The 61218-nt window shown below is 39.4% G+C and overlaps 6 protein-coding genes and 1 pseudogene across 6 annotated transcripts in view; 5 read left to right on the plus strand and 2 right to left on the minus strand.

Annotated features, from left to right (window-relative positions):
• LOC123782588 (olfactory receptor 51G2-like) overlaps window positions 1-841 on the plus strand; it is a 960-nt gene extending 119 nt beyond the window's left edge. Inside the window, exon 1 of the mRNA XM_045782838.2 lies at window positions 1-841. This exon is cut by the window's left edge and continues 119 nt beyond it. Within this exon, the coding sequence (XP_045638794.2) occupies window positions 1-841 (841 nt within the window).
• Window positions 842-4364: 3523 nt separating this feature from the next.
• On the minus strand, window positions 4365-5297 carry LOC123782606 (olfactory receptor 51G2-like). The gene has a single exon (XM_045782857.2). The coding sequence runs from the start codon at window positions 5295-5297 to the stop codon at window positions 4365-4367; it is 933 nt and encodes a 310-aa protein (XP_045638813.1).
• A 16629-nt stretch (window positions 5298-21926) lies between these two features.
• LOC123782646 (olfactory receptor 52D1-like) lies at window positions 21927-22865 on the plus strand. The gene has a single exon (XM_045782897.2). The coding sequence runs from the start codon at window positions 21927-21929 to the stop codon at window positions 22863-22865; it is 939 nt and encodes a 312-aa protein (XP_045638853.2).
• A 3958-nt stretch (window positions 22866-26823) lies between these two features.
• LOC123782633 (olfactory receptor 52A1-like) lies at window positions 26824-27826 on the minus strand (annotated as a pseudogene).
• A 12023-nt stretch (window positions 27827-39849) lies between these two features.
• Window positions 39850-40794, plus strand: LOC123782587 (olfactory receptor 52D1-like). Its single transcript, XM_045782837.2, has one exon. The coding sequence runs from the start codon at window positions 39850-39852 to the stop codon at window positions 40792-40794; it is 945 nt and encodes a 314-aa protein (XP_045638793.2).
• An 8315-nt stretch (window positions 40795-49109) lies between these two features.
• On the plus strand, window positions 49110-50054 carry LOC123782581 (olfactory receptor 52M1-like). Its single transcript, XM_045782832.1, has one exon. It carries the CDS (start codon window positions 49110-49112, stop codon window positions 50052-50054), a length of 945 nt encoding a protein of 314 aa, XP_045638788.1.
• A 6904-nt stretch (window positions 50055-56958) lies between these two features.
• On the plus strand, window positions 56959-57903 carry LOC123782591 (olfactory receptor 52K1-like). The gene has a single exon (XM_045782842.2). The coding sequence runs from the start codon at window positions 56959-56961 to the stop codon at window positions 57901-57903; it is 945 nt and encodes a 314-aa protein (XP_045638798.2).
• Window positions 57904-61218: the final 3315 nt, after the last annotated feature.

Genomic DNA, 61218 nt, shown 5'->3' on the forward strand with positions numbered 1-61218 from the left:
AATAACGGGTAACTGCACCATCCTGCATATTGTCCGGACAGACCCCAGGCTCCACGAGCCCATGTACTACTTCCTGGCCATGCTCTCCCTCTCTGACATGGGCATGTCCATGCCCACAATGATATCACTCTTCAGGGTGCTGTGGTCCATTTCCAGGGAAATCCAGTTCAATATCTGTGTGGTCCAAATGTTTTTTATTCACACTTTCTCCTTCACAGAATCAACTGTGCTCTTGGCCATGGCTTTTGACCGCTATGTGGCTATCTGCCATCCTCTACGATATGCTACCATTCTCACCCCAAGACTTATCACTAAAATTGGAATTGCAGCCCTGCTTAGGAGTGCCTTTGCCATGATTCCACTTCTGGTCCGGCTGGCCTTCTTTCCTTTCTGCCACTCCCACATCCTTTCTCATTCCTATTGTCTGCACCAGGACATGATTCGCCTTGCCTGTGCTGACACCATGTTTAATGTTATATATGGATTGGTTCTGATCACTGTGCTGTGGGGCATGGACTCTCTGGGTATTTTTGTGTCTTATATGTGCATCCTTCACTCAATATTAAGAATTGCATCACGTGAGGGGAGGCTTAAGGCTCTCAACACATGTGCATCCCACATCTGTGCTGTACTCATCCTTTATGTGCCTATGATAGGGCTTTCTATTGTCCATCGTTTTGCCAAACACTCCTCCCCACTCATCCATGTCTTCATGGCTCACGTCTACTTGTTGGTTCCACCTGTGCTCAATCCCATCATCTATAGTGTGAAGACCAAGCAGATCCGCCAAGGAGTCCTCCACCTGCTTTTCCCCACAAAAATCAGTTCTTCTATGATGTAGGCATGTCCTCAAGGCAATGATGACATCAACTAAATGGTTTAAACACATACTGATTTGTCTACTCTAGGTTTGATAGCGTCAGAGTTGCCAACAAAAGAGTAAAGAACAGAAATAGAGGCAACGGAGCATCACAAGAAGGTCCTAAAGGAGAGAGTGGGACAATACAGTTTGACTTAACGTGTGCTATGTAAATTCCCTCTAAATATGAATATGTTGGAGCAGAGTGTGTTAGGAATCATTTCCATCTATTCCCTTCCATTTCCAAGGTCCTTTGTCCATTAATTTTTCATGCAATATATTAAACCCATGTGTCTTTGCTTCCTGATACTCTGTATTTACCATGGAATTTAATATTATATTTCTTGTTATATCAATGTCTTTGTATATCTACTTTTTCTTTCTTTCTTAATCATGGGAGAAATCTTATCTTGACATAAGAGCATATTAGGGCTTGAAGCAGAAGTTATCGATCCTCATGGTACATCTGCCTTATCTTTTAAAAGTTCATACACATGTTCTGCCCTTTCTGAGGATATTTAGTTTCCTTAGGAATAGAAAGGGCCAGGGCTGGTGAGTACAGGAACACGGTCAGGTAATGACATTTCATAGCTAATTTTTAAAAGATAAAAGTCAAGTAGATTTCCCTAGTTCTGGCTTTCTTTAGTCTTACCTGGGGGAATAAATGTCTTTGGCTTTATTTAGAATCCTTAATAGTTCCATTTCCATAGATCTATTTCCCTTACCAAACTGTTCGTGCCTGAGCTGGCACAGCAAGCGATTTTTTATTTCCATGATGATTTAGCACAGAATCCCACGTTCTTTTTACAATACATAGAGAAGAATAAGAGAAAGAGATGATGGTAACCGCTATTGGCTTACCCAAGTATCAGTTAAAATTCATGGGCAACTCCTATAATGTTCTTTCCTTTGATCATTCCTGTTACTGTATATAATCCCAATACCAAGACAACAGCTTCTAGTCATCAAGTATTAACTGTTCATGTGTATAGATACACCACCTTAATTAGGAGAGGAGTATATAAAATGGTCATTCCTAGCCATGGTTTTTGGTGGCGATTATACATGAAAAGATCAATGAAATATACACATTGTTAATTAAAATGAGTCTATGTATATATGTGTACTTGAGGAAAAAACAACAATTGACTGATTAAATGTTGATGAGCCAGACCAGTGAGACAATTCATCGCAATCGTTACAGAATACCAGTAAGATAATAATATTCCTTTAGTGAAGATAAATAATTATGATGCTGCTCAGTGGTTAGAGATGTAAAAGAATGCAGTTTATCTTCATATGTATTTTTTATTTTCAGGTTAATTATATTTGTACCTTCAGGTACTCCTTAACCCTGAAGTCACATGCCCTCTTAGTGCAAAGTGATTTAGTAAGTCACCTATTTCATTTTATTAATTTTATTTTTAAAGGATTTATTTATTATATACTTACTTGAGAGAGAAAGAGGGAGAACATGTGTACAAGTGAGGGGTGGGGCAGAGAGAGAGGGAGAGAATTTCAAGCAGGCTCCTCACCAAGCGTGCGGCAGAGGCGAGGCTGGATCTCATGACCCCGAAATTGTGACTTGAGCTGAACACAAGAGTCCCACACTTAACTGACAGACACTCAGGCACCCAGTAGGTCACCTATTTTAATTCACCAATCTGAAATTATCATGAAATTCTTCTATTGACACCCATGAACTACCACATCCATCAGTCAGAAAACACTGGATAATATAGAACTATGCTGCATTTTCCACTGAGGAACATTCAAAGCAGGTTCAATAAAATGATATTCATTTAGAATGTTCCTACATGCCAAATACAGTCTCAGCCTCACCTTTGCTGTTGATCTCACAGAGTCATGTCTAATCACAAATGTCCTATTGTTCCAAGAGAAAAATCATGTATGCAACCTTTTTCCCTATGGCCTTTATTATGTCATTCGTTCCTTGTTTAGATTATGACATTGATTTTTTTTGTCTACTTTGTGGTTTATGTCTCAAATAATTTGTGGCCATATATTTATTTCTTGATTTTTCAATACATATTTTGTAGATCACATGTATGCTGGGTTTCTTGTTAGTATGGACACTTAGTGAAAGATAGATGTTCCCTGTCTTAATGAAAGAGATACATACTTCACAGTAAAAAAAGGAAAGAAGGAAAAAGAAAACAAGTATGTCCTGAGTAAGATAAGGACATTGAGATCCAGAACTCAGGAGTTCTGGAATGATAAAAAGGATGAAAATGACAAATGAGAAACTAAAAATAACAACGGCAGAAAATGTCCATTGGCTTTCTAGAGTGTCTAGACAGAGTGTCCAGGTCTGGCTTTAGATTGTTTACAGGCACATGTGAGGTCATGAGTTAAATTTGCAAGCTCTGACTTTACCATACAACCATTTAGAATTACTATGAATTTCCTATTCATGTCCAGAAATCTTTGTAAGTATAATGTTGTAGAAATCTGTTTCTTTGTTGGTTTTCCTTCAATAGATACAGGAAAGTCATAGAAATCAGTTAACATGAGGTGAGAAATATATAAGACCCTAAAGGCTTCTTATTCTCCTTCTCTCCTTAATCTCCTTGTTCGTCTTGCTGCGATATGCTGCAAATGCGACCAACCTGAGGCAGTTATTTCTTGTTCTTATCATTATTTTAATGACTCCTTGGAGGCAAAAACTATTCAAAGTGAGTGCTATTCAAATAACAAGTACCTTCCCTCTACCAAAACTTCTCAGCAGCACACTCCCCAACAGACACTGAGTCAACAGCCTCCTTTTACTTACGTTTAGTTACATAATTTCATACATCAGGAGAATGCAAATTAGCAAATAAAAATATGAGATAAAGAGTAGTACCTGGCATGCCGTAATACAAGTTCATGTCAGATTTTCAGTCTGTTCTTTATCTTCTGGCCTGGATTTCTAGGCTTTATGTGTGTGCCTATCAGTAGATGTCAAAGAAGATGAGGCAGTGCATGGTAAAATAGGATAATATACTTCTAAAGTAATATCTAAAGATAAAACTCTCACAAGTGAAAGCTGAGAAAATTATATAATTTCAAAGATAGCTATAAAAAGTCATGGGAGAGACAGTCATGGAAGATATCATCAGAAGGTACATTGAAGACTGCATATGGGGCCAGGTGACAGCACAGCCTCTGCTGGACGCCTTGTCATTGGCATTCTACATCTTCCAGCTAATCCACTGGTTTCCATGAATATTGGGGCTTTCTGACAACATAGATGATTGAGAACTCATCCTTTATTGGTATGACTATTTATTATCTCTTTGTGGAGTTACTTTAGGGAAATGAAAAGTCATAAGATATTGTTATCATCTTCAAAAACTTCCAGAAGAGTGAGAGACAAATATGTACGTGAAGACTGTGGACATATGACTATTTCTCAGAGATATATGTTTTCTTTGCTCAAGTTAGAAGTCGATTTCATAAGGATTATTCCAGAAATATAAAAGTGACCCTGCAGTACTCTCTGCTATAATTTCAGGAGATTGCCTAGAATACGGGTGCGTATCTCCTGGGTTTTAACACAGTATACAACAGGGTTGAGAACAGGAGGAATCAGTAGGTATACGTAACCCATGATAATATGCACCATGGGTGGAACATGTTTCCCAAAGCGATGGATAATGGATACCCCCAGCATAGGGACATAGACCAGCAACACAGCACAAATGTGGGAGACACAAGTGTTAAGGGCCTTGAATTGTTCTTCCCGAGAGGCAATGCCTAGCACAGTGATCAGAATCTTCAAATAAGATAGGAGAATGAGTACAGAGTCCACTCCAAAGGTGATGAGAATGATGATGAGGCCATAGATGCTATTTATTCGGTGGTCAGAACAGGAGAGCTTAATGATATCTGGATGTAGGCAGTAGGAGTGGGAGAGCACATTAGCCTTACAAAACCTGAGTCGCTTAATGAGAAAGGGTCCTGGGAAGATGACAGCCACAGCCCGTAGCAGAAGCCCCACACCTATCTTGGCGATGGTGGAATCGGTCAAAATAGTAGTGTACCTGAGTGGGTTGGAGATGGCCACGTAGCGGTCAAAAGCCATGGTGAGGAGGATGCCGGACTCCATTAAGGAAAACACATGAATGAAGAACATCTGAATGAGGCAGGCATCAAAGTCTATTTCACGAACATTAAACCAGAAAAGCTTGAGCAGCGTGGGCAGGGTGGCAGCACAGAGTCCCAGGTCAGTAGCAGCCAGCATGGAGAGAAAAAGGTACATGGGTGCATGAAGTGACCGTTCCACCCGAATAACCACTAAGATGGTGATGTTCCCCATTAGAGCGATCAGGTAGAGGGCACAAAACAAAATGGAAATAACTGGATGAGACTCTTCCAGACCAGGGAAACCACTCAGTAGAAAAGGTCTGTAGGTACTACCATTGAAAAAGACCATGCTGTGTCATTTGGAGTAATCAATAGTCTAGAGTAAAACAGTCTGGATTAACACACCATCACCATGAGCCTTATGTTATGAAGTCGACATTCTGTGCTTATGCTGTTGACTACATAAATTCCCTTCGCCATCTATTCAAAGCTGTAATCAAAAAGAAACACACAGGCACTAGTGAACTTTCAGACAAGAGATCATAATAAGAAACTCATATCAGGTATTTGTTTTCCCCACATAACACTGTCTCAATCAAGAGATGAAATATTGTATAAAAACATAGCTACCAAATTTTTCTAGCATTTCTAATATAAAGTGTGGTATGGTTGCTAGGAGAGGACAACCTAAAACTAATTTAAGGATTAAAGTCTATGGAGATAGGTGGAAAGTGGAAAAATCTCTCCCATATCCTTATGCTTGTGTCCCCTCTTCAGTCCACTAAGGGAATTGAGTGCTGAGATTAGGGAAGTGTGAATGTCATTCACACAGAGTTCCTATCTTTGTAGAGAGAACAGTCTTACAACCCTGATTATATTAGGAGCTACCCTATGATCCAGCAATTGCACTACTAGGTATTTACCCCAAAGATACAAACGTAGTGAAGAGAAGGGCTATATGCACCCCAATGTTCATAGCAGCGTTGTCCACAATAGCTAAATCGTGGAAGGAGCCGAGATGCCCTTCAACAGATGACTGGATTAAAAAGATGTGGTCCAGGGGCGCCTGGGTGGCGCTGTCGTTAAGCATTTGCCTTCGGCTCAGGGCATGATCCCGGTGTTCTGGGATCGAGCCCCACATCAGGCTTCTCCTCTAGGAGCCTGCTTCTTCCTCTCCCGCTCCCCCTGCCTGTGTTCCCTCTCTTGTTGGCTGTCTCTCTCTCTGTCAAATAAATAAATAAAATCTTAAAAAAAAGAAGAAGAAGATGCAGAACATATATACAATGAAATATTACTCAGCCATCAGAAAGAACGATTACACAACATTCACAGCAACATGGATGGGACTGGAGGAGATTATGCTAAGTGAAATAAGTCAAGCAGAGAAAGACAATTATATGGTTTCACTCATTTATGGAATATGAAAAATAGGAAGATTGGTAGGAGAAGGAAGGGAAGAATGAAGGGGGGGGTAAACAGAAGGGGGAATGAACCATGAGAGACTGTGGACTCTGGGAAACAAACTGAGGGCTTCAGAGGGGAGGGAGGTGGGGGATTGGGATAGGCTGGTGATGGGTATTAAGGAGGGCACATATTGCATGGTGCACTGGGTGTTATATGCAAGTGATGAATCATGGAACATTGCATCAAAAACTGGGGATGTACTCTATGGTGACTAATATAACAAAATAAATATTATTAAAAAAAAGAATCTCTAACAATACATAATCCCAGGGTCCTGTTAAGAGATGATGATGATGACTCCATTATTTCTGTATCTTTATTCTCCCTTAACTTCATTTTGAAAGTGTGGACCAAAAAACAAGACAGGAGCCCAGGAAGTCCATATTCTGTTCCTCATCAGACACTAGCTATATGATAGTGACTAAGTTGCCTCTGATCTCTGAACTAAGGTTGTTGTTGTTGTTTTTTTTAATTTTTAAAATATTTGAGTGTTGTGGAGTAAAGTAAATGATCTTTAAGGGCTCTTGCCAGGAGGATCTATTTCGTTAAATTTATAAATTTATTTCTAATAAATAAGTATTCAAAAATTGATTATGTGCCTGCACAGCTGCCCATCCTAGATATTGCCCTGTGCAATCAAAATATAAAGTGGACCAGATTATGTTGCTATGCAGCTACATGTGTCCTGTGTTGGGAAAGCTCCCTGGGAGGGATTAAATGAGGTCATATTTATGCAATCCTAAAGGCGAGGGAAAAATGCCCGCACTGGGTGCTGTGATGGGATAGAAAAATTTCAGAAAGGGAGAAAAACCATGAAATAAAAGGATGAAACGTTTTGGAATTTATAACAATTTGCAGAATAAAGTTCAGAGATGGATAAAGCCTTGATATGAAAAGCATTATGAAACAAGACAGAAGTAATCTTAAGAAGTTCTATATTAGGGGCGCCTGGGTGGCACAGCAGTTAAGCGTCTGCCTTCAGCTCAGGGCGTGATCCCGGCGTTATGGGATCGAGCCCCACATCAGGCTCCTCTGCTATGAGCCTGCTTCTTCCTCTCCCACTCCCCCTGCTTGTGTTCCCTCACGCTGGCTGTCTCTATCTCTGTCGAATAAATAAATAAAATCTTTAAAAAAAAAGAAGTTCTATATTATTCCTAAATAAATAAATGGAAGAGCGAATTTTGAATGCACGTGTTTTTGAGAGGGTGAATGGTATGATCGTGTTCATATTGTTAAAAGATGATCTAGTTGCACTGTGGTCAATTAATCACATGGGAAAATTCTATAATTCTCAGTGAGGTTCTCTCGCTGTTTGGGAAGCTGTAGCTGTATAGCAATAGCTAACTTCTACTGACAGGACTACTACCGTACCTCCGGGACTGTAACACTTTTAAAGATCATCTCCACCAAAGATGAGATCCGGCAATCGCGCTACTGGGTTTTTACCTTAATGATATAAAGACACTAATTCAAAGGGTTGCATGCACCCTGGTGTTCATAGCAGCTTTATCAACAGTGGCCAAATTATGGAAAGAGCCCAATATCCATCAGCTAATGAACTGATAAAGAGGATGTGGTATAGATACAGGATGGAGTGTTGCTCAGCCATAAAAGGGAATGAAATCATGCCATTTGCAACAACTTGGATGGGTTTAGAGAGTGTTATGCTAGGCAAGATACATCAGTCGGAGAAAGAAAAATGCCATATGATTTCACTCATATGTGGAATTTAAGAAATAAGACAAACAAACATAAGTGGGGGAAAGAAGGGCATACCAGGAAACGGACTCTATTTTTTTTTAGACTAAATTGGGAAAAATCAGTGCATTTTTTTTAAATTTTTTTTTTTTAAAGATTTGGTTTTGTTTATTCGACAGAGATAGAGACAGCCAGCGAGAGAGGGAACACAAGCAGGGGGAGTGGGAGAGGAAGAAGCAGGCTCATAGCGGAGGAGCCTGATGTGGGGCTCGATCCCAGAATGCCGGGATCACGCCCTGAGCCGAAGGCAGAGGCTTAACCGCTGTGCTACCCAGGCGCCCCTTAAAATTTTTTATTGTTATGTTCCATTAGCCAGCATATAGCACATCAGACTCTTGACTATAGAGAGTGAACTGATGGCAACCAGAGGGGAGGTGAGGGGATGGGCTAAATAGGTGATGGGGATTAAGGAGGGCACTTGCTGTGATGAGCACTGGGTGTTGTACGGAAGTGTTGAATCACTATTTTGTACACATGAAACTCATGTTGCACTGTATGTTAACTGCTGCAATTTAAAATAAATAACTTAAAAAAATATGCAACCCCTATGAAAAAAATTCTCATTCACCCATATCTTTCTGATGAAGTATCAAGCTTTTAGAAGGAAAGTGACTTTCTTCAGCAATAGCTATTAAGCAGCAAGACAGAGTTGAAATCAGTGGAGGCAAGAAAGTGCACAGTCCATGAATTTTGCCCTACTAGTGCTGTTTTCCTGAGTGAACCGTATCAGAACAAACAGAAAAACATGGGTTCTGCTTGGGTTCAGTAGCTGTATGGTCTCGGAAAATAATTTTACCTCTTTGAGCCTAGAGTTTGTGCCTTCACATTGTGGATAGTAGTGGTAATATTATCTATAAGAATTCTTTGAGAAGTAAATAAAATTATATATATTAAGAATTTGGGTGTTATATGCAAGTAATGAATCATGGAACTTTACATCAAAAACTAGGGATGTACTGTATGGTGACTAACATAGTATCATAAAAAATCATTATTAAAAAAAGAATTTATAACCCAGCCTGTACATAGAATCTTCCTAGAAATATTGGTTATTAAGAATATTTCTCAGGAGAGTGCCACATGGTTTTTTGCCATATTAAAGAAAACAAATAGGTTGCCCAAGTCTGTGTTGCTGGCTACAGAAACAGTTAGGAGGTGAGGTCATACATTTCATAAATAAGATCCCATGAATTCTTCCTGTAACGAGGGCATGGCATTCCCTACCTTCTTGCTTGCATCTAACAGCTTCATTGCTCATTTTGTAAATCTGGGGAGCCAGAGAAAATTTGCATCTTTAGAAAGAGTACAGTGAACCAAGATTACAAAAGAAAGCAGTGCTCCACCTGCCTTGGTCTCATTATACAAACAGACCTGAAGAGGAATTAAAATCTGTGGATAGAACCTTTTAAAACCTCTCCTTTCCTGGAATTTCAGTTGGGAATAAGAGAGGTACCTGGTTTTCCACCATGGATGGTAAGTCAGTACTTTGGGATCATAAGCATAAAAGAAATATTCCTAAAATTATGTCTAGGAGCAGGCAGTTAATTCACTCTGTGTGTATGTTTGGAGGGGGGTGTTTATCAGCTGGTATCTGAATTCTTTTGAGGTTTCCGCATGAAAATCATGTCTACCTCCCGTGAGAACCATGAATGCTTCCCAAAGTCCATAAACCTTATGTGGCTATTTTCTTCTGCCACTTTGTAAGGCAGAAATAAATCTTTCTTTTGTACTATTACCTGCAATATTTTTCTGTCCTAAGTAGGATTTTAATGCACATCACTTAGGAGAAATTTATGCAATTAACATTCGATTCTGTGGGTAGATGAAGTGAACTGTATGGGCTAGTTTTTAATAATTCTACTTTATTAATTATAGAATACACGAGCAAGATTTTTTGCGTGTTTTTTTCACGTTTACCTGTTTTATCACTGTATCTGTGTTTATGGTAGAGGAGACGGTTGTTTACCTGACTACATGGGCACACACACATGAGAGAAGTAGAAAAAGAAAAATGGGATAGGCTGGTGATGGGTGATAGGGAGGGCACGTATTGCATGGTGCACTGGGTGTTATACGCAACTAATGAATCATCGAACTTTACTCAAAAACCAGGGATGTACTGTATGGTGACTAATATAATATAATAAAAAAATATTAAAAAAAAAGAAAAAAGGAAAGAAAGAAAAGAAAAAAAAAAAACCACAGAGAAACACATAGTAATGCCAGGTAAGGTATGATGCTGACCTGACCATATCATATTAACTAAGAAAGACTGTAATACTTCAAATATTTAAATACTGTGGAGATGGGCTGAACATACTTTCACTTTAAATATAAACAGGAATTGATATAGTTAATAATAATGGTGACAGTGTTAATGATGATAATCATAGCGACAGCATTGATTATATTCAATCAGAAAAAGAAACCCTCGGCAAGAGTTTAATTTTTTAAGTGTCCTCTGCTCTGTGTCTAACGATAACAGAAGGCGGGGATACGGGTGTTCCTGCAGATGAAGCGTGTTGACTGTTGACCCTCAAGAAAGGAGAGAGGAAACACAGGGAATGGATAGTAAATGTGGCAGTGATTGATTGGATATGAACTTGTTTGAGCAGAAAAAGCTCTAAGAAGACAATTGCCTAAAAGTGGAACTCTTCAAAGCGATCCATTCTTAAATAAATAAGTCATCAGAATGGACATCAATACATACATTATGAAAATACATAATGGCATTTTGTACCATTTTAGTAGTAGAACCATAGATACCAACATTGGTACTCGGGACATCAAAGTTAAAGACAGTGCAGGGTTATATGTTAACAAAAAACATAAGCAGAAGACAAAAGGAGGGATACTGTCATGAAACAAATTTCAGATATAACAAATGATCACTTTAATAAACTTAGCCAAATGAACATATGTTTTCAAAATGTCTCAGGTCCCATTTGATTGAAAAAGTGCAATAATCATCCTCACGTAACATCTTGGCTTCGAGATGTGAGATACAATCTTCATTAACTTATATGATTTATAAAATGGTAACAGTCTCCTGATGATTAAAAATGTAGAGTTCTCTTCATGAGAAAAAGTTCAGGATAACCAACCATTCTATCAATCTGTGGATTAAGGAAGACTGGCTAATATTTTGTGGGATTCATCAGCATTTTTTTAAATATTTTATTTATTTGACAGAGAGAGACAGCCAGCGAGAGAGGGAACACAAGCAGGGGGAGCGGGAGAGGAAGAGGCAGGCTCCCAGCGGAGGAGCCCAATGCGGGGCTCAATCCCAGGACCCTGGGATCATGCCCTGAGCCGCAGGCAGATGTTCAACGACTGAACCACCCAGGTGCCCCTCATCAGCATTTTTAAACATGACGTTTCTACCTTACAGTCGCAGAGTTATTCAGATGAACATATAAGTCATGTGTGTCCTCGACATCGGGATGACTGTGTAGAACGAAACACAGCATTATTACTTCACTGTTGGGACTGTGACAATGAGTAACAGGAACCCACATTTACAGTGGAATTGGGAAGTTGTTCCCATGTACCTGCCACATGTTGCAGCCTGCATAACCAGCAAGGAGAGGGAATTCCTTTGACAGGGAGGACACTTTTCACACAGGAATTGTATCTCCTGCTTTTTAAAAAAATTTAAATTCAATTTACCAGCATATATTGTATCATTAGCTTCAGATGTAGTGTTCAATGATTCATTAGTTGCGCATAACACCCAGTGCTCAGCACATCATGCGCCCTCCTTAATGCCCATCACCCAGTTGCCCCATCCCCCACCCACCTCCCTTTCCACAACCTTCAGTTAGCTTCCAGGAGTCAAGAGACTCTCATGGTTTGTCTCCCTCTCTGATTTCTTCCCTCTCCTGCTTTTAAGAAAAAGAAGGACAACCGCAACCCTGTCTTAGCAACACACTCACCACTGCCGGCAGCCAATAAGAATTCACCACAACCTCAAAATCGCCTTCTTCTCCATAAACTTTTGTACAAAACCGCCCTCCCCAATGTCCGCCTAAAACTGAATAAAAGCTTACCTTCCCTTGATCTCTTCAGACTTGCTTATGGTTTGATATCGTTTGCTTGTCTCGAATTGTAATTTTTCTGCTATTCCTAAATAAACTCATTTTGCTGCTAAAACAACTGGCCATTTTATTTTATTTTATTTTATTTAAAGATTTTATTCATTTATTTGACAGAGAGAGACAGCCAACGAGAGAGGGAGCACAAGCAGGGGGAGTGGGAGAGGAAGAAGCAGGCTCCCAGTGGAGGAGCCTGATGTGGGGCTCGATCCCAGGACTCTGGGATCACGCCCTGAGCTGAAGGCAGACACTTAACGACTGAGCCACCCAGGCGACCCTGGCCATTTTATTTTTAAGGTTGATATTTTCAGGTGCGGTGAACACAGACTCCCTGAAGTCAGCCCATCCGTGTCGTGTGTGAGTGTGTCTCCCATTAGCGTCCTGGGTAGAACTGGAAAAAGGCAGGGAAGAGAGCCTTCTGGATGCAGATAAGGACCAACTGAAGACTCCTATGCCTAACAGAATAGGCATTAAGCTAAAGGAGTGAACCAACAGGACACGTACAAAAGTGAGCTCTAAGAGTGAGGACTAACGTCTGCAATGGTACACAAACGAGCCCCACCGCGCAAGCCTTACCTGACCGCGGGTTCTGCGGGGATGAGGGTGAGCTCCTACCTCACCTGAGGAGGCCTTCAGGTCTCTCCCGGTCTTATAACTTTTCCAGATGAGCTCAGCTGTAGGCGTGTTTCCCAATGCCAAAGGCTCCCAAGGGCATGGAGGCCGATGACCTCCCCACGGTGTCAGGGAAAGACATTACGGGGAATTGGAGATTAGGTTCAGAACTCTTAGACGAAGAAATGAATCATGGAACTTTACAACAAAAACTAGGGACGTACTGTATGGTGACTAACATAATATAATAAAAAAATTGTTAAAAAAAAAAAGAACTCAAATTCAAGGTCTTTAGACCTACCATCTTAGTAACAGAAGAATCCAGGATAGGGGGCAAATGGAGGTGAATCCTTCTCAGCTGTCTCTGGAGCCTATCCCTCAGCAGGACTTCTTGAGTCTCAGAAGTTTTATTTTTTTTCAATATCATATGTATGCATTAGAAAAGGAAAGGTAGTGTCTAGTCCCTTCCCTTTATTTTAAATAAAACCTTTCTATCCTCAATTCAACGTATCTCCACATCTGACCATCACAATCTCAACAGTTCATAAAGACACCTTAACTGGATTCAGTCATGCAGATCACCCAAGTGGTCTTACCATCTTATTCTCTCAAGGCTTTGTCCTTGGATTAGCTCCTAGTGTGGGAATGAACGGAAAGTCCACCCCAAGGGCAGGAGTGCAGGTGCAGTAAGGAGCCCAGGTCCAGCTGTGGGCTCAACCAGGAGTCGCCTGCTCCTGATGACCTCCTTCAACGCTCCATCCCTCATGACGGACTCTTACAGTCTCCCCCGCCCCCTCTTCTGCAATGTGCCCTGAGCAGTGAGCAGGAGTTTCCCTGATTTGGGGGGGTGAGGGGTTGGGGTTCATCTGGTGTCTATCTGGTGGCATTGGAAGCAGATGTCACAGCAACAGTATAGGCACATGCAAGAGAAAACACAGATTAAGATAAAGTTACCAAAATAAGTAACAAATTTTTCTCCAAGAGCCCCATGATCCAAACCACTGATGTATTCAGTTCCCTAGGCTGGGAGTCAGATCACTCAGGGCATTCACTAGTGTTTTCAAGTAATTTAATAAAGATGATACATTAGCAGACTCAAGAGATATGAACACACTGCATTCTGCTTGGATTAATTGCACAGGTGAAGCAGTGATAATATCCAAGTGCATGTTACTTTGGAGGACAGCTGTTCTCATTAGAAACATTTTAGTGTTCAGTAAAGACAGGCTTTGCTGGCTATCATTTAATTTTGTCAAGTGAATTTAGCAGGGGCTTCTTCATGTGCTACATAGTCTCCTCCAGGTCGGGGGAGGGAACAAAGACAGTGGCCAAATGATCGTACCACTGAAAAACACAATGTGCCCACCTGGCCTTGAGAGAGGGAGGTCGGCAGCTTTCGGAACCTAACCAGGTTGTGCATACCATGCATGTCGGCCAGGGGAGACAGTACTCTCAGCTGGGAGATGAACGTGGGGTGTGAGATGCCAGAGCCAGACCCCCCTTTTCTCCCTTCTTTCAGGGGTGGGTGTTCCATTCCTGGTAGAGTATGCTTCCATAGTTCTGGCTCACAGCAGGACAACAGGATCCCCCTAGAGATTGAGTAGTTCCTCGTCACCCAGGGCTGTGAAGTAACTCACCTATTCTGGTGGGACTCCCCACTGCAAATCCCAGTAGGTAACATGTTTCCCAGGTGTGTAGGAGCTTGGTGCTCTTGGCGACATGGCACATTGATCTGCATTAAGTAGTGGAGTGGTCGCTATCTCCTGCAGCGCGCATGGCTGTACAGTGTTGAGTGTCCTGGCAGGAGTCCCCAGTCTCTCATGTGGGGCAGTAGGCCCTACTGGTTGATTATTTGATTATTAAAATGTATGAAAGCCTGGGACAGTACTTTTGCCCACCCAGAAAACATGGTTTTACTTGTTAGTAATTGAAGATACTGCTTTAATATTGTATTCTTCCTATCGACCCTGCTGCTTATGGATTATAGGGGAGGATGGAACCTCCATTCAATGTCATGTTCTTTTGCTTGAACTTGCATATGAAGACCTTTGAAATGCGACCCCTGATCATTGTGTATTTGTTGAGAGTATCTATATGTGATACTCAGCTTTTAAAATTCCCTGATGGTGACAGCCTTGTTTTTAGTGTGACAGGGAAAGCTTGGGGTAGGCCAGACAACGTGTTTACACAAACTAAGGCATATTTAGAACCCTCACTCAGAAGAATGGGGCCATTATCATCAATTTCTTAATCCCTTACCAGTTGGGAGCTCGGGCGGCTGGCCAGACTCCTTTGGCAGCTGCCTTGGGTGTTACTCAGCAAACAGAGACTATGCTGTTCCCGCATTAATCAAGTCACTATTTCCAGGGCGATCTGGTATCCTTGGCAATATACCAACCCACCTGGCACTACAGTGCCTGCTCTTTCTACGCAGTCATCTGCTGAATCTACTGTGGGGTCAGTTGCTAGCGGTAGTACCCAAGCTTGGGTAGCAGCTTCCTGATGGCCAGGGAGTGTCAGCACCTTATGAGCTGGAAAATGGAAAACAGGGAGGACTGCTTGTGGTTCTTGCAGGTGAACTCAAATATCTTTCTATATATTCTGACCACACAAGGGCTTATTCATGATCATCCATCCATCTGCTTCCCATTCTCCGAGCTGTGGGGCTAGTCCTTTTAGAGGAGTCCAACTGACTTATCAAAAGCTTAGGGTAATTACTATGTTAAACTTTCTTCTGTATTAGGGGTTGGATGGAGTGGGGCACGTTGTCTGTTTCACTGTCAATCACAATATCCTCCCTTTTATTCTGTTCACTTTTCCCTGATGACACCTCTTATTGTTCAAATCAGGCTTTGATACAAGCCCTCAAACCCTAATCCATGGCAGCCTGAACCCTCTTATCTTTGCAAAATGACACCCTAAGTTCTCCAACTTATTATTCTGCTCTCCCACCTTGTCTGTAGCCCCAAACCTTGCAGAGTTGTGGACATCTGTATGTCCTTCTCTAACCTAACGTCTTTCTCCAACTTTCTAGCTTAAGTTCCAGCCTCCAGCTGGGCATTGGTGACCTCCAATTTGCCCACAGTGGTTGCCTCCCCATGGTGGCCGCCATGTGCTTCCCTTCTCTGCCACAGTGCAGTACATGCAGTTTCTCAAACAAAGGTGTTAGAACAGCTGGTGTTTTCTGGGGTCCCATACTCCCGTGTGGTCCACAAGTATGTGGTATATGGGCCACGCCTCCCCACACAGAGCTCGATGGCTAACTCCAGATTTTTCTGCCAACACCTCTTCTCCAAAACCCATTTCCTCCATCTCCTGGCTGGCTCATCAGTTGTTAGTTCACAAACTGGCCCTGAACATGAATGGCAGGAAGTAACTATAGAAAGAGGCAGGCTACTCTAGACAAGTAGATGACAGGTTTAGTAAGCAAGGGAACTTACTCATCAGGCTTCTGTGGGTGACCACAACATGAGTATCTCTCTACACCTGAGCACGGGAATCTTAAAAGTTTATGTAGAGGCCTTCATGGGGTTTTGTTGGGGTTAATGTAGAGCATGAAATCAGCCATAATACCTGGCTAGCTAAAATGTAACACAGAGGCCACTGGGGGTGAGGGGAGGTTTCAGAGAAGGGCGTAGGCCTTTGAAATGCTGAGGCTTGTAGGACCACTCTGTCGTTGGAATGCCACAGGGAGTTGCCTTCCCTGAAGCTTTCTTAGCCCAAACAGCCACCCTGTGATCTAAAAGATGTCTGTGTTGTCCTTTAGGCTGTGTTTAGTAGAACTCTTAGAACATGCAGATTAGCATATCATATCTTTCCCATAAACAGATCTTCCTAGTTCCAGTAAGACCCCTTATCTCACAAGAAACAGTGATAAGGATTTGTGATTATCCTGAAGGGCCAATAAAAGAGGAAGCAAAGCAGAGAAAGGGTCTTTGTCTCTGAGCATTGACCCCCTTGCTTCTCCTCTCTTTTCACAGCAAAGTTTGGAGTAATCTTTCATCCATTGGTACTGGGATTGCTGGCCATTTCCGGCAGGGTTTGGCCATATACAGCACCCAGGTGGTCTCAGCAACACACTGCTCTCTCAAGCCTGAGTCCTTGGAACAAGTCCTAGTCCAGGAATGGTGGGTGAAACGTATATTCCAAAACAGTGGACTGGGTGAGGAGCCTGATTGCCTGGGTCTAGCTTGTGAGTCACACACTGGTCAAGTCCTCTTAGTGACCTCCTCAAAAATATGAACACAACGTTGATAACAAAATAATTATGTATTTTATCTTACTTGAACTACAGCTTCCAGAATTCTTGTGTATAATTTCACGATTTTTCAATCAATGTCATGCGTGGCTTATCTATCAAAAATAAGGGTGCAGCGGGGCGCCTGGGCGGCTCAGTTGGTTGAGCTTCAGACTCTTGATCCTGATTCAGTCTTGATCTTGGGGTCGTGAGTTTGAGTCCTGCACTGGTGGTCATGCTGGGTGTGGAGCCTAATTTAAAAAAAAGAGAGAGAGCTGTAGCAAGGACGTAAACCATCTTTTCAGGCTAGTGTTCAGAGCAGTAATGTGTGTAGTTTTGCCATTCTTATTTCTTTATTTCTTTCGTATTCCTATCACACCTGAGTAAAGAACTGATCTTCATATTATTTTCCTAATTAGTGTAACAATAAAAAGACACTATCGAGGAACTAGAAAATGGTTGAGTGAATTATGGAACATGAAATTAAATATGTATTTTGTGACCATTAAAATTATAATCATGAATACTGTAATATTAAAAGCAATGTCTTTATGGCATATTTTCTCATAGGAAGTTAGGAATGATGTATGTGTAATTGAGGCAAAAATCATTATGTAAAGCCAATATGATTACAAATTTGAAAAACTTAGTGCAAGAAGCACATCTGCAAACTATTTTTGACCAACCAATATGCCCCCACTGAAAATAGTTTTAGAGTGAGATAAATTCCATTAAAGAAATTATCTGTTTTCATTCCCTTTTCTTGAATCTTTAATACAAATGTTGGGGAAATAACTCTGAGGACTTGGTGCTATCTTCTGTTCAAGATTCTGCTCCAGCATATGCTGGGCTCCACAGGGAATGCGTGCACACCTGGGCCACTTTCTTGGCTCCTGTGAGGCAGTGGTTCCAGAACTATTATATAGTTGAGGTTAGCTGAAAAGGCAGGAGATTATAATAAAGACAGGCCAGGAACTTCTGATGTTTCAAGACAGGTAAGATAGACAATAACACAAAACTGACTCAAATCTCCCTTCATCACCAATAGCATGGAGCATGAGGCCCTGAGTATTTCATCAAAGACAGCGGGGTCAAAAATCAGAAGTAGGAAGATTGGTAGGAAAAGAAAGGGAAGAATGAAGGGGGGGTAAACAGAAGGGGGAATGAACCATGAGAGACTATGGACTATGAGAAACAAACTGAGGGCTTCAGAGGTGGGGGAATGGGATAGACTGGTGATGGGTAGTAAGGAGGGCACGTATTGCATGGTGCACTGGGTGTTATACACAACTAATGAATCATGGAACTTTACATCAAAAACTAGGGATGTACTGTATGGTGACTAACATAACATAATAAAAATTATTATTAAAAAAAATCAGAATGGCATTGAGAGATTCAAATGTGCTCTCGGGCAGTAGGAGTGAGGGAATCATGGGATGATGATTAGTATCTTCTATGAAGGAACTTCCTTATCAAATTGACAAGAGGCCATAAAATCTTTTTTATTATACCTTTCTCCTTCATGCTACCAAATCTATCAATTCTGATTTGACGGTGATATTTCTTGTACCACAAGATCTTACTTTTCTTTAGAATTTTCCTTTTCCCCAGCAGCTTTACACTATTCCAATCCGATCTTCTCTCCAGGAAAGTCATGTAACCCAGCTAAGGTTTTCCAAGGATAACTAATGACAGTGAGAACAGGAGACTGAAAAGTAGCAGTCCCTTGACCTCCTGTTTGGTCAAATCCCAGAACAAAGCAGGCACTTCAGCATTTGGTATGTACAACAGATTCAAGGACAACCCAGGTTATTTAAGATTTTTCCTAATCAAGGATTGAGAGTGAAGAATTCTAGGCTGTGATACAGAAGGAAGCACCTGGAAAGAGAGGGGCTGTAAGTTTATTCTCTTTTTCCAATTCTGCATGCCCAGGAAGGTTATTTGCATTTTTTTCATGTCTACTGATGAGAGAAGAGGGAGCTTTGTGATCTACTGAAGAAAAGTCAGTTCCTGTAGTTTCAAGGGGACACAGAGAAAATAATTCCAAGCACGTATTGTGCCACTTGGCTTCTGGGGAAATAGACAATAGGACAATGTCCCAAATGGGATCCAGGCTGCCTGCCTCCTTCATGTTCTTACTTCTTACTGCAAAATACTTGAAGGGCTCTGAATTGCTCATTCAGGACCCAGTCACTAAGTCTCCAGAAAAAAGTAAACACCAAAAAGTGGTGATTCCAATGGTTGTTGCATATGGAAAGAAAATCTGCACACACAAAAAAAATATCCTCTTGATAATGGGTCTTCTTATACATGGGCCAAAGAATTCCTTAAAGTGAAATGTATGTGAAACTTCACACTCAATATTTCAATTGCTGTTCAGTGTTTCTAAATTTGCTTACTTTTTCTCTGTAGCTTTTCTTAAATTGGAAGAATATTATCAGATTTTCCTCTTTTAAATCGTGTGCTCTTAATATTTTACCATTCTGCCCGATCACACTTTCTTTTTATTTTTATTATTTCCTTGCTCCTATTTTTCTAGACGTTATTGTTGGTGTTATTTTAAAATTCTTAATTCAATGCTTATTTATTTTTCTTTTAACATTCATATAATATAACCAATGAAGTCTATGAATTTACTACAAACCCAGAAGTGGCATTATGCCATGCAGATAACAATGTTCTCATATTTTACAATTTTAGAGGGATGTGTTGTTTTGAACTTGATTTACTCTTTCACTGAAGACCTGCTCTGAAAAGCAAATTTAATTGCACGATGATGGGTGTGCTTTACTTGCCCTTTATATTATACTATCTCATTTCTAAGCTATTTTATTTGCTGAAATAAAATGACAATGCAAAAGAAATAGTGAACCGTATTTATTAGGCCAATTTCCAATGTCATTACCAAGTAATTTGGGATTTCCTTTTTTGTCTTTTCTCTTATTCATTTCAAATGAGAAAGATCAGCCTATGCTCATGGCTTCCCATCTCCACATGGCTTCCCATCTCCAAAATTGAGCGATATGTTTATCTCTTGTCCCGTGCCATCCTCCAGGCTTCAGGAGTAGCAATCCTTTTAATTCTCTGACTACACCTGAAGTGGGTGTTGAGGACCATGGCTCTGAGAAGTTCTGCATCTTCTATGTATTTCCCAACAGAGACAGCCTTTCCTGCCACATCACCCTTTGGGTCCTATTAGGAACAGCAACAGCAACTGTTCCTATTAGGAACAGTACAAGTTCTCACTTTTGTAAGCTCTCTCCTTCCTGTAGCTTCAGCTGGTTTGGGTTGTTTTGATTTCTGTCTCTCTAAGGGTACAATGTGCCACAGTCATTGTTCTTGTGTATCTGCTCCGTAAACTGTCCTCAGAGTTAACAGCAGGACTAGCGAGCAAGGCACACCTCAGCTCTCTGCTAGACCCTGCAACCTGCAAAAGTCTGAATTCTGACCCTGTTGAATGGGAAAGACGGAGGAAAAAGGAGGTGTTTGAAGGAGGATTGGGACATTAACTGAGGCATGATGATTATTGTCTGCTTCAAAAATTGTTTCCTGTCCTAAGAGGGTGGATCTTAATTTTTGCTTCATTTGAGGAGAAACATGCAGATGTGCCCTGGCTTAGAATGTTTGCTGTCACTCTTCTACGTCTCATTCCTTAGAAGAAGAATCAAGGTTATATGAAATTAATATTATTTATTAATACGTACTAATTAGATGTAGCATAGTGGACAATCCAGTGAAATTGAGGAAAGAATATTTGTTCTTTTCCTTCTACAGTTTCATTGCCATATAAATCTATTTTAGAAGCAGTTCTGGACAAGTGATTTCTAAATGAGGTGAGGCACTTATGGTTTGAGGTCTGCTATAATTCCCAGGCAATAGCAATTTCTCTAGAAAGCCCCTCCCCGGATATATGGAAAACAATACCATTACTTCTAAATAGCCTGTGGATCAAGGAAATCAAAAGAAACATTAGAAAGTCATTTGAAGAGAATGCAAATGAAAATTAAACATGTTCGATTTAGTGAGAAACCACTAATGCATTAGTTTTTGTTCTTCAAAAAGGAAAAATAATGCTTGTTTATTATACAATTTTTTTTTCAAAACAAGGATTGTTAAAAAGAAACAGTATTTTGTTTCTGTCTCCCTGAATGTACAGTTCCCAAATTCTGCTAACAGATTGGTTTATAATATTTCTTTCTTTTCTCTTTGCCAAGGTGTATACAAAGGATATTATTTAGGCAACCATATTATGTGTAATACATCAACTTTCTTTTATCAATTAACAGCGTATTGTGGTGGCTTCACCAGTGAATTTGACAACACAAGGAGGCAGACAGAGACAAAAGCTATGTCTCAAACAACTACTCCAACTTCACCCACATGCAAACCAAAGAACACTCTTTGATCTTTCAGTGGAGGTACTGATGTCTTCTGATTGTGAACTTGATCTTAGTTATAATTTTCTTTTTATTTTAAAGGTCCAGAATGCTTCAGAACCAAGATTAAGCATCTTAACTATGAATCCTCTGACTCGTACAAGTGGAACAAATCTCCCTGTTTACTCACATAACTTTTACTGCCGAAATCACTAGGGAAAGTAATCCTTGGTTTGCCTCGGTTTCTCCACTATTAGAATGTTAAATTCTAAAGGTAGGGATTGGGTCCTATTTATCATTGTCTCCTTAGGGTATAAAACATTGCCAAATATTTTATATAAATTAACAAATGAAAGTACCAGTAAATGAATGGACACATGAATATGAAAGAGTCTACACCATCCCACAACTGAATGTAGACAAGAGTTTTCATCATGTCAAATAATACCAATTTCCATCCCAGTACTTTTCTTCTCCTTGGCATTCCAGGGATGGAAGCCGTCCACACTTGGCTGTCAGTACCCTTCTGCCTTGTCTACTTGAGTGCTCTTGTGGGTAATTTTGCTATTCTATTTATTATCAGAACAGATTCCAACCTGCATGAGCCCATGTTCCTCTTCCTCTGTATGCTCTCTGTGGCTGACTTGATCATCTCCACTACTGCCGTGCCTAAAATCCTCAGCATTTTTTGGTTCCATGGCAGGGAGATCCATTTTGAAGCCTGCCTCGTACAAGTGTTTCTCATTCATTCACTCTGCAGCATGGCCTCAGGCTTTATCTTGGCCATGGCCTTTGACAGGTATGTGGCAATCTGCGATCCTCTGAGACATTCTACTATCCTGACACCTAGGGTCATCAAGAACTTGGGGCTGGCTATTGTCTTTCGTGGGGTTTTGCTCTTCAGTCCTCAACCCTTCACGCTTCGGTGGCTTCCTTACTGCCGAACTAATATCATCCCTCACACTTACTGTGAATTTATGGCTCTGATCAAGCTTGCTTGTGCGGAGACCAGGATCTGCAGAATCTACAGCCTGACTGCTGCCTTCCTCACTGGAGGCTTAGATTTCCTATTGATCGTATGTTCCTATGTTATCATCCTTTACACTGTCTTCCATCTTCCCTCCAAAGCTGCTCGACTCAAGACCTTGGGCACTTGTGGATCCCACGTGTGTGTGATCTTGGCGGCCTACACTCCTGCCTTTTTCACTTTCCTTACTCACAGATTTGGTCAACATGTGGCTCCTCATATTCACATCTTCGTGGCTAACATCTACCTCCTTGTTCCACCCATGGTGAACCCAATGATCTATGGCATAAGAACCAAGAGGATCAGAGATCGATTCCTCCAAGCTTTTACTTTTCACAAATTATGAAACAACAATCTCTTCAACTCATCTTTTACTAAGTTGTTGACTTATAGAGACCACAAAAAGATAAAGAAAAAGACATTAACTCTTTTTCTAAAAGCCTGAATCCCAGGGTGCCTGGGTGGCTCCATCCATTAAGTGTCTGCCTTCAGCTCAGGTCATGGTCTCAGGGTCCTGGGATCAGCCCTGCGTTGCGCTTCCTGCTCAGTGGGGAGGCTGCTTCTCCCTCTCTCTTTGCCCCTCCCCACTGCTCATTTTCTCTCTCTCTCTTTTTCTCTCTGTCAAATAAATAAATAAAATCTTAAAAAAAAAACCTGACTCCTTATATCTTCTATTTTTGATATTCAAAGTATTAATTAGCATTGACTAGATTTTGTTCTTAGGAGAATTGCTTGAGAGATGGCAGATTTAGGTTATTTATTCTTAATATATTTGCCTGATAATGCAATATCTCCACTACTATGTGGTCTTATCTGCTATGGTTGCTCCACAGGGCTATCCTGTTGTTCAGTCTTACCAGCTTTATCAGAGATGTTTTTATTGACTCATTATCTCTGACTTTTCCTGTGATGCTGTTCCTTTGTAGGTTTTAATTAACAGGAATGTTTATATCTCCTGAACGATAAGACTGAAAACATTTTAAATCTGTAAAATTGGAAATTAGAAATTGGGATGGTTTTGGAAAACTTCTGAATGGATGGATGAAGAAATTGTCATGATATGCTGTCTAGAGTTCTTCCTGGAATTTTTTTTATTTATTCTTATTTTAATCTGTCTAGCTATAATTCTTTAAAAGTTTTTAAATGAAATCTCTTCCCACAAGCACTCTTCCAGAAGACCTGATGATATCAAAAATTGTCCTACCATTTGTCTTTCATCTGTGTTTTTACTGTGGTTCAGGTTGACTCAGTTGATTCTTTGAAAATATCTGTAGTTGCCTGTCCCATTCTTTGAAGATCTAGCATATTCTAATCCCATCTACTCCCAATCTGTATTCTAAATAGGGGAATATTCTGTTCTGGTATTTTTTTATAATTTATCTTTCTAGCTATTTTTGACGGTGATATGCCCCCTTTTTATTCTTTTTTTGAAGTTCAGTGACTCGTATTTATATGGAATACTGTGTAGGATAGTCATTATGGTATGTGATATAAAGATTGTAGGCTTCTTTAAGATCTGTTGTATTCCCAATAATATTTGAAACAGTTTCGTCGTTAGCCCATATTAGTATATGTTAGCAATGTCTGCTGCAGCTAGAATACCTCTCTCCATATCTATTTATTCAGTATCATGTCACTTTTTACATTGAAATTTTTATTTCATCTTTCTGGACAAGTGGGTTGTCAGGTGTCAGGTATAACATGACCCCTTTTTTGCTGACTGCCATATGATTTCACACTTTCTTCCTTCAAAATAAAGTGTTACCTGTGTGTTCATATTTCTGGTAGTCTAAATTTCTTTTATTATCCTCTATTACACGTTGTCTTGGATAAGATGGAATATACTTGCATATATACAATTCTAAGGCAATGAAAGGTAATGTTTGAGACAACTGCTCAGTTTTGAATCCCCAAACAACCACTTACAGACTGTGTTGTAATTTATCAAGATATGGTGGCTCTCTGCCTCACTTTCCTGAATGGTGAAATGGAGACATTGACAGTAATTTCAGAAAATAATCTTGACACTTTAAAAAATTTTCCTACATGTGATTAGGCTTCACTGGAGTTAATCTGTCAGGATCTTGAAAAGTTAGAGCCTAGAAATAATAAAAAATTATCCAGCAACGGTGTTTAAATTGGAATCAGGGAAACGGGACATAACTTCACTGTTTAGAGGTATATTTTTATTAATTCTGATGAAAAATGATGAAAATTTGCCAGTGAACACAGAAAAGAAAAAGATTCAAGAAAGAAGAAAAGAGTCCAGTTAGAAAAGCCAGACTGATATTCTCAGAATCACCTTCATATTCAGATTTATACTGAACGAACACAGATATACTTAAGATACAAGTGATGACTTTGGCTCATGATCCCACTCTCACAGGTAAAGTTTTTTTTTTTTTTTTGCATTTTTTTGTTTTTTGTTTTTTGGATTTGTGTGTATGTGAATTCTAGTTAATATTGAAGAAGTGTCTTCAATTATTTCTACATCAATGGCAACACATTCTGGTAGTCTGGACCCTCTGCTACCAATCACATAATAGGTCAGCCACCTGCGTAACTGAAGAAGATTTACACAAAGAATGTACACTAGAATTCTATTATGACCCAGTAAGTGCTGAGGACACAGTAACAGACAAGGCTGATATGAAGCATATGGGCTCTTTGCTTCATATAATGTGTACCTAATGGAGAAGGGGCACTTGGGAAATTACATAAAATAAATTATTTAACACATAAATTGAGTAAAGATTTTCACATTTTGAAAATGTGATATAAAAATGGGTGAGGTGCTCTGAAAGAACAAAAGATAGATGTCTAGAAGGGTGAAGCATTCATTTCATGTCCCAGGTCTTATTGCCACCATACAAGGAAAAGAGAGAACTTGATTATGCGATTGAAGCAACTATCTGGTTGTAGCAGGAATGACAGCCTTATTGTCATAAGTCAGGAAGAGTGCCTTACTGGCACAGAAGAGTACTGTGCACCATGGTATAAAATACCATTAGATATGCAAGCAAACAACTGACTCAGCTGATTAATTGGGAAAGATGATGCAGGCAGTTTCCCTCACCATGACTGAGTTACTACTCACATCTAAGGACCCGAATACAGAGAAAGGATTATGAAAGTTGGAATGAGGATAAATTTGTGCTGGGAAAAAGACTTACCTTCTCCACTTATGGACTATAAAATGGTCCTAGACATATCTGAGATAATGTGAATGATAATGGCATTGGTATGGATGATGGTTACTGGCTAAACCAAGCCATTCCACTTGGCTGGCCTTGGGAAGGTATATCTGCAAGCCATGCACCAAAGGGCAACAGGCTTTGGCATTTATCAATACAGGATATGTGTGAGGGTCCCTGACATGAGGTCAGACAAATGCTAAAGCTACATGTCAGACCACAATGCCAGACAGAGCTGTAGGAAACGAAACTATTTGACAGAGAGAGTTTCCAGCACTCAGTGCGGCAGTGACTCATAGATGCCTCAACAGCAGATCTGTGGGTTGGCTCTTACTCCACTAGAGTTCAGCTCATGGAGAATTACCTAGGAACTTCTGCATTTCCCCCCTGAGGATTGCAATTTTTATAGAACAGGCAGACTTCAAGGGCAGAGGAAAAAGTGATGGCGCCGGTTTGAGGTGGTGATGTTCTGGGGGCAACAGGGTTTATGTCAGTGTCACCACTGTACAACTGGACAAAAGTGTTTTCGTTGTGACTGTTCCACTAGCCTGACCAATATTCTCTGCTACCATATGGCATGTGATCTTTCATATCACATTGGGAATGCAGACATACAAAACCCCTCGAAATGAGAGACCCTGACTCGGTGTGCTTAAAGTTCAACCTAGGAAATTATGAATGACAGTCTCTTACTTTTATTGGAATTGACTATGTGTTAAGACAAAATGTCAATGACTGGGATGCAACAAAAGCAGTGGTTGAAGAGAAATCCCAAGCTTAAAATGCAAGTATTCCAAAGGATGAAAGTTTGAAAATCAGTAAGCTTTCTTATCAAAAAGTAAAAGAATTGCAAATTAGGCAAATAAAAAGGAAGGACATTGAGAAAGATAAAATTATAATTAAAATGAATGAATAAAGGTAATAATAGTCTTAACTGAATAGATTTTATTTCATCCTCGCTTTAGTTTGTGAAATAAATGCCTTTTAATAATTACCTTTAAGTTTGGGCATATTGGAGTAAAGCCCCTGATAATGAACACACAGAATCCAACCTGTTTCCATCCCTAGGAAATAAAAGTATTCCTTCCATGAACATAACCATTTAATAGTTTACTGCTGGGAATGACGATTCAGAAAAAAAATCCTTGCCACACGCTTACGGATTACCTTGTTTTTTACACCATAGACAATAGGGTTGAGGGCAGGTGGCACAAGGAGGTAGATGGTAGACAGAAGAATGTGGGTAGGGGGAGCAACATGTCCAAAACGGTGGCTGAAGAAGGAGAAGAAGGCAAGAATATAAAACTCAAGGAAAAAAAAATGTGAGCTGTGCACGTATTAAATGCTTTGAGCCGTGCCTCCTTTTGGTGTAGACGAAAAACAGCCTGGAAAATAAGCATATAGGAAATGAGGATAAAAACCATGTCAAATCCCAGTATGGCAAAACCCACAAAAAGACCACATGTTGTATTGACTTGGACGTCTTCTGCAGCTAGCTTGACCACAGCCATGTGCTCACAGTAAGAGTGGGCAATTACAATGGAATGGAAAATGTGTAGTCTTTTGATTAAAACTGGTAAAATCCCAACAAGCACCATTGCCCGAATTGCCACAACCAGCACCATAGTGACCAGGATGAACGGTGTGAGGATGGATGTGTGCCTCAGTGGATCACAGATGGCAACATAGCGGTCAAAGGCCATCGCCAGCAGGATGCCAGATTCCATGCCTTGCAAGGCATGGATAAAGAAAAGCTGGGCTAAGCAAGCACCAAAGGCCATGGAGCGGGACCCAAACCAGAAGATGGCCAACATCTTGGGAGCAATGGCTCCACAGAGTCCTACATCAGTGGCTGCCAGCACAGCCAGGAAGATGTACATGGGCTGATGCAGGCTGCGTTCTGCGGGGATGATGATCAGTAAACTGATGTTTCCCAGAAGAGCCACCAGGCACACTACAAAGAAAGGAAACCCAGTCCAAAACTGCACGTGTTCTAGTCCAGGGATCCCAATCAGCGTCACTGTCGTGGGGTCCAGATAGGACATGTTAATGCACGCCATGGAAGTTAGTGATCACCGCTAATTCTCATTCCTGCAGAAAGAGAATGGGCGTGGGAAGTGACAAGTACACAGACCCCACTATCATTCAGACATACAGAGCCTTGGAGAAATAAGCTCAGTACTTTGGAGGAGAGTTTGGCCAGATTATTCAGAGGTTTAAGGCTACATGCAAACAATCCTACAAAAATGTTTCACTCATTTTTTTGTGGAAATGAAAACCAAGAGTCTGAGAACACTGATCTTTTGCATTTCCCATGATCTTTAGGCTGGGCTGTTTGAAACACCTTCAGTAGGCTTTCCTTCTTGATTTACTTGTAGACGTCAGTTCAATTTTGCTGCAAATGCAGATTCCCTCTGGACATCTTGTGGACCTAGAAGAACCCCATTTCTGTTGCCCCATGTGGGTAAGTACATAGCTTATGAGAGCCTTTACCCTCAACCAATATTAGTCCTGGTCCCAGGGAGCAGCTTATATATCCCCGAATCTGTGACATTGGTTCTCAAATGAGGATTGGTAGGAGAGCGTTTAGCTGTACATTCACTCGGTGTTCATCATAGAGACATTGAACAATCACTGAAAGGACATTAAGTGTGGCCCTTCAAGGAGACTTGAAGAAGGGGGTCTGTTTTCACAAGCAGTGAATGAATTAAATCCACTTAAATTCAAATTAGATTTCTTGAGCGGAACAGGAAGGGTGGAGTATGATGTTTTTTACAGAGGGCTTGGGAAATTTAAAAAAGAATACAGAAACATTTTGAGATGAGTAACAACTAAAAATAGGATAGGATGTAGTCAGAAGCAGAACTTAGTCAATTTAGAGATACCACACTGCTGGATGAGTACGATGCTTTCTCTTTACAAGTTAAATGTCAGTGGATCGCTCAGTAAAGTTGCATATCCTCCGGTTTCCACAATGAGAGCCCTACTTTCTTTCTTTCTTTCTTTCTTTCTTTCTTTCTTTCTTTCTTTCTTTCTTTCTTTCTTTCTTTCTTTTTTTTTTAAGATTTTTATTTATTTATTTATTTGACAGAGAGAGACAGCCAGCGAGAGAGGGAACACAGCAGGGGGAGTGAGAGAGGAAGAAGCAGGCTCCCAGTGGAGCAGGGAGCCCGATGCAGGGCTCGATCCCAGGACTCTGGGATCACGCCCTGAGCTGAAGGCAGACGCTTAACGATTGAGCCACCGAGGCGCCCCAACCTACTTTCTTATTAATAACTTTACACTATACTCTGACTCTGTATTAAGATTGTTTACACTCTACAATGATAATTAGCTGTGGTTTGAATCCTGAAGCACCTTTGAATATAATGAGCTAATCTTACAGCTCCCTAGTTTGTTACTTTTTACAGAATTGATCTGACTTCTCTTTAAGGGGATCCAAATCTCACTTTCAAGAAATTCATTTTTATTTCCCAATAGTTTCTGTTGCATTAATCATTCTCTAATAGTTAAACCAGTTTACAATTTATTCCAGGCTTTCCATGTCAACACACTAATTGAAATAACTCCCACAAAGGGTTTTTTCTCTGATCTGATGACATTCATACAACTTGGAAAATGGTGCCTTTTATGCACAGCAATGGAACTCTCTGTTTCTTTCTGGGGAAATCTCTTGAAAGCAGTCATATAAATAACTGTTTCACGGTCACTTGAAGTACACGTGTGGAGGTATCAAAATAATTTTTGGTACAATAATTATCACATGAATGAAAAATAATTGATGGAGGGAGACTGAGTTCTCTTCGCTTGTCCTCCTACAATAATACTAATGAGCGGGCTGTAGTCAAAATAGTCATAAGATTTGGATTAAAGCAATATTGTGTAAAATAACTTCCTTTGATGTCTGTACACTGTATTTGGATGTATGTGGTGGAAGAAATAATGGAGTATGTGGAAGATGTTGCTAATAGCTACGAATGTGAGTTTCCAGACAATAGAAGCTAAGAAAGAAAGAAATCTCAAAATCTGAATAAATCAGTATCTCCTAAATAATCATTCAATAACTGGCTGATATTGTAAAGGCAAAAATAAATATTATACTTAGCTGTATTAACTTGATGATGATGCCTTTTTCAGAGTATTTATCTAGAAATCAACAAGTGGTTAAAATCAAGGTTTTGATTTTCTGATAGATGAGCCCCCCACCACACACACATTTTAACCTTTTGTGGAATCCTGCCAAATTACCTTACACACCACGCACAGTTTACCCACCTGTAAATTAACAACAAACCTTACTTACCCCATACTAAATGAGGTCATATATAGAACACGTCAGTGGTTGGCACAGCTCACATATTATCTGTAGCAGTTTTTGAAAAGACTGAATATTTTATCAAGACAGAAACAGGCTGCACAATATCAAGGAGACAAGAAAATCACACAGTAGTGAGAACTCGCTGATGATAGAAATAAAAAAATTGCCACAAGAAGATGAAAATTCTAGAACTAAAGAGCTTCCTTCCATCTTCCTATACATAAGATTGACCACAGCCCAAATAAGAAGGTGATGTCCTAACTAGTTTGTAGACTTCCATGTAGTTGAAAAAAATGCCACATGATTTTTACAAAATCTTTATAGCAATTACTCCTTTACAGACTTTGTGAGTTAGTAGGAATAAAATGAGATGAGCCCAGTGCTTCTGAATTACATTAAATACAATTATTATGAGAAACAACAAGGCCATGAATTTGATGACTTAGCTTTCAAAATGACCTATATGTTATCACAGAAGGGATTGGTTCATTCTTAGTTACTGTGTAGAAGAGAAAGAAGGTTTTAATAGGTGATCTCCAGCAGAAGCAAGAGGTCAGAAAGGAGGTCGAGGTATCCTTTGCTCCATCACAAAAAGAACTAAGATGGTGTATAAACGGATGAGATACTGAAACTTTTCCTGGCCTACAATTTTCCTATATTTTTCCTCCTTTCCATATCACTCAAACACCCCACATTTCCACAAACATAGGTGGTGAGTTGTCTCATCTTCTTTATTTTCTGTGAACCTGAGAACATTAGAATTAATAGGCATCCAGGTGACTAGAATCCAGAATCATGAAAACCCCTTTGCATATATCATAAATTCTTAGAGGGCCATAAATAGAAGATGGGACCTAATTATTATGGGACCTGCAAAATTCTTTCAATCTAAATTATATTAGATTTACGTTGATCTAACACCCCCTCCATTCTCCTTTTGTTGATGAAAAATTCTAAACACAGAGAATGGAAATAACATGGCAATGGATGGAAAAATTAATGACCAAAGCAGGATTGGAAAACATTGGTCTCTCCATTCTCTCCTAAAATAAACACCCATTACAGCCTCTTATTCACTTCCAGTTCCCAAACTGTAGGGGCAAAACCTTACCTGGATAGAACTGAGGGCTGATTTGGGATGTGAATAGGCTAGTTGCATCTTTGTTTCCACTGAGATTTCCAGCAGAGGTAGATATTCAAGGAAAGGTTGCTAGCCCTTCCTGAGTGCCTGGGCATCATGGTCCCAGAGCATCATTACCTTTCTGATTCCCCAGAGTGTCATTATCCTTCTGACCCCCAGGCTTCCTTCCCAAGAGTCAGTTGGCCTGGCCTTGCAGCATCAGGTCAGAAAGTTCTCTGAATTCTAGAAGGAAGGGGTCTGCCTGGAATGAGAATTGGGAACTCCTCGATCTTGGGTTAGAATGTTACTCTTGTTGCCTAGAATTTTATAGTAATGTTCAGCTTCAAATGAACTTTAAGCATTGTTTTTTCAAGAACCACATTCTTCAAGCTCCCCATGGTCATTGAGATATTTAATAATTCATCACTCTGTCCTCTATTTTTTCGAAAGGTGATGGCAGTAACTTCAGTAACAACATGTTTACTGTGTCACGGTGATGTATTCAAAACCCCCAGATGACAAGTTTTATAGGTCATTGTGAGTAATGGATTATCCCTCCAGAATGTGGAAGATATTTCAAATGTCGGCTGCTTTCTGACCCAGAGTTTTAGTTCAGTCGTTCGACATAGAAATCATTAGTTAACTGATGGCAATATGATGGTGGCAAACTGCCTTTCTCTACCAAGCCTGGCTTTTAGATAATAGTGACCAAAATGCAGGGATTTCCACCTAGATATTTTTCTTCTGAGTGAGGCTCAACTGTCTGGCACTCTGTATCTTCATGTGATACCATTGCCAGTTTCTTTATTTGCTTATGTACTTATTTCTTTTTGGTATTAAGTTGTCACTGCTTGTCCAATCTCAGAATTATTAGTCCAACTTCAGTACACATACAAAATCATTTTGGTCTGTGAAGAGGAGAAGAAACTGCTTTTGTGTGCTATCCATTGTGATCTTTCATGGATTTTTCATGTTCTTTCTTCTTCCCACTTTCCTCAGGAATTTATGCTAAAGGCTAACAGCTCCCCTTTATGCTCACCTCCTCATCTCACCTTCTTTTCTCTACATTTTGATTATTTCCCATTTTGTTTTTTGTCATATCTCTGGCCTTTCAATTCTTGCTTTTTTTTTCTTTCTCTTTTTCTTCTTTTCTCTCTCTCTTTTTATGCTTTTTAAACTCAGTTTTCTCAAAAGATCTCCATCGGTTGTCTGTTCTTTTTGGAGTATTCTTAAATATGCATATATTAATGTGAAATTCTCATCAAAAGAATACAATCATTTTTAGCCCAGAAATATTTTAGAGATTTTTCTCCTTATATTTCATAGCTTGGTTCTTGAAATAATAGTTTCTGTCCATTTCTTTTTCTGTGCAGGTCCTATATTAATATGGTTTACTCTTTCTTTCTACTTGAATTTTTCCTGCAAAGAAATACACATTTCTCCCTATAATCCAGCAGTTCTACTACTTGGTACGTACTAAAAGGAAACAAACAGATAAGCCCACAATAAGACTTGTATAATAATTTACAAACTAGCTCTGACAACCCAAATGCCCGTCACAAAGATAATGAGTCTAATTATCCATTGCGCTGAAATTGAACGTATGTATGCTACTGCGTAACCATCACCCAATGTAAGATACAGAGCACTGGGTGTTACACGTAACTAATGAATCGTTGAACACTACACCAAAAACTAATGATGTACTATATGTTGGCTAATTGAATTTAAATTTTAAAAAGGAGGGAAAAAAAAGGTACAGAGACTTTTCAGTACCTAAGAGAGTTCCTTCATGCTAATTCCAGTCATTGCCCAAGTCTCTTTCCACTCTAAGTAACTATTTCTTGTTTTTTATTACCACAGATTACTTTTCTTGTTCTTAGATTTCATTTGAGTATTATATTGTGAACTGAAACTGACTGAGTGAAAAATGTAGGAAGAGTTTCAAGCCAAGAGATGGATTTGGCGAAGGAAGAGTCTTGAAACAAAGACTGTGGGTATCTGTACACATTTAAATATTATTATGGTTCAGAACATGATATGGAATATTGTGAGAGATAAAGAGGCAAGTTTGTGTGCGTATATGCACACATATACATATGTGAATATATGTACGCACATATACATTCATGTGTGAATATATACATATACACATCTATACGCAAACCTGCTTGTCTAAACGGACCTCCCACAGTAATCCACACCATGGTTCGAACTGTAAAATATTTAAATATATGTATGGATTTGAAGAGGAAATATTTTAAGAAGGAATTGAGAGTTAAGACATAAAAGTGTTTGACATCATTGAGCAAGAAATAATGTAACTTTTGTTTAGATCAGCAAATTGGATTGATAGGATACAGTAGAATCCTCTCTTTACTTCCTCATGTCTCTGTGGGTATTTAGCCTTCTTACTGCTTATCTCTCCCATATAGTCCACGCAATGCTCTCCAAAATTCTGAGTCGCCAGATGAAAGTATACATTGTTTGTCCGTAATTATTTTTTTTAAAGATTCTATTTATTTATTCGACAGAGATAGAGACAGCCAGCGAGAGAGGGAACACAAGCAGGGGGAGTGGGAGAGGAAGAAGCAGGCTCATAGCGGAGGAGCCTGATGTGGGGCTCGATCCCAGAACGCCGGGATCACGCCCTGAGCTGAAGGCAGACGCTTAACCGTTGTGCCACCCAGGAGCCCCTGTCTGTAATTATTATCCGTGCCTGCACTGGTGTTACTTTAAACAGAGATCTCCTTTACCTGGTGCAGGGAGCTGTCATGAGAAAGGAGCCACCATGCTCAACCATGCTCTGTGGGCACAAGTAGGTGTTTCATGTTCTTATAAGACTTAATCTCTTTTGTTAAGCCTATAGTTTGGACAAGATCTTTTAATGAAGCATTCTACCTGGGATAATGGGTTCTTAATTGTGGGCCAGACACTTGACACCCCTATAAATACACCTCCTTATATAGCTGGAAAATGACTTATTCCAAAATTGGTTACAAAACCTTTGTTTTCAGATTAGGAAGCATGTATATTGAATTAAATACTGAGTGCATATATACAGGTGCGTATGCATATACATAAATATATATGTGTGTGTATATATAATATATGACTACATATTTATGCATATGTATGCATATGTATATATGTATGTATATATGTGTGTGTGTATATACATACACACACACAAATACTTCAACTTCAGTATGTAATGTAATATTAATCATTTATCTCTGTTTTTAGAGGATGTGAAATGAGTCCTCACTAAAAAAAAATTAGGCATTGAGAGAAATTAGCAACAATGATATGGGGCAATGTGGGTTGGAGCTTCCTAGTACAATGAGTTTAGCACCTCTAATAGAGAGCCAAATGAAGATGAACACGACAAGAATAAACCCCGGAATCCATCACTACTCCTGTTACTAGTGAATAGCTTTAAGTTTTCTAATTTATTAATGATAACTGTTAGAACTAATAAATAAATTCAGTATAGTTGCACAACACAAAATCGATATTCACAAGGTGGTTGTGTTTTTGTATACAAATAATGATCTATCTGAAAAAGAAACTAACAATCTCATTCAAAAAAGCAACGGAGAGAATAAAATACATAGGAATAAACTTGACCAAAGAGAAAAAAGTCTTGTACACTGAAAATTATACGACATTGATGAAGGAAGTTAAAGATAACACAGATAATTGGAAGGAAGTCATATTCACTGAGTGGAAGAATTAATATCGTTAAAATTTCTATACTATCCCAAATGATCTACAGATTCAATATGATCCTTACAAAATCTCAAAGGCATTATTACAGAAATGGAAAAACAAAACAAAACACTAAAACTCACATGGAACCACAAAAGTTCTCTAATAGTGGAAGTCATCTTGATCAAGAAGAACAAAGCTGAAGGCATCACACTTTCTGGTTTTAAAATATATTACAAAGCTATAGCAATCAAAACAGTATGGTACTGGAATGGAAGCAGAAAAATAGATCCATGGAACCAGAATGCACAACCCAGAAATAAATCCATTCATCTATAATCAACTAGTCTTCTACAAGGGTGCAAAACACTGGAAAACAATAGTCTCTCCAATAAGTGGTGTTGGGAAAGCTGGGGAGCCACATACAGAAAAATGAAATTAAATTCTTATCTCACATCATTCACAAAAATGAACTCAAAATGGATTAAAGACTCAAAGGCAAGACCTGAAAACATAAAAGTCCTTGAAGAAAACCTAGGGTAAAATCTTCTTGCCATTGGCCTCAGCCATGATTTTTTAGATATGACATCATAGCAGAGGCAACAAAAACAAAAAAAAAGTAGAATGTGGAAGTGCATCAAACTAAAAAGCTTCTGCATGGCAAAAAAACAAAACCAGAAACAAAACAAAACAAAACACTCAGTAGAGTGAAAAAGCAATCCACGGAATAGGAGAAAGTTTTTGCAAGCCAGATAGTTCATTAGGGGTTAATAACCAAAATATTTGAGGAATCCATACTACTCAATAACAACAAAAAACCCATCACAAGATGGGCGAAGGACTTGAAGAGACATTTCTCAAAAGGAGGCATGCAGATGTCCAACATGCATATGAAAACGTGCTCAATTTCACTCATCCTCAGGAAAATGTAAACCTAAACCACAGCAAGGGGGCGCCCGGGTGGCTCAATCCATTAAGACTCTGCCTTAGGCTCGGATAATGATTTCAGGGCCCTGGGATCGAGTCCTGCCGCTCCCCATCCCACTTGTGCTCTTTCTCTCTTTCTCTCTCTCTCAAAAAATAAATAAAATCTTAAAACACAGTGAGATATCACCTCACACCCTTAGGATGACTGGTATCAAAAAGACAAGAGATAAGTGTTGGAGAGCCTGTGGAGAACAGAGAAACTTTATATGCTGTTGGTGGGAGTGTGAGCTAGTGCAGACATGACGGAAAACGGTATGACGTCCTCAAAAATGAAAAACACAAAACCAAACTACAATATGATCCAGCAATCCACCTTTGGTTATACATCCAAAGGAAATGAAACCAGTGTCACTTGATTCTGATTGGAATTAAATTGGGTTAGTCAAAGGAATAAAGAATATGTTATTGGCCTTTTCAGTCTCCTTCGGGATTTCAGGTCCTGCTAAGTGGCTGACAAATTAAATGTTATCATGTTACTGAAGGATGGCTACATCTGTAGCTAAAACCTGAGGATATGCACAGGCAAATTACTAGGACTGATAACGTCGACTCTCAGTCACTAGCGAGTATACAAACCGTTCTCCCTTCTGGCAATGATTCTGTAGGGACCTGTTTGTGTCAAGTGCTATTCTTGCCTCTCCACTGAGAATATCATGTTGAAGCTACTACATATAGAAGCTACATCTTTGGGTTGCTTGCTGGCTCTGAATCAGTTTCCTGTTGGAGCTAATTAGTGTGGTTACCAAAGTAGAGAAGGGTGGAGAAAAGGAGCTAGCCCGAGTGATCTCAGTAAAATTTTTAGAACATGAGGACTCCTCCAAATACCACCCTTTTATTTTCTGAACCATAGATTCAGTGGAGGAGAAATACATCTTTAAGCAGAGGAAATAAACATTTTTTATTCTTAATGGATGACATGATGAAAGAGCCAGATTTTAGGAGGCAGAGATCTTTTTTAAGGATATCATAGAAGTGAGGATATCTCTCCTTTTGAAATTATTTTTATATTGCATGACTTACTTGAAGGAATACAACATGGGTATCAAAAATAAGGCTACCTTGTGATATCTGGACTCATGTACAGGTTGGTATTTTCGAGAAGATGTTATCATAGTGATCATATCATGTGTGCTTCTGGGGGAAAAAAAGTATTTTTTGAAACCAGTGTGTGTACCCTTCTGTGCAGCTTTCTTCTGTTCCAGTGTTCTATATTGTATTTATGCATCCTACATGTATTATAAAACACCTAATAAGTCAAAGCCAGTGGTCTAAACACTGGGTTATAAAATTCCCTGTAGGTTATACAATGTATATATGTATATATTTTGTATCCATAGAATCTTACCTATTTTGTACTCTCTAAGCCCAGACTACGTAAGATTTAAATTCATTATGACATGATTGCCCTTCTTAATGGAACTTTGTGCTTTTTCCTTTGGATATATACATATCTATATATATTCATCTCTATTTATTTATCTATCTCATATATATGTATATATTTCCAAGACCAGATGTCACATGGTGTTTAGATTCCACAAGAAATGAAACTTACCCTGAATTACAAAACTTAATTTAGCCTATTGCTATCATTTCTGTAGAACTCATGTCCACTCATGATAATCCACTGCCTTATAAATTATTTCTTTACAGTCTGGTTATCACATAAATCATTCAAAAATCCATATCTGCACTGTTCGAGAGTTTTTCACTAGAGGAAAGCCCAGGGTTAGTAAATGTAGAAGCCTAGAAAACAGTCCTTCAGTGAGTGATATTCGGAGAGTTTAAATGTGTTTTCGTGGTTCTGGCAAGCATATGAAAACCATGCATGTTTTTTATGAGTGCATATCGTATTTACATAGGAAAACCAGATTCCTCTTCAAGAGCTGATGGCCGTACTGCTCAGTGTCCGTGCCTCAGTGGGAGATGGGGGAGAACAGAAAACTGTAAAGGAGGGTTTCTACAGAGACAAATAATTTGTAGCTCTCTAAGAGTCATTCTCTTCTTTAACCCTCTCAACCCCTGCCTCCACACTCATCCCTTTACCTGGGGATATCTCCATGGCTTCTTTCCCATGGAGGCTCATTTCTCCCCTGGAACTGTGAGAAGTATAAAGGACCATGGCTCTGCATGTATCAGAATGCAATTTACTAGATGAATGAATGAGGTAGCACGAGAAGGGTCCATCTCTACAGTGAATGAATGTAAGTCTGCAACACTAAGTATGGGAAGGTAGTGAATGACATTAAGGTTAAGAAATATGTTGTTCGTCTGTGTGTGTGTGTGTGTGTGTATGATCCTTATTGATGTATTTTTTCAGGAGAACGTATAATGTCTCTATTTAAAGGGTACATGATAGAAAAAAACAATAGGAAAACGTGACATCATAATATACTATGCTTCATGTTAGTCCCATATGGAGTGTGGCAAATGAGATCTGAAAGGCGTGGGATACATTATTCTCATTTAAGAAGCAATCCCAACGATGTACATATCATGTTACCATTTAGAAATATTCCAAGTGATGTTGCACTCTTCCCACATGCAATTCTACCAGTTTTTAGTTGTCCAAATTTTAACTAACTCTGAAAGTTTGATTGCCTGGATTATAACTTTCTTCCTCTTAAATCAGGAGATAAGAGATCATTTATTTCTAACCCCTACATCACATAGAGTGAGGGCTGTACAATCTTCTGCCTAAAACAAGAATCCCTTCAATAACCTCTGAAAGTTTCACAAGGTTTCTGCTTGCTCATTTATACTCACTGGAGAGAAATACTAGCTGAGAAATTTAAGAGTAACATTTCAAAGTCTCTTGCATCATCCAATACAGTTTCTGATTATCACTGTTATGGAAGCAACCCATAGAAGTTAAAATCCAAAATGGCTTTGGAAGGTACTTCTGCATTCTGAGGAGTAATATACTGCATTATTCACCTTGGAGAATCTGAAGAATACTCTTTCTTGGACTCTAATTTATCAATAGTCATAAATACACAGCTGAAATATTGACTGCACTTACCATAATTGACACTGGATTTAACACTTGTAAAATAATGAATGTGTGAGAGATGTAATTTTCAGACAGGTACTAATAGGAAGGAGGAGAAAGGCAAAATAAACACAATACTCTGCAATAAATGATAAGAACTACAGTGAACGATAGATGAAAATATTCCAAGTCAGGTTATCCACAACATACAATTGAGGCAAAATTAGAACTTTTGCAGAAAGTTCTGAAAGAAGAAAATGAAGCAGAGAATTTTAGAATATTCTCCAGACAGTTGTTTCTGCAGTTATTATTATTTTTTTTAATGGGCAGAGGTAAAGGGAAGACATGACATGGCTATTCGCATAGAGAAATTGTGCCTCACCTCCTACTACTTTCTCCTTCGACTTACAAGTTCCCCAAACACGGGCATTTTTGTCTGCTTCTGTTTGTTCCTGTTTCACAGCAGTTTTTCTTCCTGTTTTCATTCCCAGAATGTATAATAGTATCTCAGGCTCTGATGGCTTGAGCTCAATCATTCAGATATCAGCTTCAATATGGTACTCTCATCACCCACACATACCACTCATTATTTATCATAGTCTGATGTTTTCCTCGTGGAGTGTAACCTCCACGAGAGGATCTGTTCTGTGTGTTTCTTTACTACCAGTGCCTGAAGCATGGTTTGTCAGCCAGTAACTGCTTGCTGAACAGTTGTTGAATTAAGTGCAATTGAATAGATAGAGAATATTTTATGGAAATGATAGTCAAGGTGACTTATATGCCCCTGTGATAATATGAAATGATACATGAATTATCTTTCTGTACTTCTAAACACAGTCATTTGGTATGTTATTGCTAATTTTAGTATTGTGATCCTAGTGAATTTCAATACACCTGATGATGAATTTGAATTGTTTTTAGCAATAGATCATTAAGGGTCTGCTTGACCTGAATCTCCATGTTTTCAGCATCCGCTTGTGCTGCCCAAAAAGCAAAGGGAAAAGCACCATGCCTCCTCTCAACACTTCTCGTCCCTCTCCTGTCACCTTCTTGCTGATGGGCATCCCAGGACTAGAGCACCTGCATATCTGGATTGGGATTCCCTTCTGCTCCATGTACGTGGTGGCCGTGGTGGGGAATGTGACCATCCTGGCGGTGGTGAGGGCAGAGCGAAGTCTCCACGAGCCTATGTTCCTCTTCCTCTGCATGCTCTCCATCACCGACCTGGTCCTCTCCACGTCCACGCTGCCCCGCATGCTCTGTCTCTTCTGGCTCGGAGCCCACGACATTGCCTTTGATGCCTGCCTGACCCAAATGTTCTTCATCCATAGCTTTACTACCATGGAATCAGGCTTTTTCCTAGCCATGGCCATTGACCGTTACGTGGCCATTTGTGACCCACTGCGCCATACCACCATTCTCAGCCACGCTCACATCACCATAATGGGTATTATTGTGGTGATTCGGGGTGTAGCCTTCTTTTCTCCACATCCCATCCTGCTCAAACAGCTGCCCTACTGCAGAACACGAATCATCGCCCACACCTACTGTGAGTTCATGGCCGTGGTGAAGCTGGCGTGTGTGGACACAGGAGCCACCACACATTACAGCCTCAGTGTGGCTTCTCTCATTGGCGCATGCGATGCCATTCTCACTGCTGTATCCTATGCCTTCATCCTCCGCTCCGTGTTCCGCCTGCCATCCCGAGAAGCTGGCTTTAAGGCTTTGGGCACGTGTGGATCACATGTCTGTGTCATCCTTGTGTTCTATTCCACAGCTGGTTTTTCCATTTTCACTCACCGTTTTGGGAAGAGTGTGCCTGCACATATCCATATTTTTATTGCAAATATGTACCTTTTGGTGCCCCCTTTCCTCAACCCCATTGTGTATGGAGTAAGGACCAAGAAAATACGGGAGCACGTTCTTAGAGCACTAAGGATCGAAGTTGCCTGATTTTAGTGGATCAATAAAAGAAATGGTTCAAGATATACAGAAATACAAGACATGATGTAGGGAAAATAATTAACTGTTCTCGCTCCCACAAGCTGAATTAGATTTACCACCTAAAAGTTGTTATTTACCTAATGCCTAGAATTTCTAAGCATACTAACTCAACAAACTATTTTACCTTTTTCATTTAGTAAATATTGGTGATGAATTTGTTCATCTCATTTTGAATATGTATCTTTCAGAGGGAGTTGCAATAGGGAACGAACTGTATGTAGAAGGAGGAAAAAAAAAACCTATGTAGAAACTTAGGGGGGGGAAAGGAAGTGTTCTCTGACATCTACATGCTGAATTTTGTAGAGTAGTCAGTTTGAAAGAATATTGAGCCAGATATATATATATATATATATATATAGCCGTGATTTTTAAAAACAGGTAAGAAATGTTGTATCCCTAATGAAGTAGAAGCAAATGGAAGTCTCAAGGCACATGAATAGACTAATAACACACAAAGACTTAAAATGTAGTTAAGAAGAAATGATTACCCAGTCTAGGAAAACAAAAAGATAAAAAGAAAAATTAAATCCATAAACGTGTTTGTGTGAAGGTGCCAACATTGGTATTAGAGCTCGTATGGTTTCTAGAGCCATTTTGATAGAAGCAAGAGGTACTTCATAAAATAAAGCAATATCCTGGATTCTGCTGACTCCTACGGTGTAGTTCATGTCTTTCAAATTGTTAGTAGTTCAAAATACCAGACTACCAGGTTACCATGTGCATTCATCTTCCTCATTGATTAGTTGACCTTGAACCCAATATCGAGACACAAAATATGAAATCTCTTATTAACAATGTAAAATAGTTCCCCTTTTTATTGCCCCAATACCCATGACTAGCTTCCTTTTTTGTTCATTTTCCTCAGCTTTCACTAGTTTCCCTGCTATGTGTTTCTTATTGTTTACAAATATTATCTAAGAACTATGGGATATTTCTTTTCCCGGCAGCCATCTGGAAAAGGATGTCTGATATTTTCACTGCGAAACTTTTCCTCACTCCTTGCTTATTTATCGCAGGAAATTAAATACATGGCTAGACCCAAAGACTGACATCTCTGCCTTCACCAATATTCAGTACACGACGTAGCTGTAAGTAGAGTACAAATTTCCTGTGTTGGTGTGATTCCCCTGAAATAAGGGGTTCAGGATTGGAAGCAGTTGGAGGGCTCTACTAATAAACTTAATTTGGACACAATTTGAGATTCACGTAGAATATTGAATTGTATATGACCTCAGGGAGAAGGTCTTGGTTAAGGTAAATATTCATGTATCTTCAACAAACAAGCGGTGATGCTGGTCTGGTCTATTATGAGCAAATTCACTCAGGCGGCAATTGCATGATGAAGAAAATAGACAATCTGAAAAATGCTGACATTTTTGCTCCATGCCCATTCACCTACATTTGCCTGAGGCATTCTTAGTCTGCAGCTGTTGTCCCAGGTGAATTACCAAGTATGCCCTTTTACCACCTTTTCTTTTTCTTCTCAGATAATGTAAGTGTGTTCCCTTTGTCATGAAGACATTAGTAATTGTTAAGTTTTTAACACATTTGAGACTATTGCGTGTGTAATGTATGAATGTGTGAAGTGCAATAAAATACAGTGAAACTAGCAGACCTTAAATGGACAGTTAGGTAAGCTTGAACACATGTATGGCCAAGGTAACCCACTTCACAATCACAGTATAAAGACACTTGCGTCATCCCCCAAAAGTGCCCCACCCTTTTTTTGTTGATGATTTAATTTTTTTATTATGATACATTAGCCACCATACAGTATATCATCCCCCCTCTTTTCTAACTTGAAAGTGTACTGTTGGGAAAATGTATAGTTTATACGATAGGAGTACTTGGGGTCTTACTTCTGTCAGTAGGACCTCAATCACTCAAATTACAATTTTAACAGTTTTAGACTATTGCATTTAGTATGTATATAGGTTAGAAAGTCTTGCAGTGGGGATTCTGAATAGATTTGTCCAATGATTGTTGTCCATGATCGTACCCATAACTTCTGTATGTGCTTGTTTATGCATGTTATTCTTTTCATGAATCTGATATTCAGAAATTCTTTCCATGTGATTCCAAAGCCTAGATCTTTGTTGTATCAGAAATTTTCAATGGCCAGGACACCACACTAAGAGGATCAGAAACCCCTGGACGGGACCTGCCATCAGAAGTCCTATGTCAGTCACCCTGTATTTCCATGAGATATTATCTATTTTGCTGCCACTTATAGCCCTTTTGCCCACAGGAAAACAAGAGGGCAGGCAGCTAGCTATTCTTCTAGCTCTCTGAGACCTGAATGTATTCCAGGAAGAGGAAACAACCAGGTACATGGGCAGGAGTACAAGTCCCAGACACTTCTGTTTTACTTGGGTGTAGTGGTAATTCAGTCATGTAATAAATATTTACTAATGTGATAAATGAGAGAGTGGAAGAATACAAGGTTCAATAGAAATGTAACACTTAAACATAACTTGATTTAAAATAAGCCTAGTGATACTCCATCTCTAATTTTATTTTTATTTATTTTTTTATTTTAATGTTTTTTATTATATTATGTTAGTCACCATACAGTACATCCCCGGTTTCCGATGTAAGGCTCGATGATTCATTAGTTGCGTATAACACCCAGTGCACCATGCAATACGTGCCCTCCTTACTACCCATCACCAGTCTATCCCCTTCGCCCACTCCCCTCCCCTCTGAAGCCCTCCATCTGTAATTTTAAAATGAGTAGGAAATGAGAAGGCATAGGGAGAGAGATGGAGAAAACCTTAGAGGCAGAAGCAAAAACATGAAACAGATTAAAAAAAAAAAATTCTAGGTTGGCTGAGACTCAAGGGAACTCAAAGGTAAGCTCTTTAGAAGGTAATGCCAAAGGGCTAGCAGGGAGCAGACTAGAAAGGCATTGGGCGGTGATTTCAGACATTGTCAGTTACAATCTGTAGCATTTACTACTTTCCATTAGAAAGAACATGCACTTAATCCAGGCATACTTCATTTTCAAATCTTGGTGGTGTAGTAGCTAAGTAAATGAAACATGCAGCCAGAGTTATCTGGATTCAGATCCTGATGTTACTCTATATAATGAGCTGTAAATTTCACACGATGGATTTAGTCTGTCAGTCTCTGTTTCCTCATCTCTTTAGTGATTATTTTCTGTTTGCAGAAGCTGTTTTGAAGATCAGTGGGAGAAGGGATTTTTAAGCACTAAGCCTAGGGTCTATAAAATAATGATCTCTCAGTGCATAAATAATCCTTTCCCTTAGTTCTGTGGTTTTATAATATTTTTCCTGCTAAATTCTGCAAATATATTCCATGTCAAAGCACTCAGGAGACCTTTGGGAAATAATAAATAATTATTATCTTAAGGGATAGTAAATAATAATTGCTATACCTAAAAGTAATTTAAGCCTTGTAGTTTGGGAAGATGCCTTGTATCCCAGAGGACCACTGACTTCCCTGCAATCTACACGCTTTAATCCAGTGAGATTTAGAGTTGGATGTAATTCCAGCTCATGTGCACTGAGCACACGGCTTAGCATCTCCTCCCTATAGAAGCTGACTCTGGATGACTCTCGGCTTTTAATTTGGGTGAGTTAAGATCGAGATAGAGGACAGAGAAAGAGAGGAGAGGGCTACATTCAAACATTTGCGTTTATAGAAATATGAGATCCTCAAAAGAGTAATGTTGACCTCTTCAAATACATTTAATAAAGAATAAAGAACACAGACATGTAATATACTTAGAAGGAGGAATGAACTTTTTTTTCCACAACCGATATAAATACAGTTACTGTTGATTAGCTCTGAAGTACAGGGAGCATAAGGTCATAGATATTCCAAATTAGAATTAAAGTAGCATTAAGGCAGCTTCACTGGGACAGGCTTTGAGGTCAGTGGCAATTCTGAACAAAGAACAGCCAGTTTCCTCCTACTCAACATTAGACATTGATCAGTCATGGCAATTCTTGTGGGAGCAAGAATATTTTGGAGTAAGGTTAAAAAAAAGTGTCTATTTATTGAGGGGATCAATTGGGCAAAAACAAGCTATAGTGAACCTTTTCTCTCTACATCCTTTCTTTTCTTTTTTTTTTTTTAAGATTTTATTTATTTATTTGACAGAGATAGACAGCCAGCGAGAGAGGAAACACAAGCAGGGGGAGTGGGAGGGGGAGAAGCAGGCTCATAGCGGAGGAGCCTGATGTGGGGCTCGATCCTGTAATGCCAGGATCACACCCTGAGCCAAAGGCAGACGCTTAACCACTGTACCACCCAGGCGCCCCTACATCCTTTATTTTCAAAACACTCCAGACCTCTACATCCTCTTAGTCACATTAACTATTGTAATATTTGATGTAATCTTCACACTAATTACTCTGCACAGATAAGAGAGTATAAAGTATAGAAAGACTTCCATAGTAAAACTTCGTGGGACATAAAAATTCATCCTAATGGATTTTCTAAAAGAGAGTTGAGGGGCACCTGGGTGGCTCAGTCAGTTAAGCATCTGCCTTCAGCTCATGTCATGATACCAGAGTCCAGGGGTTGAGCCCCATGTTGGGCTCCCTGGTCAGTGGGGAATCGGCTTCTCCCTCTCCCTCTCCCTCTCCCTCTCCCTCTCCCTCTCCCTCTCCCTCTCCCTCTCCCTCTCCCTCTCCCTCTCCCTCTCCATCTCCCTCTGCTGCTCCCCCTGCTTGTGCTCTCTCTCTGTCTCTCGAATAAATAAATAAAATATTTTAAAAAATAAATAAAACAGTTGACATCTCTGTGTACCACCTCCACACTCAGATTTTGATTTCCAGCCTAATGATTCTAAGAAAAAAATGCAGTGCGTTTTAGTAGGTATATCGGAGTATTTTGTTTGTGCTTTAAAATATAAGCTTACTTAAATATATCTGTGCGCATTTGAATGCACTTCTTTGAGCATTAATGTGGTGTGCTTAAAGGAGGTTTTATGTTGTATTCAGAAAATTAAAGAGTCCCTTTGTACTTGGATCTCTGGACGTAGTACACCATAATTTATGACAACACAAGAGAAAACTTCAGATGTACAAAAATCTGCTTGTTTGCCTCTTTGGGCATATGTGAGTACTGGTATCTAGATCTTCTCTCAGTGAATTTGTTAGTCTAAAAAGTGTTGGGGGCCAACAGAGAAATGTGCATAGCTTTATATTTCTCTGAAAGTGGAGAGGTAGGGAATCAAGATCTTCAAGACCTCAGATAAAGCAGTAACTGAACTGAAATCCATTTTTTATTCGTTGCTCTGTCTATGCCTGGAGTCCTATCTCAGAATCAGGGAAGAGCAAAGCAGTAAAAAGATCTAACAAAGAACGGAAACACTTTTATTTCACTATGGGCAGAGGCGGAAGGGACAGTTCTCTTGTCTGAACTCTAATATCTGGGTATCTTGTGGAAATCTCCATAAATATCGGACGATAATGTTGCATTTAAGAAAGTGTTGGGAAGCAGCATAGCTCTGTTGTTGAGAATAGGGGTGTGGGGCCACACAGACCTGAAGCTACTTGTATTATTGTATTAAAAGGCATCATTCAATGCCAGTCTTTGGGCCGAGTCATGGAAATGCCTAGATATGCTATTATTTCTATACTGAAGAGAATTTAATTTTACGAAGGTCATAATAATAATATATTTGTGAATCTGATATTCCACAATTTAATAAGGTCTACCAAAAATAAATTTAAAAAACATGTAGAGAGGCAATGAGAGCAGAGAAAAATAATCTGCAAATTTCTGTCCAAGGTAATTCAGCAAAAAGTCATAGAGAAGACTTCTGACCTAGACACTATAAGAAGAGCAGTGGTTTGCAAAAGGAAATGAATAAGAGGGAGGGAGAGGAAAACGCAATTAGAAAAGTATGTGAAAAAAGTCACATTGTTACAAAGAAGCCTGCATATTTGGAAATACTTAAAAGTTTGGGGTTATCCCACGGAGGGTGTAGAAAGAGTACCTGGTGAAAAGGTTGAAAAGAATGGTTTATTTTGTTATCTAAAATGCAAACCTGATTATGTATGCTTAGAAACTTTACTGGAGCTACGTTACCTATGGAATGATTACCAAATTCTCCTTGAATGATTAATTTCTTAAATTCTTGCTCTGTGTAAAATATTGTTCTAAGTTGTTGATGTATTAACTTAATCCTCCCAACAACCTTTTGTTCAACCCACTTTACAGAAGAGAATACTGGGGGAAAAGACATAATCAGTATGTATAAGAGAACTTAAATCTTATTATGGAGATAAATGCATTTAATAAAAGAACATAAAAAGAGTCTATGACGGGAATGAAAATAATCCAAAGGGGGGAGGGCGCCTGGGTGGTTCAATCTGTTAAGCGTCTGCCTTCGGCTCAGGTCATGATCTCAGGGTCCTGGGATCGAGCCCCATATCCAGCTCTCTGCTTAGTGGGGAGTCTGCTTCTTCCTCTTCTTTTACCCACCACTCCCCTGCTTGTGCTCTCTCTCTCTGCCAAGTAAATAAATAAAATCTTAAAAAAAGAAAAAGAATCCAATGGCAGGGGAAAGAAGACAGCATCACAGAGGATAACTGATAAATTTCAAGGTTTATTGAACTTTATTCTTCTGAGCTAAACATTGTCATAATTGAAGGTATTATGTAAATTATCATTTTATAAGACCCAGACCAAACTGAGAAAAATTCGAAATAACACTGAAAATATTTATAATCAAATGTATTATCAGTTTGATGTGTTTACATTCTTCCCCAAATATTGGATAACGTAAGTCCTATTCCAATTTAGTAAGACATTTGACCAGTCTTCATAAATTATGTAGTAAATAGGGTTCCGTATTTGTAATCTCATTATTATTATGTTTAACAGACCCCTTTCTGATTAATAAACAGTATACACACCATGTTAGAGAGATAAACACAATTTTCTAAGATGATAAAAAGAATCCTATTATTGGACTCCACTTACATCAAAATTATATTTCAGTTGTTTCTATGTAGATGTGTGTATGTAGACAAATGCTTAATAATAATAAAAGAAACACAGGATAATGATTATCTTATAAAGTGTTATCTGTAATAATACAGATTATCAGGTTTAAATGAAAAGGTTAATTTTTTAATCATTTGTTTAAAACCATCTTGAGAAATCTGAGTTAAAAATGATGAAAATATTAGCAGGTTATAGTTGATGATAACTAACATCCATGACAAGAGATACTGAGTGTAACATAACGAAAATAGCGTGAACTTGGCAGTCATGCAGAGTTGTGTTAGACCTCTGGTGTCTTGCCACTCATTCCGCGATGCCATGGCATAATCTGTAACACTCTGGGCTTCTATTTCCTAATTTGTAAAATTGGTGAAACAGTATTTCGTTTGTATTGCTCTTCCAGCTAAAATGAACCTATTTAAGGATTCCAGGACAATGTCTTTTTCATGCTAGGATCAACTAAGTATTACCTTTCTTCCTTACTTCATATAAAAAATGATATGAACCAAAATCACACTAATAGTGTATAAATCAAAAGCGATACCAAGTTCATGGATCTCTGTAGTGACTCGTATGTTCAAATACAAGTGATAGAAGGTCAGAACAGGACACAGAATGTGCAGAACAGAGAGAACCTAGTGGAGGCATGAAAGTTAAACCTCAAACTTCCTGAAACCATGCAGAAGACAGGTGAGTCTGTGCGCTCCATTGGAAAGACTGGCACTGTTCTGAAGTTTCTGGGGCTTGCTCTGTGACAGGACTAGAAAAAAAAAAAAAAGGAATGGACTATCTGAGAAATGAGTAAGTATACTTGAGAAACTCACACTTCAGCTAGAAAATCCTATTTCAGGATGACATTAAGAAGGAAGTTGGCGTAGATGAATTCTAAGATCCATTTTACTTATAGTACCTGATATTTCTAGCAAAAGTCAATCCAGCCTTATGAGTGGGTCAGACGGTGAATTCAGAAAGTGGTATTGAATTTTCTTATACATGGATGTTACAAAGTTGGGTTTTTTTCTGTTTTGTTTGGAACAAATTCGTGAAATTCATGACTTGATTGAGAATAAATGTTTTGTGTTGGGTTGCATAGCTTTGCCTAGGGTCACTAAGTTTTTTTTCACTCTAAATTACAACCTTGAGGTTTTCTAATGTGATGTTTCGGGGTCTTTTAGATTTGTTTTTCATTTGTTGCCAGATTTGCTTGTGATGATCTTGCCAGAAAACTTTTGTCCTAAAAAGGAGGATCCCTTCCATAAAAGACCGAGAGCAGTAGCACAATGGGACCAGCCAATAAATCTCAAACATTTCCAGACACCTTCTTGCTGATGGGCATCCCAGGACTAGAGCACCTGCATGTCTGGATTGGGATTCCCTTCTGCTCCATGTACGTGGTGGCCGTGGTGGGGAATGTGACCATCCTGGCGGTGGTGAGGGCAGAGCGAAGTCTCCACGAGCCTATGTTCCTCTTCCTCTGCATGCTCTCCATCACCGACCTGGTCCTCTCCACGTCCACGCTGCCCCGCATGCTCTGTCTCTTCTGGCTCGGAGCCCATGACATTGCCTTTGATGCCTGCCTGACCCAAATGTTCTTCATCCATAGCTTTACCGCTATGGAATCAGGCTTTTTCCTAGCCATGGCCATTGACCGTTATGTGGCCATTTGTGACCCACTGCGCCATACCACCATTCTCACCCACACTCGCATTGCCAAAATGGGAGCTTCTGTGGTACTCCGGGGAGTGGTCTTCTTTTCCCCACATCCCATCCTGCTCAGACAGCTGCCCTACTGCAAGACTCGAATCATCGCCCACACCTACTGTGAGTTCATGGCCGTGGTGAAGCTGGCGTGTGTGGACACAGGAGCCACCAAACGTTACAGCCTCAGTGTGGCCTCTGTCATTGGTTCCTGTGATGGTTTTTTCATTGCCGTCTCCTATGTCCTAATCCTCCGTGCCGTCTTTCACCTTCCATCACGGGAAGCAAGTTTTAAAGCTCTAGGCACCTGTGGCTCCCATGTCTGTGTCATCCTTGTTTTTTACTCCACAGCTGTATTTACCTTCCTCACTCACCGCTTTGGCCATAATGTGGCCCCCCAAATTCATATCTTTATTGCCAATATGTACCTTCTGGTACCACCTTTCCTTAACCCCATTGTTTATGGTATTAGGACCAAAAAAATTCGAGACCATGTCCTTAGTTCTCTAAAGGTAAAAGTTACTTGATTATCCCGAACTTGTTTGCAAAAATGCTATCATGATAGGAAGGGAAGTATGGAATTAATCGATCCCATTTTTGTAACTAACATGAAAATTTAGCCCCCTGAAATCAGACATGTTAGTGGGAAAGAGTCGCCACACATTAAAGAATTTCCCAAAATGTAATGAAACTAGAGGCCATGAGATATTTTGTGCACACCTGGATTTAAGGGAGCTTACTCAAAACTCGTTGATTTGGAAAGAAATCCCCTTCTGCTTCTTGCTGCTACTGAACTTCTGTGTTATAACTGAGGCTGGTAGTTTATTTTAAAACAGGGAATGATTAAAAACATGAAGAAACCCATGGGAACCTCAGAAAATTCCATACAAAGTATCCGCAATTGAAAATTTAATGAGCACTGTCAATATTCGACAGAAGAGACAATATAATAATATACTATAACAAGGTTGAATGTCCTTTTATTTTTTATTTTTACTCTTTCTTTATTTATTTTATAATAATTTTTATTATGTTATGTTAGTCACCATACAGTATATCCTTCATTTTTGATGCAATGTTCCATGATTCATTATTTGCGTTTAACACCCAGTGCACCATGCAATACGTGCCCTCCTTACTACCCATCACCAGTCTATCCCATTCCCCCCACCCCCCTCCCCTCTGAGGCCTTCAGTTTGTTTCTCATATGAATGTCCTTTTAATACAACAAATAATTGTGTGTTTTATGCACAAGAACGGACACACAGGACAAGCTGTCAAACAGAAATGCGGAAAAGTTCAATATTGTAATAATGGAGCCCACAGAAGTTTAAACATTGTATCACTGATAAAATATTGTGTCTCCACAAAGAATGACTTGTGCCTGCTATTGTTTTGTTATCTGAACTAACACTGGGTCTCTTTAAAAATATTCTCTTCGCCTTCATCTTGGAGTGTCCTGAAAACAGAAACAACTTTATGCTTGATGTTACGTACTTGGGAATTTGCCCAGAGATTAGGCGCAAGCCCGCTGAGCTAGATTCAGCAATGCTGAGCTTCAGATATTACACGTCCTTGCTAAAGGAGGAAGTCTATTACTAAAATAACCCAATTTAAGAAATTTTTAGTGATTATGCTCCTGGTGATAATTAAAAATAAAATTATTAAAAAGGATATAAATATTTTACTGGAAAAAAATCTGAGTATTTTCTCTTAAAAAAATACGACTTCACTTCTTGGCTTGTACAAAAGGGAAATTACCCTGGAGTCACTCAATAACTACATGTTGATTTTCATTGAATTGATGTTCTCTTTTTGTGATTTGCTACTTGTAAAGCAATATTTGTGTTTTCTTTTCTCTCTAATTTCCTTCTATTTAGGATAGGAGCTTCTTAGAGGTAAATATCAGGGTCTCTTCTCTCCATGTCTCTTCCTTAGACTCTATATATCATTGTTCAAGGTTTTATCATTTCCCAATGGGCTCTTTCAACAGTTGCCCCTGATGTTTTCAAGGCATTAGCTTTTAATTACTATGCCCAGTACATCCTCTACATTGAGATCGTCGTTACCCTCCTAAAAGTTAAAAACACACAGAATTGATATGTCAGACCCATATAAGCACCAGAATAACAAAGCGAAGCTTAATGAAATTCTTTTCTGCTGTTTCTCTTCTCACTCTTATATAGCCTTGAACTCATTGTCCTGTTCATGAAGGCCCCACCTTCATTCAAATAATAGGTCTCTGGGGCACTTGGGTGGCTCAGTCAGTTAAGCGTCTGGCTCTTGATTTCAGCTCAGGTCATGGTCTCCGGATGTGAGTTAAAGCCCTGTGTTGGGCTCTGCGTTCAGCAGGGATTCTGCTTCTCTCTCTCCCTCCCTCTCCCTTTGCTCCTCCCACCCCCCTCTCTCTCTCTTTCTCTCTCTAGGAGAGATCTAAAGAGGAGAGAACGACTAGGGAAATGTAAACTTTGAGACTATTGCCATTATGATGGATGTTTCCTGAAGACAAATTGATAAGTCTGGACCTTCTTGCTGTATTTTGTTTGTTTGTTTGTTTGTTTGTTTGTTTGTTGCACCATAAATCATGGAATTTAGCTATGATATACTCCCTGACAAGCACCACTGTTGTTTACACGTTAGGTTTGCAAATAAGAACTAAGGAGTTAACACTTACAGGTTATGTATCAATGGATGGCAAATAGGAAATGTCCAACAATAACAAACACAAAACTAAATCTTCAAAGATTCTGCATAAAATTCTAGTCAAGAGAAAGAAGATATGCAGCTTATTCATGTATTCATGCAGCAAAAATTTATTTATGGAGTGGCTAAAATGGGCCAGATTATGCTAGATTCTGAGGAGAGGTGAGCAAAACGAAGTCCGTGTCTCAGGGACTTTACATTCTAGTGTCAAATGCGTGACTACCCTGGATATTAAGTGTTGTCAAGTAGAAAAAAAGATTTCTATAAGTGCACGAAACATGGAGTGTTGATTTAGTCTAGAGCAATCAAGGGAAGCGTCCTTAAAAATGACATTTACTTGAGTGCCAAATGGGAGTCAAGCAGCTGAGAAACGAAAAAGAGGTCATGAAATGGGACTGGTGATGTTACAGAGAGAGAGAGAGAACAGGATGCATGAACGTGTGTGGATCTTAAGACTGAAAACAGTGTCATACATTTGAAGAACAGAAGAGAGTCCATTTTGTGAGTTGGAAGAGAGAGAATGAGGTGAAGAGCAGATGTGTGAAGCTGGGATGATAGCACACAGGGGTGCGTAGGCCATACTGAGGATTCTCAACTTTACCCTAAAAACGAGAATAAGACTGTAAATGTTTTATACACAGGAGTGACATACCAGGTTTGTGTTTTAAAAAGGTCATTGTGGGGGCCTGGGTGGCTCAGCCAGTTAAGTGTCTACCTTCAGCTCAGGTCATGATCTCAGGGTCCTGGGATCAAGCCCCGCATCGGGCTCCCTGCTCAGTGGGGAGTCTGCTTCTCTGTCTCCCTCTGCCTCACCCCTTATGCTCGCTCTTTCTCTCAAATAAATAAAATCTTAAAAAAAAAAAGTAAAGTAAAGAAAGAGTTGTGGCTGCAGTGAGGAAAGTGGGCTGAGACAAAGAATGGAAGAAATGAATGCAAAAGACCTTTTGGGATGTTATAAAAGTTTTCTAGATCAGTATGATAATAATTTGATCCAAGTTGGTAGCAATCATGATAGAAAGAATTAAATTGATTTGAGTACCCTGAATATACTTAAGGCTGGGGGAACATGGCTTAATGAAGACTGGGACAAGCTCACAGGTTGTATGACTGTTTCTTACACTTGCAGTATTATTATTGGCCTAGAGTCTAGAGTGGATGTGGGGGTAGGGGCAGAGTGTGTGCATTTATTCATATGAAAATATTTGAAGGCCTATAACTTGCCAGGCACTGGGGAAATACTGGTGAACAAACAAGGCCCAGTCAGTGTCATTGGGATGTTTACATTTGACCACCTGCAAAAAGTCAACAGTTTCTCCCCTTCTTTACTATTTACTCTCAAATTCAGCTTGATTCTCCCAAGAGTCTTTCTGAAACTCGGTCTCTCCTAAACTTAGTATTTTGCAATATTTTTTTTCTAGAGCTCCTCTTTCTCCCTACTTGAATCTTACCCCTTTATGTTTCTTTTAATATGTCTTACTTACCAAACTATGGTCTTAATTTAGTCAATTAAGATTTTTCTCAGTGCAGACATTTTTTGAAGTATAATGTACAGTGTTATATTAGTTTCAGGTGTACACTATAGTGACTCAGTAATTATACATTTCTCAGTGCTCATCAAGATAAGTATGCTCTTAATCCCCCCTTTTTTCCAAGCTTCTTGTGGATTTTAATTGCTTCCAGGAAATCGAGATTCTTAATTTTAGTTTAAGTTTTGCTTATGGAGGCCCCAAGCCACTGGAGATGAAAATAGTTTTGTTTTTTTTTAAGATTTTATTTATTTATTTAACAGAGATAGAGACAGCCAGTGAGAGAGGGAACACAAGCAGGGGAGTGGGAGAGGAAGAAGCAGGCTCATAGCGGAGGAGCCTGATGTGGGGCTCGATCCCATAACGCCGGGATCACGCCCTGAGCCGAAGGCAAACGCTTAACCGCTGTGCCACCCAGGCGCCCCATGGAGATGAAAATAGTTTAAACTACTGGTTTTGAAGCAAGCTAAAGCAATTTTTGTATAATTATAGCTGCAAGCAGCTCTGCCCTCTGTGACTGCAGGTGTTCTTTAATTTCCATCCTAAATGATCCTCCCATCATCCTTAATCTCTCTCCCTAGAGTTCCTAAACCGTACCAACAGTTATATTTACAGTGCTCCTTGATATCTGCTCTTATTCTCCTGTGGTGTCCTCAGTGATTGGCTCTAGGATTTGTTTCCCAGAATATCCAGGCTAGGTAAGGGACTTTGCCCAACAGAGAGGCCACTAGGGACCCAGAAGAACCAGAACAAACCAGCATAAATCTGCCTCCAGCTTAGACACTCCATCGTATTCTGGTCATCAACAGATCTTCCTCATACCTCAAGCACATGGAAGCTTTGCTGCTTCCAGTTCCACTGTGACCAGACTCACAACTATTACAGGTATTACTCTAGGAAAAAGGAGAAGGAGGTGGGGGAAGTGTAGAAAATCCTGGGATGCAAAGTTATGTAAGGAAAAAGATTCTCAAATCTTTTAACCCGCATACTACTATCATCAACCCTTGTAAGGCCATGGTTGGGGTCCCAGTTAACATTCTCTAGAAAATAATAAGTACATTTCTAAATGTTATGTCTAACTTGATTGTGTCTTATAATTAATGCTGATACGGTTATTCCTGGCAACTGTTCCTAATCACTCAGACAAAACTTTACCATGTTGCTTAAAACTCCAACGTCCCGATGTCCCCATCAGATGGAGAATTTTCATCTACATTATTCCTCATAGATCGTCATTCAGTTTCTACCTGGAAACTCCCACTGCTAGTGAGCTTCTGGTTTCACAGGGCTGTCTTTTCTGCTTGAATTTGTGATAGGATCATTTCCCCTCTTGAACTAAAATGTACCTTTTAAAATTTTTTTAGCCTCCTTACTTGGCCAGGTATCTATTTCTGGTGACACTATTTTTTTTTTTTTTTTGCTCGCTCTCTAATAAATAATGAATCTAAAAATATTTGAGAATAAAATTACTAGGGCCATCAAAAATTCCTTTTTGTGGTGTCAATTCAAGACTAGTCATTAACCTACTTAGAGTTCTTTCCAAGAAACAACCAAAAAGAACATTACTTTTTGAATACCTCAAAATTTATACTTCATAGAAAAAGAAGAAAATTTGCAGTTATAAGACACCAAAGCATGTTGTATATTTTATACAATGTTGGAATTTAATGTTGGATTTCATCCTCACTGCAAGATTTGAAAGGTAAACCTCATCCCGCTCTTGAGACGAGGAAATGAGGCTTACAGTCTTAAACAGCTTGGTCAAATCATTTAAGTGGCAGGACTGAGATCGTATCCCAGACACGCATTATCTTAAAGACTTGGCTATTTTCACTGTACCAAGTTACGTTCCAGGAGGTCTGACTATCGTTTGGCTTTGGTATGCTTTTTTGACAAATGCAGTTCCTATATGAAATACTTAGATCTGAACAACTCATTTTATGATGTATAAATGTTACAGTAGTATTTCGTCAGATAAGCCACTCTGTTTTGGGCTCTTAAATATTTGGAATTAATTAATTAGCAAAAAAAATACAAATAATTCAAGTTCATTGGCAAATAAAACCAAAAAGGACACAGTATTAATATAGCTATAATTTTATTTTTAGAGCAACTTTGTGTTATATTTTTTAATCTCTTTATTTTAAGCTTTTATAGAAAGTATTCTTTGTGATTATCTTTTATAAATATATAGTTGGAATGTTTCTAACAAAACATGGAGTCTAAACTTTAAGAGTGGAATTTATTTCAATCATAGTAATAGGAAAAAAGTCTTATTCCTTTGTTATTTTTGTATTTATTATACCCTTGTTAAGTTTTTACATCTAATGTATTCATTAAGTATACTATATAACTTTGATCAAATAATTTATAAATCTGTAAATATGTATTTTGATTCAAAATAGTAGAGGTTAAAATATTTAGCAAATGCAATAGTCATAATTTCTATAGAAATATGTATTACCATTAATCTTAACTATATTCCCCACATAAATACACATATACACAGAAGATTCTTAATTCGCCTTTACTTTTGCCCACTCCCTAATCATGCTCTATTGAACAATCTGGAACTTTAATACTAAATTATTATTGATTGAGGCATTTGGGACTCCACATTTGTCAACCAAAATATCAGTTATTGCTCCCAAATTACATCATGCTTTTCAGGTATAAAATCAGCCGAATTCCTAGGTTCTCTGTCAAAATCAACAAACAGTCCAGAGAAGAATCCCAAAGCACCAAGGCCGGTCTCAAGAACTGAAGACTCTAGGATGATGAAATTCAAATTCCTCAATTTTGAGTGAAAACCATGCTTTGCAACTTGTTGCTACCCCCACCTCCCGCCTATAATGTTGGAGATGTTGGGTCTCCCATCAGATCCTGTATCTGGGAAAAAATCCTACAGAGTTGCACACATTGGCTATTAAACAGGATCAGAGCCACAGAAGAATCTTAAGTATGGAGTTGATATGTCTTTATTGAGCATTTATCCCTAGGACTGCTTCTGCAGAGAGAGTAGCCTAGGATCATCTCCCTCCACACCCTCAGTAGCTGAAGCATTCATTTGATCATTGGTTTATATAATATAATTATGATCATCACCGTAAACTATTAGAGTACCCAGCATTTTAGGCGCATTTTAAAGTGTCCCCTGTTTCTTTCTCCCTAGGAATCAGACTTTGAGGAGCTCAGGTTAGGGATGACCTCTTGCAACAACTCTATTCCTCAACCCTTGATATTTGTCCTGGCTGGAATTCCTGGCCTGGAATCTTCCCATGGCTGGTTCTCTGTGCCTTTCTTCTTGGTATTTGTCATTACGATTATTGGGAATGCCACTATCTTATGCATCATCCGAGTGGAGAAGAGTCTTCACGAGCCCATGTTTCTCCTCCTGGCCATGCTATCTGTTGTTGACCTGTCTCTGGTCAGTGTCACTGTGCCCCGCATGCTGGGTATCTTCTGGATGAATGCCAAAGAAATCAGCTTCAATGCCTGCCTCACACAGTTGTTTTTCATTCCTTCCTTTTACGTCATGGAGTCTGGGATCCTCCTAGCCATGGCTTTTGACAGATTTGTGGCTATCTGGTTCCCTCTGAGATATACAACCATCCTTGCTAACAACATACTTGTGAAGATGGCACTGGCCGTCCTGGCAAGGGCAGTGGCAGTGCTGACTCCAGCACCCATCCTGGCAAAAAGACTGGAAAGCTTCCAAACGCACATCATCGCTTACTCCTACTGCGCCTACATGGCTGTGGTGCAGATAGCCTGTGGAGACGTCTCCAACCACATTGTCTATGGCCTCATGGTTATTGTAGCATCTGTGGGATTTGATCTGTTTTTTATCATTCTGTCATATGGGCTGATCCTTCGTGCTGTCTTTCAGATTCCTTCTTGGGAGGCACGCGGCAAAGCTCTCAGTACATGCGGCTCCCATCTTTGTGTTATAGCTCTCTTTTATTCTCCTGTTGTCTTCTCTGTCCTGGCCCAGATTTTAGGCTACCATATGGCTCCCCATCTACAGATTATCATTGACAATCTTTACTTCCTAGTGCCTCCCATGGTCAACCCCTTGATTTATGGGGCCCGGACTAAGCAAATGCGGGAGCGGGTGCTACGGATCTTCCACTGTCGTAGAAACTGAGGGTGATATCTGAGGTGGACAGGACACCTGTGATATGGAGCTGGAAATCTTGTTACATTGGAGGCGGAGATAATGTCTGTCAGATTTGAGGCTTCATGGGAATAGGAATAGCCAAGGCAAGAGAAGGACTCGGTGTGGGGATGGAACTGGGGCATGTCCTCTCCATCAGAATGTAGTTGTTATTGTGAAACCCTCATGTCCAGAGCCTTCTCCAAATGTTTATTATGCAAGTGATAAAATAGGAGAATATTTTGTTATCAATTGTATTATTTAATCCCATCAAGTAACATAAATTGTAAGCACATTTTTTCAAATGATAGAAAATGAATTTAAATATATTCTTAAGACCTAGGGGCAAAAATATTTATCCACTTTTTGTTGTTGTTGTTGATTTCATGACTTTCCTTCCACAGTTATGTTTCAGATATTTCACCAACATGGAATCATATAGCATGGAAAATAATCTTAATGGAAATAAACGTGTAAATATCTATGATCATGTCTATGAGTAATGAGCTCCTTTTTGGTCTGAAGAGTTTTAATAGAGAAGAGTCATCTTTAGAGAGTTACTGTTAGTGTTAGAATATGGAACCAATACACAGTGGATTGGGCTTGATAGGTAAGCATTTCACAAGGGATAAAAAAAAGACCTAACAAAGTTATTTTCTTCACTAGCTTTGTTTTCTCCCTTCCACCTACCTGACCTCATATGCTTTCACAAATTGAAAACACCCAAATGTGTATCTTAAACCATGAATTATGTCTGTGTTCCAGAAAACACATTACAATAGCTTTGTGAACCACTCTTCATACACCGCTTAAACTTAAATCTTCCCAAACTAAACTCTTAGTCTCCTTGCCAGCTTGATTGTCCCTCTACATCCCCCATTTTTGTTCTTTTGACTTGAGTTAAATTAAGTTAGAAACCTTGAAGTTACTTAATTATTTTTATTTCTTTTCTTTCATCCAGCCTCTGACCCAGTCCTCCCTGCACATTCCCACTCTCTTCTGTTCTACCTCAGACTTTCATCACTGTCCGTCTCTGTACTGCCGATACCCAATATCTCTCATATTCAAAGTTGCTATTCACACTACAACACTGTTGTCTTTCCCAAGCAAGTATCTCATTTCGTCCACTGAAATCTTCACAGCCTATTCTTCAAGATAAAGTCTTCACTCCACGGCATGGCCCTCATTACTGCAAGACTTGACTCCAGTCTGTCTGGCCAGGTGCTTTATTTTCACTGAATCATGGAAAGGGCTTCAATCCAGCTATCCCTGGCTGCTTTATTTGCAAAGAAACTACACATTCCTTGCTACTTTAGCTCATTCTTCATGCTCTTTGGGAGGCATTTTCCTTTGATCTTTCTTACTCAAAATTCTTCCCACGTCAAGAGACACTTTCTTCAATTTGTTTTGCTTAATGCCTGTCTTCAAACGATATCAACCAGTCATTTTCTGTATAGCCAGACACCCTAGGTTTCTTTGACACTCATTTGTCTGTGATCTGTCCTGTACTTGAGATGCCAGTCTGCATGCCTCGCCATTACTCACACCGACATTTCTTTAAGGACAAGGGCCATGCCCAGAAACTGAATTTTGCACTGCACATAAGTGGGTTGTAATCCTTCTCATCTTAGTTTTTCAAAAATGGTATTAAACATCAACTCATAGGGCTGCCTGGGTAGCGCAGTCGTTCAGTGTCTGCCTTCGGCTCAGGGCCCGATCCCAGGGTCCGGGAATTGAGCCCCGCATTGGGCTCCCTGCTCCACTGGGAGCCTGCTTTTTCCTCTCCCACTCTCCCTGCTTGTGTCCCCTCTCTCGCTGGCTGTCTCTCTGTCAAATAAATAAATAAAATCTTAAAAAAGAGAAAAACCCATCAACTCATAAACCGATGGATGACTATACATGTGAATCATACCCAACTTCTCATCGCTAATGTTCATCATTTAGCTATCCCTAGGCCTGACCGGAACAAATATCATATGGATGACATCTGTCTCGCACAAACATATACAAATATACATGCTTTTTCTTTCATATACATGCTTCCAATCCTCTTATTTTTCTATAAACGTCTCTCTCTCAAGTCTCTCTCTGTAACATGCTATCATATTCATATTTATACATATTCAGACACTGCACCTGAGACACCCAAGCATTCACAAGGACACGTATGTGCATGTATACCTGATGTCCATATCAATTACATCAGTAACTATGTAAAACCACCATTAATCTCCTCACACTTTGCCTGCACCAGTTTTCAAAGCCCTAAGTTGCTCAAGTAAAGGAATGACTCCTCGCAGAATACCACTACCACATGCTCTTTATCAACTGTTGGGACTCACCTTATGCAATACTTCCTCTGTAAGCCTGCCCTGAGCTCCCCACTCTTCTTTTTCTCCACTGTATATTGGGCTCGTTTTCAGTGGTCGCCAGTGTTACTTACTCCTTTCTCAGTCATAACACATATCACTGCATTTGATAATCGCCTCTTTACATGATCTTTTTCTATACTAAAATGAATGTTTTCTCTATACTTGTTTTCATGGTATCTAGAATGTCCATGTTATATATGATTTTAATAAATATCTATTGAATAAATTAAGTATCATTTCAAATACCTTCTTTAATGAAGCAACAAGATCATAAAAGAACGCACAGACTTACACATTCAGCCCACGCACTGAAAATAAATACAGGAAGGGAAGATAAAAGGAAGGACAGGACGGAGGTAGAGAAAAGGGACAGAGATGGGGAGTGATGGAGGAAAGAAGGGATGGAGAGAAGGAGGGAGGGAGGAAAGAAGCATTTTATTTGGCCAGAATTCTACATTGAAGATCCTTTTACAGTCAAATCTCTTTGATTCCTTTTTTTTTTTTTTTTGGTTTTCTGGAAATTATTTTTATTATTATTATTTTTGCTTGTTTCTTTTTTTAATAATAATTTTTTATTATGTTAGTCACCATACAGTACATCCCTAGTTTTTTATGTAAAGCTCCATGATTCATTACTTGTGTATAACACCATGCAATAGGTGCCCTCCCTAATACCCATCACCGGCCTATCCCATTCCCCCATGTCCCTCCCCTCTGAAGCCCTCAGTTTGTTTCCCTGAGTCCATAGACTCTCATGGTTCATTCCCGCTTCTGTTTACCCCCCTTTCTTCTTCCCTTCCTTCTCCTACCGATCTTCCTATTTCTTATGTTCCATAAATGAGTGAAACCATATGATAATTGTCTTTCTCTGCTTGGCTTATTTCGCTTAGCATTATCTCCTCCAGTCCCGTCCATGTTGCAGCAAATGTTGAGA

The sequence above is a fragment of the Ursus americanus genome, chromosome 16, assembly GCF_024610735.1.
Source record: "Ursus americanus isolate L20-20 chromosome 16, mUrsAme1.1.p, whole genome shotgun sequence".
NCBI lineage: Eukaryota > Metazoa > Chordata > Mammalia > Carnivora > Ursidae > Ursus > Ursus americanus.

What these genes read in the sequence shown, in the direction of transcription:
- LOC123782606 (XM_045782857.2), bottom strand. Translation starts at nt 5,297, where the DNA reads ATGGTCTTTTTCAATGGTAGTACCTACAGACCTTTTCTACTGAGTGGT.
- LOC123782581 (XM_045782832.1), top strand. Translation starts at nt 49,110, where the DNA reads ATGGGACCAGCCAATAAATCTCAAACATTTCCAGACACCTTCTTGCTG.
- LOC123782646 (XM_045782897.2), top strand. Translation starts at nt 21,927, where the DNA reads ATGTCAAATAATACCAATTTCCATCCCAGTACTTTTCTTCTCCTTGGC.
- LOC123782591 (XM_045782842.2), top strand. Translation starts at nt 56,959, where the DNA reads ATGACCTCTTGCAACAACTCTATTCCTCAACCCTTGATATTTGTCCTG.
- LOC123782587 (XM_045782837.2), top strand. Translation starts at nt 39,850, where the DNA reads ATGCCTCCTCTCAACACTTCTCGTCCCTCTCCTGTCACCTTCTTGCTG.